Source organism: Amaranthus tricolor, chromosome 1 (genome assembly GCF_026212465.1).
Source record: "Amaranthus tricolor cultivar Red isolate AtriRed21 chromosome 1, ASM2621246v1, whole genome shotgun sequence".
In the NCBI taxonomy this organism is placed as follows: Eukaryota; Viridiplantae; Streptophyta; class Magnoliopsida; order Caryophyllales; family Amaranthaceae; genus Amaranthus; species Amaranthus tricolor.
Genome location: NC_080047.1, coordinates 10,129,077 through 10,201,165, shown reverse-complemented (window position 1 = coordinate 10,201,165; position 72,089 = coordinate 10,129,077). Strand labels below are relative to the sequence as shown.

The window sequence follows — 72,089 nt, the reverse complement described above, 5'->3', positions numbered from 1 at the left end:
AAAAATTAGAAAAAAATCGAATTATTATAAGTAATTTTTCGTCATAATTAGTTTATTTATATTAGTTTATGGCTTATTAGTTTCTTACTTTGTCTTTATATCAGTACGAGCAAATGGATGTCATTATCCATAAATTGACAAGAGGAAAATTATGTCCCACTAAAAGTTAGTAGACGTACCACAACTTTAATAATTGAAAGAAAAGGGAAATATACTTCCAAATTCATTAAACTTAACTTGCACTGGCTTCCATGGAAGTTGCGACTTGTATTTAACTTGTTTGGTGGCACAGGATTTTAATTTATTGAAAGTCTTAATTATAAATTATACAGTATATACTAAAGATATAAAATTGTCATTATAATTTTTAAAATTACCCAAAAATCTTTTAAAAATTTATCAATTTTTACTCCGTCTTTACCCAACTTAATATGCCAAATAAACTTCCATATAAGAATTTAAGAGGTATTTCTTCTGTCTCATTCAATTTACATTATTTTTTATAGGCCATGAATTACGAAAATAGTGGAAGATCTCTATTGATTAAGAGTCTAAAATGTATGGGTATTTGTGTATGCTACTACATATATACTTTCTCTGTTTCATTATATACTTGTTATATTTGACTTTTCACATAATTTAATGTGTTACTTTAATTATTTATATATTGAACTATGCACATCTATAAATTATAAAAAACTAATATTATGAAAGTATGCGATTAAAAAATTGAATAAAGACTCCACTTGATTATATTTTTTCTTACAAATTAACCGCGATATATCAAATAAATTTGAACGTCCAATAACCGTAATGTAACATGTATTTCAGTTTATAAAAAGTATGTATTATGTATACACTATATAGTGTTATTGGGTGTACAATTCCAATGATTCTTACTTTTAAAAGTTTGGTAGATCAAATTAATTACTTTTGTTTTGTACAGAATAAGTTGAGAAAAGAAAAGATTAAAATTAAAGGATGTAAGAATCCAAGTTAGATTTTAAATTCACAAATTCTAAGTAAAGGAATGCACTGCTCCAATTAAAATGAGACTTTACAAAGTCTGTCCCATTTTTACAGGGAATAAGTTGATCCATTCAGTCTTGGATAAAGGCCCAAAGTCCAGCCCAAACTTTTGACACTATCTTCGTGAAAATTTAAACGAATAATTTATTAAAAAATTAAAAACAAAGCTGGGCCCAAATTAAATTTTAAAAAGTTTCAAATGAGACAGTCTTGACCCAATGTATATATATTGTTTTAAATCACTTACAGTTTTAAATTAATAGCTTTTTTTTATAGTCTTGGAGAAAAAAGTAATTACGTACAATTTTAAAGTGATCAATTAGAGAAATGAGCTAATTATATAGGTTCGTTCCTATTTTAAAAATAAGTGTCTTTGGGTCCAATCCTAAGATCAGAGTGTTCATTGTTAATATAGGCTCACTAAATTATACTCCCTTCATTTCTTAATGAATTTCCCATGATGAATGTTCATGCGAATTAAGAAAAATAGAATTTTTTTATAGTGACCTCAGCTAATAAAATTTTTTTTAATAGGGACCTCAACTAATAATTTTGTTATAGGGACCTTAGCTAATAAATTTTGATGGAAGAAAAGTGTGGACCATAAATATTTAAAAATATTAAAAAAAAATAGTGGAAAGAATATAGGGACCTCAGCTAATAAATTTGTTTTTATAAAATTAGTGGAAAACCTGTAGGGACCATATGAAATATAAAAGTGTTAAAATGAAGTTAGTGGAAGATGTGTGCGGACCATAAATATTATTAAAATATTAAAAATGATAAACAAGGTTATTTTTGTTTAAAATTTATGATATAAATAGAAAGATTTTTCTAGAAATAACAAATATAACATCTTAAAGTGATAAATGAGAACTTTTATAAGGAACAGAAAGACTAATAGATTTTTATTAAATAAACCTGGTTTGCATAGGTCAAATTATTATAAACACATTTTTTCTTGGTACGTAATCAACTCGTTATGCATTCATGAATTTTGTATAAGCTCACTCATAAAACTTAACCTTCTAAAACTCACAAAGCTATTGGCCGAAAAGTTTATCAATAAATTTGTTAATTAGAGCTGTTAATAGATGACCTATCCGTTAGGCTCGACTCATTCTGCTTGAAAAATGGACGGACTTAAACAACAATTTTAAAAGAATTTTAGTATTTAGACGGTAAATAACCATCCGCTAGTTATATTACAGGCGGTTAGCGGCACAAAAATAATACCCGTAAATAAATCAGTCTGTCCACTTATTTAATAAATAAACAATATTTCTAATTTCTTTTTTTTAATGAGAAGATAATACTCCAAGTGCCTAAACTCTAAATCCATAGTTTATTTACTTTGATAGTCCAACAATTTTGAACATTTATAGTTTTTTATTCACTGCTTTATTATGTATCCATCCTACACCATCAAGTTGTCTTTTGAGAATATTTTGTAGATTTTTGACATTGCGTTGTATTATTTTTAAGTTTATATTTAAAATTTTTTATATCGGTCATGTTAATTTATCTACAGGTTCTGCCAGCTAATAAAGAGGGTGGGTAACGGCAAAAAAGCTAGGTCCGCAATGGCGGGCAGACTTTTGAAAATTCGAGCCCCGAGTCAAATTTTACAAACGGATATTTCATGATATACCACTGAGTTTCTTCGAAATTCACCATATACCACACAAAATGTTTTAATTCACCATATACCATTGAGTTTTCGTCCGTTAGCACAGAATACCATTAATGGCAACTGCCGTTAGTGTGCCGTTTGTGGTAAATTATTAATTCACCATATACCATTAATTTTATTTTTTTGCGTCAAATACCATTTTTTGCGTCATTTACCATTAATGGCAACTATCGTCAGATTTGACGCAAAAAATGGTATTTGACGCAAAAAAAATAAAATTAATGGTATATGGTGAATTAATAATTTACCACAAACGGCACACTAACGGCAGTTGCCATTAATGGTATTCTATGCTAACGGACGAAAACTCAATGGTATATGGTGAATTAAAACATTTTGTGTAGTATATGGTGAATTTCGAAGAAACTCAGTGGAATATCATGAAATATCCGTTTTACAAATATGTTAACCGTCAATATTATACGAAAAGCATTAACTGTTAGTTTTTTGTTTTTTTTTAAAAAAAACTTGTATATTAAGTAGTTTTTTAAAATTATATATATATATATATATATATATATATATATATATATATATATATATATATATAAAAGCAAAAACTGATCATATTTAAGGTAAAATTTTTTTAACGATAGAGTATATTAAAATATATGACGAGCTTCTATATTAATATACAATACATACAATACAATTTACTAAAAGTAATACTTTTATTAACACGTGTCATATTTAACATTGAAAATTGTTAAAACTAAATTGAGCATTAACAATATATCAAAAGATATTATACACAGTATTATTGAGTACAATAAATATTCAACTAAAAATGATTATATATATATATATATATATATATATATATATATATATATATATATATATATATATATATATATAATATGACGAGCTTCTATATTAATATAGAATACATACAATACAATTTACTAAAAGTAATACTTTTATCAACACGTGTCATATTTACATTAAAAATTAATCCTTCAAAACTCAAGTGTTAAAACTAAATTGAGCATTAACAATATATCAAAAGATATTATACACAGTATGAGTAATAATGATTATATATATATATATATATATATATATATATATATATATATATATATATATATATATATATACTCCCACCTTTTTTTTGTCTATCCACTTCATTTTTTGCACACTTTTTAAAGTAAATTTTGAGCCTTAAAATCTTTAAATACGCATCATAATACATTGTAAAAGTTATACTCCCTCTGTTTTCAAATGTTATTCCCATTCACTTTTTTGTAGATCTCAATGCAAACTTAAAAATCAAATAATTTCAATTGTGAGTTTTTAAAAATTCTAAAAAGTTGATATTTAGAAAGTATATATTAAGACGAATCAACAAGATTTCACATGAATACGTTTTTTCTTATAGATGGATGAGAAATCATAGTCAAAGTTTGACACTAAAATTCGTAAATTCTATTTGAGAAAAAATGAAATCGGAGGGAGTATATTAAAAAACTTTGCATCAAAACGAATCCAACAAGATCTCATATGAATATATTTTATCTTCAATATATACTTCAAAAATCAAAATTAAATTTCTCTCTTTTAAAGTGGAAAAACTTAAAGTAGAATATATATATATATATATATATATATATATATATATATATATATATATATATATATATATATATATAATAACTATAGTAAGAATAAAAAAAGCATTACATTCATTAACATGTGACAAGATATTGTTGAACTTTGATAGTCGTCAACTATAGGTCAGAACTCACAAGTTTAATCAAAGTAAACAGGACTGAGTTTTAAATGGGTAGCATATTATATCTTAATTAAAAAAATAAATTTGGAAATGGATCTTGTCTCAGTTAAAAATATTGTCTTTTTTTAAATAAAAATTTCACCTTATCTTCTTTTTTCAGTCTACTCTATAATCAAACACAAAAATTCAAATTTGAAATGAGTGTTGAGTAATTCTTAAATAATACAGAAAGCAGGCTTGTAATCAATAATCTTTAATGAACGACAAATAAAAAATTGTGAACTTACTTTCAGCAAGTCTTGTATGAGATTGTCTCATTATGAAACGTGTCCTTAGTAGATCATTTTATGATTATAATCACTTTAAGGTTATACGTGATCACTCTAATATCATAAGGTATTACATTAAAACTGTAGATAGTCACTTTAATGTTATAAATAATTACTTTAAAACATTAAGTGTATATTGACTTAGCCTAATAAAAATACTCTCATTATGAAAGCTTCTTATTTGAAAATTTGTACTTAAGAAATTTTGTGTTTTTACTTATTAAGAGAAAAGAAATAGTTGTAATATATAAGTCGACGTTGTAAGTAAAGATGTTTTCTTTTTCTACTCGTATGAAAAAATAATATTCTCACCATTTATAAAAATGATAAATTTCCCCTCTTCCCTATAAATCCAACCCCAACAGTGACTTTTTTATCACCAAAACAAAATTTAGGATGGAAATTTTTAATATGAAGCATCCCAATGGCGATCATAGAAATCATGGCATTGTTTCTGTCATGATGAAACTTTTTAAGTTTATTTCTAAATTAAATGGTGATTTTTAAATCAATGAGATACTAATGGTTTTTCTTTAACCATGAAGTGGTCAAAAGAATCACTAAAAGCAAAATTCGGTGATTTTTTTGACCATTTGAGCACAATAATAGTCTTAATTATTTTTTACCACATCATGGAAAAAATTACTTTCCTGTCGATAGTAAAAAAAATCACCATTATTCTAATTTTTATAAAAAATTACAATAGAAGTATCTATCTATTGAGTGGAAAAATTACAAATTTTAATATAAATTATTAGGAGTATTAATTAAGTAATTCAAGAATAAGTTTGAAAGTATTGCAAATAAGTTAAACCCTTGCCCACCCCATGGTCATGAAAAAAACCATAAGATGCTTGAAAATTTGAAACAAATACATAATTTTAACAAAAAAAAATAAAAAATTAAGCTTCAGGTAAACTTAATTTCAATAATAAGTGTTTCCATATATAAACCTCAGGTTAGGAGCGAACAAAAAAATAGGTCAAAAAAAAGTCAAAATTATTTGTTCGTAGTTATTAACTACGAACAAAATGGAAACAATGTCAAAACGTTAAATTGTTTTGTTCGCAACTACTAACATGTTTTCCAATTTTTTTCGTACCATCCAATGTATGACATTGTCTCTCTTTTGTTCGCAGTTAATAACTGCGAACAAATAATTTTGACCAATTTTTTTTGTTCACTATTAGTAATTGCTGACATATCTAACCTTAGGCTCGAACATGAAGACGCTTATTTTTGAAATTAAGTTTTACCTAAAACTCATTTTTTTATTTCTTTTGTTAAAATTACTTAATTGTTTCAAATTTTCAAGATGCTTCATGGTTTTTTTTTATCACCATTGGGATATGCTTGGTTTAATAAATTTTCATCCCAAAATATATTTTGGTGATCATTAAGATCCCCATTGGGGTTGGTCCAAAAAGATGTGCTTATCCCAAAATCAAAAGAAAAAAATATTTTGACTCCATTCCAAAAGAAAAATATAGTGTGAATCCTAAACAGTAACTAAATTTCGTTGCTCTCAATCAGATACAGCACAAAGTATATTTGTAGTCTTGTAGATTTTCTCTATTACCCAAGTAGAAGCTATTCAAACTTTAACATATGAACTAAACATTGATAAACAGCCTAAAGTAATGTCGAATTTTGTAACCTACAAACATCCAAAGAGGTCCGGTCTCAATCACAGGGCTTCGACTCCGCCATTTGAACTATAGTTTCTGCAAATCTCAAGAATATTTAGTTCATAATGCCAGGAAAGTCGTGAAAATACAATTATGGAAAATACTAAATCAACTTGCCTGCATAGGGAGATACAACTTAAATTCAGAAGGTAGTTCTTCCTCCGAATACAGGCGGTCTGAGAAATAAATCCGTCTCAGACGACAGTTTGCATGAACTTGAACTCGTAATGTCTCTACATAATTGGTTCCATATGCTCGTTTGGTAAAATCAGCAAGATTCAACTGAATTTGATTCCATCCTTCATCCATCTTCAGAGGCATTGTACATATGTATGGCTTCACTCGAGTCATTGTCTAAAATACATGGACATATAGTTATTAACTGTCCCTTCCTCTTATAGTAGTGCGATACCAGAGAGAAATAAGAAACACAAACAATGCGTCACAACTGCCTAAACTAATTAACTTTTCAATGATCAATATTTCAATATACAGCATCACAAGAACTAAAAAAGCTATCTTCAGGGCTAAGTGGCAATTCCTAAAACGTAATGTTAAAATAAAGCGGACAAATTCTTTTAAATTTCCTGTATAGCTCCATTGATCAACATCACACCAAAGCCTCTAAAACAATTGCTGCCATAGGTTATAATGCAAAGCAACTGAGCATAAATAAGAAAAAATAGTAAAAAAAAAAAGAAAAAAGAAAAGGAAGAGTCCCATTTTAAATAATTTTCATGTGTTCAAAAGGCGCATTTCTTTTGGAGAAACTATGCCTTGAGAAAAATTTTCAATTCTGTTTTTAATGGGTATGCAAAATTACTGGTCTGCAGATCATATATTATTTCCAAAGAAATCACTCAAGAAGAAAAACTAAAATGGAGAATTTAATTCTCAACAAGATGAAAAATTGCAAGTGCAAAGCTTTATTGATCAAAAACAGCAGATAAGACAATGCTACATTTTGATAGACTTACAGACTTGATAATTAGAAGCACGAAACCGACGCCTCACGTTCTTATCATCCAAGATTTGAATTTCAAAGGTGAAGTACTTCTTTAGATTCTTCACAATCAAAACCAAAAATGGAAGCTTTATACCAAGCGTTGCAGCTGGATCTGCAGGGCATGTGATATATGTCGATTGGATGTTGGAACCAACAATCTCAAGGGCATTTGACTGAATATCCTCATCCATCAGACGCTTGACATGGCCATTGGAAACTGCAATTAGTCACATTGCAAAAGTCACAACTTCTTTCTGACATGGCTGTAGTCTAAGACTTGCACTCAAGTAAAATACTCCTAGATGTCCACTTCTAAATGGGAAGGCAAGAGAACATAAAGAACAAAACATTGCTATGTAAGGTAAGCAAAATATAATTCTTGACAGCCTTCAGAAAACTGGAATGCTACACCCAGAACACTTGAAAAGGCGAGAAGGAGAGGACAAGGGAAGGCTGTGAGAATTGAGGTTGCATTTTCCCTCCAAATTCTTCGACTATAGATGGATTTGGTCCATTAAAAGTGAAAAGAACTGCATTTCCCTTCCTTGTTCGACTATAGATGGATTTGGTCCATTAAAAGTGAAAAGAATTGGATTTCCCTTGTCACTAATCCAATATCCAAAATAAATATTTGGTCTTCACTCTCCCTCTCCCTTTTTCCTCATAAATATCCTTCAGCCAAATGAACTTATTATAAAAAAGGGACCATCATAAAGCAGCAAAACACAATGGCTGACAATATAAGTAGAAACATCAAGCATCAAACTAAACATTACGATTAACAGCACCCTTGGGCCTTGAGATAAATCCCAAAACTTATGCTTTTTTAATATATATATATATATATATATATATATATATATATATATATATATATATATATGGTCAAGTTTTGGTGAGAACCAAGCTTATATGAGAACCGTGAGAACTTATCTACCTGATAAAGACATGTTACTTTTTACAAAAAACGTGTTATTTTTGGGCAAAAAAATTTTACTTTTATTTTAAGAAAAAGTAACTACTTTCTAGCAAAAAAGTATTACCTTTAAAAAAATTTCAAAAAAAATAATACAGAGTAACACGTTTTTTTCTGAAAAGTAATACTTTTTATGTAAGAAGTAACACATATTTGTGAGGTTTGTGCAGAATCTTTTTCTAAAAGTGATACTTTTTTTAGGAAAAGCATCATCTTTTTTTTAAACAAGTAACACTTTTTGCCTAAACATAACATCTTTTTAATAGAAAAATAACACTTTTTGTCAGATAGATTAGCTCTCACAGTTCTCATATAAGAATGGTTCTCACTTGAAATTCTTTATATATATATATATATATATAGTACATACAAACCTCAGGTTGGAAATACCAAAACTACCTACATTTTTTTTTTATTTCTTTCGCTTCGTCCCTTCGGAAGGTATCTTCAGATTTATATCTAATAACCACCAACACTTCCCCGCCTAACCTAGGGCTCTTCGCCACCCTTTCCTAACTTCCATTCTAAACGCAGCACACCATGAACTTACGAGCAATCCCTTCACTTTACACTAAGAAGCTTGAGTACACCATGATTATAACACACCTTAAACTTCCATAACCTCCCTTTTCTGATGGTATAATCCTCAAATCAAGTAAATCAAATGTAAAAATCAAATAGAAAGGCCAATACTTGTGCTTATTAAGTATATTTAATACATATAATCCCGTGGAAGAGTAGTAAAGTGTATTAACGATAAGAATAAGAACATTCTAGTTTGGGACGAGAGCATCAAGAATCGATGGAGTGCTTTGATGAACTATTTAATGGTGACAAGAAAACGTTGTAGAAAACATAACATTCACTCCCTTTGATGAAAATAGTAAATTTATGCGAAAATATAAAGCACGGAGGTCGATGGGACTTTAAAGAAAATAAAACCAAAGAAAGAGGTTGAGCCAAATGGTATACCTTAAGTCAACAAAGATTTGGAGGATAACTAAGATTCCAATGACTGGAGAAGTACTCCAGCGCTTATTAACAAGAACAAAGAAATTGTCCAAGAGCCTTACTATGGCGATAGGGATATGTATGAGGAGATGTACATTCATATTAAAAACCTAATTTGGAATTATACAAGGGAGATCTACAATGGAAGCAATTCATCTGGTGAGACAATTGATTAAATACTATAGGGCTAAAAATAGATTTGCATATGGTTTTTATCGACTTGAAAAGAGCATGCGATAAGGTACATGACTCGGCTCAAGCCCCTTTCTTTTCGCAGCGGTCCTAGATAAGACGTGCCTTGGTGCATGTTTTTCGATGACATTGTATTGGTAGATGAAACCATAGAGAGGGTAATAAATGCTAAGTTAAAACGATAAAGACAAGAATTGGAGACACAAGGTTTCAAATTAAGTCAAAGCAAGACATTTAATATTAGCATTAGCACAAAAAAGATAACAAGAGGTATTATAAAGCTAGAAGTGAAAGAAATCGCTTCAAGTGGATGCTTCATATACCTAGGGTCTATATTTCAAAGTATTGGAGATATCCAACAAGATGTGACCCATAGAATTAAGTGAGTGGCAAAAATGAAGAGCAACTACTGAAATATTATGTAGTCGAGGTGTACCCTTAAAGTTAAAGGACAAGTTTTATTAAGCGACCATTAAACCGACACTACTATATGTATTAGAATGTTTGACTTACAGAAAGAATCATGGAAGAAAGATGAGAGTACCAAAATGCGAATGCTTTGATGGATGAGTGGACATACTTTAAAGGATAAAGTTCGAAATGAAGATAAAAGAAAGAGTTTAGGAATAGCAAATATAAAGGAAACAACGAAAGAGAATCATTTAAGTTTGTTTGGACATATGCAAAGACGGGTGTTAGCAAACTGATAAGAAGGATAGAAAGTTAAAGCTCAAGAGACTTAATAAGAGCGAGAAAGACTGAAAATGGCTTGGTAGACATAAGTGGAAAAGATACAAAAGATCTATACTTACAAATTGAGATGGTAGAAAATCGAAATGAATAGAGAATAATCCATGTCGACAACCATTGAAACTGAAATATTGGCTTACAAGAACAAGACTTCGGGATTGTTTGGCATGCTCATCTTTAAAAGTACTTCCTCGATCATAAGCCTGCTTAATACCCATTATTCCAAACAATTTATTCATTAGACATGTTGCCACCTATGGTCCTATCAATCATCTGATAACCTCACAACACCAAAAACATAAAATATATACATCACAAACATCCACGAATGTGGAGTGAAGTGAAGTATAGCCCACCCAAACAAGATGTACACACAAAAGGTTCATACCCTACAGCTTCAAAGGTTGGCCCATAGTGTTAATTCTACTTCTCTCTTTCACCAATATCACCAACAAAAAAATAACATATCCCTTTAATATCTTCAATGTAAAATATGTGAATACTCAAATGACGTTATGGATGCAACATACACACACAAGTCCACTTGGTAATAGATACATATAAGAAGACATATTAGAACATAAGAGAGCTACATGCCTACATGCAAGATATACATTGTCATTGTTCGAAAATTATCTCCAAAGAAGTTAGTAGGTTGTCAACTACAAAAATAAAAATAACTATTTGGGTCAACACTCAACAAAGTGTGATTGTGTGAAGTCTGTTGACCACAAACTATTTTCACGGTTGGCCTTGACCCCAGTGGAAGCAAAAGGCTAGGGCAAACACTTGAGTAAGAAATTGAGCGAATTTCACCTCTTCCTCTTTTGCTTTCTATGTTCAAGTAAAGAATAGATATTGCATATATGGGGTAGCCATGAGTCTAACATCCAATACTTAATGGTCATCATGCCATATAGATTTCCTTCTTAGCTCTATAATTAGTCCTTCAGTCCTCCAACACTAAGTGCTACCTGAGTTGACTACATAATATCAAATGGATAGAAGATACGAAGACATATATTTTCTGCTATAAAGGGTTATAGAATATTAGAATGTATTCCTTATCTTTAGATTAACAAAGGGTAATAAGACACCTAAGAAGTAAATTTCTAGGATGTCACACGTCTCACAAAGCCCTTACAAGTTTACAATCTAATCCCATCCATTCTAAATAAATTACGCATACACCTAATAACCAAGTGCCATATGGAGTACAAAAAGGATTCTTGATTATTCGACAGGATTAAGAAGGTAACGCAACACTCGCACCTTCAAGCAAAACTCTTTCGACAAATTGTAGGACCATAGTGTAGGAACATAGGAAAGTGCAATAGTAAAGTGAAAAGGCTTAAAGCACAAGTAGATTGTCTGACGAACACACATCAACTGCACTAGCATTCCGTTCCATAGTTCTAAGACGACTAAATATAATTGTATAGACTATAGACAACAATTAAAAAAAACCTTCAAAAAATAATCACTTATTTTACCACTTCAGCAACCATAGAAGCAATTTTCATGATGACATTGCACTAAAAGCATGCTAAAATATTGAGATAGAAATATTAACATCCGATTTTATTAGATTGATACACCCATGTAGAAGATAATAGGAAATTTGCTAATTCCTATAACTATGACATAGACAAAGTAAGAGGAGAAAGAAAAATAAAAGTATTATATAAAAATGTGCAACACACTTATTTAAAAACTTTTATTCTTTTCTGATGATCTTAAATTTAATTACAAGGCTTGCTTTTATAGTAAACCTAAGCCTAAATTTAACATTCTAAAAATTCTCTTTACACAGATTAAATAAATGATGAAACGTGGTTTATTACTCTTCAATTTCAAGTTTGAAAATTTTCCAACATTCCTCCTCAAACTTAAAACAATTTTTAATTATCATTATTATGGCTTACGATTCCAAGCATAGACTTGAAATTTTCGAATAACTCAACTTTTAAAGGTTTCGTGAATATATCTGCCACTTGTTTTTCAGATTTACAAAATTGAATTTCAATTTCCTTCTTTTTAATAAGTTCTCTTATGTAGTGGTAATGAATATCAATGTACTAACTTCAACCGTGAAAACAATTTTTGCTAGTGTTATAGCTGACTTGTTATCGCAAATTAATAATAGTTGGTAAGTTTTGATGATGATTAAGATCTTTTAATATTCTTCTTAACTATATTGCATGACAAGATGCATGTGTAGCTGCAATGTATTTGGCTTCTATAGTTGAAAGAGCTACAATAAGTTGTTTCTTAGATGACCATGATATAATTTTATTTCTAAAATAGAAAACATATCCAGAAGTACTTTTGCGTGTCTCGACATCACCTGCTCAATCGCTATCGGTATATCCTATTAAGTCGTATTTCTTAGTAGGAGAATACAATATTCCATGATTTCAAGTACCATTCACATAACGAATAATCCTCTTTGCTGCTTGCAAGTGTGTTTGATAAGGCAATGGCTTCTACTAGAGCTGACATTGTTAATGGAGTTAGATTGATTAGTCACTACGTGAAAAAGCCTCATCAATCACATTTGTAAGCAACAAAAAGAATTATTCATTACGTAAATGGTACTCGAAATCATAAAATATTGTATTCTCCTGCAAAGGAATATGATTTGGTAGGATATACCGATAGTGATTGGACAGGTTATATCGAGGCACGTAAAAGTACCTCTAGATATGTTTTCAATTTAAATAATGGAAATACATCATGGTCATCTAAGAAACAACTTGTTATAGTTCTTTCAACTATAGAAGTCGAATACATTGCAGCTGCACATGCATCTTGAAGAATGTTAGAAGATCTTAATCATCATCAAAACTTACCAACTACTATAATACGCGATAACAAGCCAACTATGACACTAGCAAAAACTCCTGTTTTCAAGGTCGAAGTAAGCACAATGATATTTCTTACCACTACATAAGAGAGCTTATTAAAATGAAGGAAATTGAATTCAATTTTGTAAATCTGAAAAACCAGTGGCAGATATATTAACAAAACACATAAAAGCTGAGTTATTCGAAAATTCTATGCTCGGAATCGCAAGCCATAGTAATAATAATTAAAAATCGTTTCAAGTTTTAAGAGGAGGATTGGAAATTTCACAAACTTGAAATAGAAAAGTAAATTATAAACTAAGTTTCATCATTTATTTAACATGTGTAAAGAGAATTTTTAGAATGTTAAATTTAGGCTTAGATTTACTATAAAAGCAAGCTTTGTAATTAAATTTATTAAATTTATTAAGATTATCAGAAAAGAACAAAAGTTTTTAAATAAAGTGTTGTACATTTTTATATAATACTTTTAATTAATAGGAATTAGCAAATGTCCTATTATCTTCTACAGAATCAATATATTAGCAATTGAGCATCAAAAAAAACATAGATTCTGAAATGATACTGCAAAATTGCAGTCATATATACATAACAAAAACCATTCAAAAGCAGAATATATACCTTCTTTATCCCATATCTGTAAAGGCTTGCTCCTGTATGATACAGATACGATAAAATCAAAACGAGAAAGTTAAATAATTACATCCCCAAGAGAAAATTTATAAACATTCAAAGCAATAACACATACCCAAGGCTATATAAAATGGATAGAAACCCCGATTGGAATGTATTCTTGAACATTGCTTAAGTCGACCCTAAGAAAAGCTGTCAGAAAAAAAAAAATCATCTAAAAAGAAACGAAAATTTGGTCGAACAAGAACTTGATTTTTTCCAATAAAAAGCATGAAAAAAATTAAGAAATTTATATATTTGTATAATTTTAGGAATTCAAAATCAATTTACAGGTACCTAATGATTTCCAACAATGAAAGAAACCCTAAAAAGGAGACGAATCGAGACATAGATGAAAATGAAAATTAAAATGCAAAGGCGCAGGGGTGCATAACCTGGAAAACCCTAAAATGATTAAAATAGAAGTACCTTTTCGCAGCGGTTGCCGATCTTACTTGACGAGAAACAAAAGTGAAAAGCCCTGGAGGAGTCGGTTAGCCAAGTTGGGTTATTATTTATTAATCATATTTTCTTAAGGTTTTTTTTTTTACAAAGGAACCTAATAATTTATAAGCTAGTCTTTCCTGACAAACGTATTTTAAGCTTAACCCATTAAAAATTAATGTTTACTTATTATATTTTTAATGTCTATTTATATTATTTTTAATGCTTACTTACTATTTTCTTAATGCCTACTTTAAACTCTTAAATATCAACTTACATCATCATTAATGTCTACTTACAATATTTTAAAAAATATATATTGGGTCGGTCCAATTAGAGATGCTCTCTCAAAAAGATCATCTCTCACAAGAATTTGTGATGATTTATTGATAAAAATGTCATACAACATCTAAAGCAGAATAGCAATCGATAAATACATAACAATTTTAATCAAACAAAATTCTGTAATGAAAAAGTCACTATCATTATGAAGAAGATCTAACACTAAAGTCTTCCCTCTGTCATATTGATGCTTAATATAGCGTCCTCTGAGGAGGGGTCTTTATATGTGGCGTGACTTTGAAATACAAATAAGTTTTATACCCAAACTGATTCCCATGATGACATCCACTAGCGGAAAAAAAAACATATCTATTGCGTGGGACTTGCTGCGGTTTTTACTAAACGCAGCATAAAATAGCAAAAAGAATTTCGAAAAAAAAATTAGTACAAATGCTGCAGTTCCGTAGAAAACCGCAGCAAATAGGTATTTTCAAAAATTGAAAACTGATCAAATGCTACGGTTTTATGTTGGCCCCCAGTAAATAAGATGCTTTTGCAATTTTATGTTGTGGTTTGTTGAATGCCCGCAACAAATAAGGCTTCTAAGAAAATTAAAACCTGCCTTTCAACGTTTCATTTTCACAAATATACATACTGTCGTTGTATTCTCCAAAAGCCCTCCTAAAACCCACCATTTTTGCAAACTAGGTTGTCTTCTTCATCTGATTGTTACTTTGTTCTTCATTGTTCTTCTTCGCATTAATTCTTCATCATCTTCTTCGTTCTTCATTGTTCTTCTTCTTCCACGAAAAATCTTCCATTGTTGTCTTCTTCAAGTTCTCAAACCCACGAAATTTGGGCTTAGTTCTTGCTCTTCTTCAAGGTATAATTTTTTAAAGCTTAGTTCTCAAATCCATTGTTGTTCAAGCTTCATTAATTGTGTTTTAGGCCTTCGTTTTTTTATACTAATTTTATTTTATTTTCATTGTATAGGTTATACACAACCCAAAACCCACGAAAATTCAAGTTATAATTTTCATTTTCATTTTGTTTGATATTTTTATGTGTTTATATATTTGATATTATACTTAGTTTGTTTGATTATTTTTTAAGTTTTACATTTTATTAAGTTCTTCAAGTTCTTAATTTAAGTTCTTTAAGTTGTTTTCAAGTTTTACATTTTTTACATTCTTTTAAAGTTGTTGTTATAATTAGTTGTTAATTATTTTGATATGTGTATTTTGTTTACTTATATTTGTAGTTTGTTAATTAATAATGTATGTAGTTTACTTATGTATGTATGTAGTTTAATTAATTTTGTATGTAGTTTAATTATGTATGTATAGTTACTTATGTATGAATAATCACAATAATTTAATTATGTATATACTTGCTTGAGGACAAGCAAGGGCTTGATGTGGGGGAGTTTGTTAGCTGCATTTTATTCATATTTTATCCCCATTATTTTGCTTTATTGTACTGAGATTTTGCATAACTATGCTTGCTTCATTTGGGATTTTACGCTTGGAAGGGGTATTTTGGTGTTTTTGTGCATTTTAAGTAATATTCAACAAAACCGATCACAAACCAAGTACATTTGGCGCATACAATGCTCACTTAACTCCAAAAGCTCAAATAATCAAAACCTTGATGACCCAAGTCAAGGAAAAAAGGCCAAAAGGAGCTCAAGTAGACCATTCTAAGCCCACTAGGCCAAGACTGGGTCGAGCCAAGCTTGCTCGAACATAAAAAAGACTTGTATTAGAGATAAAAGCTAAGCAGGACCATCCTGAAGGCCGCTCGACTCGGTCGAGCGATGTTGGCTCGGGTCGAGCGAAAGTACTATTCAGTTCCAATCGACAGAAGCATTTTCAATGGATCGAGCGAGCTCGCTCGGTCGAGCGGACAGGTCGAGCGATTTGGGCGATCAGAAATAATTACGCTTTTAAAAGCTGCTGATTGGATGCCCATCCCATTTCTTATGCCTCTCATACTCTACTACTCCACCATCCCTATTTGCCACCCATCTATAGCCTACCTATCTCACACATAAGGTGGTGGAGAAATCATGAAGCCACCACCCACCACTTGTCCTCCCTCCTATAAATAGAGACGAAGAAGGCTCAAACAAAGCATCCAATCCTTCTACTACTCATTTTTCTGTACTTCAAGCTTTCTTTGGTATTTGTTAGTTTTAAACTTCCTTATGTACTTTCCATGATTCTAGTCTTGTATTCTTAATTGCATTTTTCTACTCAAACACTTATTAGATAGTTCAAGCTTTTGATTTATCATTGAAGATCATTTGATACATTAATGTAATTGCGATTAAGTTAATTCTATTGAAGCATTTTATTAAGCATTTGAATTGCAATTGAAGCTTTATGGAGTTTATCATTGGTATTCATTAATTCTTCATTTGGTTGTCTTCCTTGGATTGAATTCCAAGCTAGTAATTCCTATTTCTTTACACTTTATTGCTTTTGGTTTTGTTGTTATTTATCATGAATTCAATGTCTTTAGTTATGTTCAATTTCAATATGAGTGAGTAGTTCAATTTGGCTTAGGCTAGGTATTATCACCATGTATGTAGTCTAAATTACTTTCTTTACCTTTTGCTTGGTTGTGTTGTTTATGGTTTGAGATGGATTTTGCTATTTTTGTAGTGTCATTAGATTGAGGGCGAGAGTCGATTTCTAATGATAGTCTATGGTTGAAAATTGAATTATCTCCATGAGAATAGGTAGATGTTTTGATTGGAAATGATAAATGTGTGCTCCATGTCTTAAAATATGCTTAGCTCCATGAGAATAGGTAGTTGAGTATATTTTAGGAAGCTTTTGTTGCTCGAGAGAGAACATTTGTATCCAAGATGTGTTCTTCCCCATAACCCCATATCCATGACCTTAGATTGAAGATTAGTAGACACTACTTTGATGAGAAAGCCTAGCCTTTACCTCTTCATCATCATATTACCGTTTGATGTGTTTATATTGCCTTTGATCTTACGTTCTTGGTTAATTAGCATCTTTACTTGTTTTATACTTTGTTTTAGCTTTAGTCTTTATTTGCTTGTTTTAGTTAATTACACCAACAAAGATCTATATGTACATTGTTGAACCAACTAATTGATTGAGAATCCCTTGATATACATCCCACTCCCTGTGGATTCGACCCGTACTTACCGACGTACTACGCTACGCCGTGCACTTGCGGTATTACTATTGAAGGACGTAAAGTCTCGATCATGTATCTGAAATTGTTAAGTGGTTAGCTTTTGGTCCTCTTGATGATGTCAACAAATATGAGGGTTACGATGTCAATGGCTTCACATTTTGGACTGAGGGTCAAGATAAGAAGTCATATTATCTGCATAATAGTGGGTTTTCTATTTTGGCGTCAACTACATTTTACGCGAGTGCCAAGGATCAAGCGCCGGTTGATGCTAAATTGGTATACTACGGGGGGTACATGAAATATGGGAGCTTGACTACTCTACTTTCACTATTGGTCTTTTCAAATGCAAGTGGGTAGATAATAATCGACGATGCATAAAAAATGACGACCCTTGTGGATTCACTCTTGTAGACTTAGCTCGTTTGCGTGATAATGAGAAGCCATTCATACTAGCCACACAAGCCAAGCAAGTATTCTACATTGTAGACCCGTCTGATAAAAAATGGTCTATTGTTGTACCGGGAAAAAGAAGTATCCTTGGTATAGGTGATATTGAGGATGAGAAAGAATATGATGCTTTTGAAGACTCCCCGCCATTTATCAATCTAAAATCAGTGGATGAAGATGATTTAGATGTTGGTTATATGCGTGTATATCACACGGAATGAATACATTTGAATTAAGTGATTCACAAGGTATGAATTATTTATGCTTTTTTGGCATATGCTTGATATTACGTGCTAAGTTGCGATTTTAAGGTTTTTTAAGCGTTTTTGGCACTTTCTCGCATAAAGTAGTTAAAATTTGGATTTTTTTGCATGTAACTTGGCACACAACACTATTTGGTATATATTATTGTGTTGAAATTGTTGAATTGAAAACAATAGTCATATGTTTGATATTACTTGCTAAGTTGTGATTTTAAGGTTTTTTTTTTTAAGTGTTTTGGCACTTTTTCTCGCATAAAGTAGTTCAAATTTAGTTCGTTTTGCATGTATCTTGGCACACAACACTATTTGGTATATATTATTGTGTTGAAATGGTTAGAATTGAAATTACGTTCCTATATATGTTCTAATGTATTTCTATTCATACTCATTCAGGTACTCATTTACAATGCATCTTTTCAGAGATTAAATTGCGAAGATTGAGACTTCGGATAATGAGTCGGATAAGGACTATGATCCCGAGGATGACAACCAAATTGTTAGATACGAGCGTATGGTTGAAGGCGCCCCACCACTTAACAATGATTATGACACTGAAGACGCCCCATCAACGGATGCTCCCACTACCACTATTAGCGTTGGTTCTAAGAAAAGAAAAGGGCGAGGTCCTACGAAAAACCTCATGCACTTGGAATACAATGCATTGGGTCAACCCTATGGCAAATGGCGTAGGCAATATGGAAAACAAGTGGACCTATGTATCCGCAAGATTTTCATATTGTACGCATGGAACAAGGTTCCAGAGGGTTTGAAGAACTCTCTATGGGATGATACTGTGGTAAGCAACTTTACTATTTTTATTCATTTAGTTTTATTTTAAAATTAATTAATTGACACTAATAAATATAATTTTTCTTTTGTAGAATCTTTTCCACATTGAGAACGATGAAGAAAAGAAGAATATTTTTCTTTCAGTTGTTGCTGAAAGATTTAGAGATTTCAAATCCAAACTAGTAGCTGGCTGGATAACCAAGAAGTGTGCCCGTAAGACCAAGAAGGTCAAAACGGGAAACGAAAGTGGAAAAGAAGGTGAAGACCAAGCACCTCCAAAGATGCCCTATGAAATATGGGGTCACATATCGAAGAATGAATGGGAGGCGTTTGTTGTCAAAAAAACAACTCCCATCGAAGTTGTAAGTATTCCATAATATATTATAGCTTTTGATTTAAATTTACTTCTTTTGATTCAATCATTAAACTAATATATCACATTTGATTTCTATTGATTAATTAGGAAAATCGTGGTAAAGCTTCCGAATCAGCAAGCAAAAGGAAGTTTTACCATCGCTTGGGCCCAAAAACGTATGATGAGGCCCGAAAAGAGTGGGTGGATGCGAGTTTATACCCCAATTAGAGTCCCACGGCCTCATCCACGACTACCTCCTCATCCGTGAATGCTCCTGCTGGAGATCGGGTACAAGATTGGTATTGCGGACTTCATTCCCGAGATGCAAGTGGTGAATTTACTATTACTGATCCGAGAACGAAGAAGGTTGTTAATGTCGTGGTGAGTTTTGAAATTATTATATATGTCACTTTTAATTTGAACAGATGGGCTGGAAGGAAAAAGAAGCTACGGGGGAGTTCACCCCAAAAGGCAATGTTGATGCATTGCATATGGTCTTAGGGAAAGATCATAGAGGACGGGTAGTCGAAAAAGGAGGCGTCCGCGTGGGGTTAAAGAAGGCATTCGGCAAAGAGTGTGTTGCTACTTAGTCTAGAACGATGCCACCTGATGAAGTAGCAACCCTCAGAGCATAAATTACGAAGGACGTTCTCGCCAAAGTGGCATTCGTGTTGTAGAAAATAAGAGCACCCATTGTAAACTTGGCAAATATGATTGTCAAGGATCAGCAAAATCTCTACAAGGGGATCCTAAGGCTTCGGCCGAGCAAACACCCGAGCCCATTACCTCCGTAGCACTCCAGCCCATTACTACCCCCTAAGCACAAAATCCTACATCGGAGACCATGAACTCCGTTGCTCAAAAATCCAGAGCCAACACTCGAGCCAGTGGTAAAGGTAAATAGTTTTTAAATATATAAGCACTTATTAATTTCAATTGCAACTTGTTTTAATATTTTATTATACTAAACGACATAATTTTCAGGAAGAGACTCCTTGTTCTCTTTTGCTGCCTCAGTTAAGTGTTGCTAGTGGTGGCGACTTAACTGAGGTTGCATATGGTGTGGCACAGCCAACCAAAGAGGGCCAAACAGTGCATTCCATGTCTGTTACACGAGGCCACATCAGTCTGACCGTAGAAACTATTGTAAAGGGGTTTGAATATTTTTCACTCCCAGCTCCAATGCCAGAATAGAGCCTTGAGAAACTATCAGATGCCCATGATAGTTTCGTCACATGGGCATATGCTTGGGTCCGATTCACAACCAAGGTAATAATTATTTGTATCTTATTTATTTTTATTATTTTAATCGCATGCTTACACTAATTTAATTGTATAAATTGAAATAGCAAAAGAGTCCAAAGGGCTTTAAGAGAGAGATCCGTTCCTCATCAAAGGTGTCGACTGGTTCAAAGTCGGTGGAAATCACTCCAATTTTGACTGATACGGAGCTAAAAGGTCTCTCTCAAGATTGCAAATGGCTGCACACATATGCATCTCGCTTGCGTGAGGAGGACCCAATCGTTCTACCCCTGCAGAAGTAAAAATTCTGCTTTGTTGAAAGCCTTTTTGTAATTATTGGTCCTAGTGACATTGGGCAATTTTTGAGAGGAAACATGTTGAATGTAGCTCTTATCCATGTCTACATGAGGTGATGTTCATTATCTTACAATTTAGGCAATATTGTTTAATTGATTTAATAACCGAATTATTGACAAAATTTTCTTACTCGTGAGTTTAGTGCGGCTTATGAGGAGCTAAAATGTTGCGAACCTCCAATGAAAATTAGATGGTTTTGTCCTTAATTGATTTCGGGTACTAAATGCGTAAATAATCCAGATGACGTCAAAGCATACATTGAGACTACTTTGAAAAATTCTCTTGCATCTAACCACACGTTTATTCTGGCTCCATATGTGGAAGAGTAAGTTTTATTTTTGAAATTGAACTTATCTTTTGATTTTTAAGTTCACATATTCTCTAATTTGTTGATTTTAAATTTGCGTTTGTAGTTTGCATTGGATACTTTTGGTCATATGTCCTTTGACGAATACTGTACACGTCTTCCACTCATTACATAAAGCTCAAAGCTCGCCTCGCAACACAAAATTCAAAACCTTTTTTAATGTGTAATTTTATAAATGTTACCAATTTCATTTAAGTGTTATATATACACACACACACACACACACACACACACACACACACACACACACACACACACACACACACACACACACACACACACACACACATATATATATAGATATATATATATATATACATATATATATATATATACATATATATATATACATATATATATATACATATATATATATATATATACATATATATATATATATATATATATATATATATATATATATATATATATATATTTACATTAATATTATACATGCATTGATATATGAAAAGCTTTACTTTTCCCGTGCGTTTCAGCACAATGAAGAAAGTGCGTGGATAAATGAGATCTATATCGAGAGTCATATATCCGAAATGAAAAATAGTAAAGGTACACAACACTATTTGGTACATATTATTGTGTTGAAATGGTTGAATTGAAAATCATAGTCATATGCTTGAAATCACGTGCTAAGTTGTGATTTTAAGGTTTTTAAAGTGTTTTTGGCACTTTCGCGCATAAAGTTGCTCAAACTTGGTTTGTTTTGCACGAAAAACTTGGCACACAACACTATTTGGTATTTATTATTGTGCTGAAATGGTTAGAATTGAAAATCATATACATATGCTTGGAATTACGTGCTAAGTTGCGATTTTAAGGGTTTTTTAGCGTTTTTGCCACTTTCGCGCATAAAGTAGCTCAAACTTGGTTTGTTTTGCACGAAACTTGGCACACAACACTATTTGGTATATATTATTGTGCTGAAATGGTTAGAATTGAAAATCATATTCATATGCTTGGAATTACGTGCTAAATTGCGATTTTAAGGGTTTTTCAGCGTTTTTGGCACTTTCATGCATAAAGTAGCTCAAACTTAGTTTTTTTTTGCACGAAACTTGGCACACAACACTATTTGGTATATATTATTGTGTTGAAATGGTAAGAAATGAAAATCATAATCATATGCTTGAAATTACGTCCTAAGTTGCGATTTTAAGGATGTTTTAGCGTTTTTGGCACTTTCGCGCATAAAGTAGCTCAAACTTGGTTTGTTTTGTACGAAACTTGGCACACAACACTATTTGGTATATATTATTGTGCTGAAATGGTTAGAATTGAAAATCATAGTCATATGTTTGGAATTACGTGCTAAGTTGCGATTTTAAGGGTTTTTTTAGCATTTTTGGCACTTTCACGCATAAAGTAGCTCAAACTTGGTTTGTTTTGCACGAAACTTGGCACACAACACTATTTGGTATATGTTATTGTGTTGAAATGGTTAGAATTGAAAATCATAGTTATATGCTTGGAATTACGTGCTAAGTTGCGATTTAAAAGGTTTATAAGCATTTTTGGCACTAACATCTATTTTCTCTTAGTGTTTTCGACAAGATAATAGCGTTGATTGCAGCTACTATACTCTCCAATATATGGACAATCTCTTACAAGCCGTGAAGAATGTTGGAGTCGAAAATATTGATGCTGTAAGTATTTTTTATATTCTTAAATTATAATATTATATATTTACTATTGGTAAAATCTAATGTTTATGTATCATATAAACTTTTTTAATTATTTCATATAATATTATAGGTTTTATACGGCACTCTAAGGGAAACACGCGTTTTGAGAGATAAAGAAATGTGCGAATCGAAAGACAAGATTGCCGTGTATCTTGCTAATTTATGTGCTTGGTAATTAATGTAATTAGTTTAGATTTAGGACTACTTTTAAAAGTATATATATATTATATATTATACATTATATATTATAACTAAATTATATATTTTTTTATTACGTATTATATATGATCGAGAGTGTATATATACATTAATTGGTGATTATTGGTGATAATTGGTGATTATATTTATATTTGCAATATTGTTTATTAAAATGTACATTAGCATTGGATTATTTATAAAACAAAAAAAATCAAAAAAAAAATTGCTATATGTTGCGGTTCTCCCAAAACCGCAGCATATAGTGTATTTTTTGATTTTAAAAAAATATTCTATATTCTGTGGTTCTCCCAAAAACCGCAGCATTTAAAATAGGCTATCTGCTGCTATCACTAATGCTTGGGGTCAAAACCGCAGCATATAGTGGCCAAAAAAACCGCAGCAAATAAGGTTTTTTTTCACTAGAGATGATATATTTTTGGGAAATTCCACATGGTAGCATCGAATTCTCATTAAACACCAGTAGTAACACTTTTGTAAGATTTTTCCACATGGTAGCTTCCAGCTTATGCCTTATCTAATTGCTTTAGTATTTTCCATTAAATTCTTGCCAATTTTTGTTTAATTCACCATTTTAACATTTCTAGTCATATTAAGTGTTAGTTGTTGTCATTATAATTTGCCCTAAACAATTTTATGCTCTTAAATGTTTAATTCACCATTTTGACGTTTAATTTACCATTTAATTCATTAATGCTCTCAAATGTTTAAGGCAAATTACAAAGACCATAGCCAACACTTTATAAGGGTGGAAACGTCAAAAAATGGTATATTAAACAGAAATTGACAAAAATTTAACGGAAAATGTTACGGCAGTTGAATAAGGCATAAATTGGATGCTACCATGTGAAAAAATCTTACAAAATTGCTACTACTGGCGTTTCATGAAAGTTCGATATTATTATGTGGAATTTTCCTATATTTTTTTTACCATTGAATTGATAATAAGACTTTAAACTTTTACCATGAGAGACTTTAAAACTCAATATATGGGTAGATTGAATCTTATAAATGGATAGAATAATCGTATAATATGGAGAAAATGAACATTATTTGTAACCAAAAACGAAAATAGCAATAGTAAAGATATTAAAGGTTTACCATCAATTATAGGATTGATAATAACCTAGAGTAAACAATGGAGGCTAAGATTTTTTGGAGAGAAAAAAAAAGAGAGAGATCAAGGGAGATATTGTGCATTAGTTAATTATTAACTGTTTTCTTAAGGTAAGACTAAAAGTGTATCTTTTAGAATTTTATACTAACAAAAATATATTAGGAGAGAAAATGAGGGAGAGATTAAAATTTAATTTATTTTTAAGGAATAGATAAATAAATAAATATATATAGTATTTTTAATTATTTATGTTTTTAAAATAGTGAGTTGATTATTAATGAAGATTTTGTTAGTTTCATCCCATATATACATTTTTAAAAAATTAAAAATAAATTATTGTTTTTTAAAAACATTAAAATTGGTTTATAACTTACAAATATATAAATTGTATTTTCTTTGCAATAAGCCTCATTAAAGCCATTTCATAAAAAACTCATTGAAGATTTCTTATTTTCTTTTGTCTTATGCTATTTATTATTTGCAATAAATAATTAATAACCTTAAATTATTTATTTAATTTTTTTTATTTAATTTAAAAAAATTTACAACTAATTCATATCAAAATTGACTCGAGTTGACCCAATCTTTTTTTTATGTGAACTGATCTTTATCTATTAGCAAACTCGATTCAAACCCTATCTCAAAATCCCTTAACAATTACTCATTTTGTTTTCTAATGTTCTTCCCGTTTAGAATATTCTATTTTGGAGAGAGAAATTTCATTAAAGTTTTTAAGACATATATAGATGATAAAATATATCCATGTGAGATCTCGTTAAATTCGTCTTAATATATAATTTTTTATTATATATTCTTCATAATTTTGTATGATGCGAGATATGAGGCTCAAATTTTACTTTGAAAATTATGCAAAAAGTATGAAAAAAACATTTGAAAACAGAGGGAGTAATTTTTTATTTTTTTTTTTGAGATTACAAGGAAGGCTAGACTAAGAGGAGGAATCAACAAGAACGAGGTCAGAGATCCAATCCGAACCCCCTACAGACCAAACCTCGTCACAAATACAAGAAGAACTCCTACGAGCTAGCTTATGGGCAACCATAGTTGCCTCTCTAAAGCAAAAAACAAAACGAATATCCTGGAAAGAAGAAGATAGAGCTAAAATATTATCCACCAGAACTTGATTATGAGGATCACGACGAATCAAACCGTGCAGAGCCTCAACAACAAACTTGGCGTCACCTTCAACCACACATCTCGACCAACCATGATTTTTCGCCACCTGGACAGCCCACAAAAAGGCATCAATTTCAGACCTTTCAGCACCAAGGAACGGCCATTGGCATTTGGAAGCCGCAAACACCACCTTACCATCAGAATTACGAGCAACCAGCCCTAATCCCACTCGATCATTATGGATATTAGTGGCAGCATCAACATTTATTTTAATACAGTCACGATCATGAGGAATCCATTTAGCAGCCATATGCAAGTTATTCAGCTTCTTGGACTCATTCATCAGAGAATACTCTATTAACATGTCAGTAGCCCTAAAGAAGCATACCTCTGGAGAACTCGAGAGATTATTAAAACAAAGATCATTGCGAGCACTCCAAATTTGCACGCACACATACCAAAGAGCTCGAGTCCTTTTCTGATCTGGACTTCAAGACCAAAGCAAACCCTCTTTAAAAGAAGAGATATGATCCCCCGTAGGGATACCATAGAGAAACTTCCAAACCTGCTGAGCCCACAAACACTCAAGCAAAACATGAAAATTATCCTCTTTTAAACCATATTTAGGACACAAGCCAACACCCTCGATCCCCTTACTTCTAAAGTTAATTTCGTGAGGAAGAATATCCCAAAGAGCCCGCCACAAAAAAATACGAACTTTAGGAGGAATCTTAAACTTCCAAATGGCTTTCCAGATTAGGTCCACACCACATGAACTAGAAGCAAAGTCGTTATTCGCTTGAGCTAGTTTATAAGCATCTCAGACACGAAAAAGACCATTTATACTAGCAGCCCAAGTACGGTAGTCATCCTTGATTACAGAACTAATAGGAATATTGAGTGAAACAAGGTAGTAAAACAGGAATTAGGGTTTGAATACTTCTTGTATTAAATTTGATCAATGGCCAATGTCAAAATATATACACAGCTATGAAACTAAGAAAGGTAAGAAAATAAATACAGAATAAGAATATTACTGAATATCCTAAATATGTTAAAGAATATTTCTAAGTATCCTAAATATGTTAACTTTCCTACACTCCCCCTCAAGTTAGGTCTTCGGGTCACCGATACCTAACTTCCATAGTGTCTGTTCGAACACCTCAGAACTAACAGCCTTTGTAAGGATATCAGCAAGCTGGTCCTTTGATCTGACAAAAGGAAGGCTGATTATATTATTTTCCAATTTCTCCTTAATAAAATGTCTGTCAATCTCCACATGTTTGGTTCTATCATGCTGAACTGGATTCTCGGAGATGCTAATAGCAGCTTTGTTATCACAAAAAAGTCTGCAAGTTCGTCTTCTCGGAAAGTCTAATTCACTTAGGAGCTTCTTTAACCACATAACTTCAGCTATTCCCTTTGCAATGCCCCGGAATTCTGCTTCTGCACTTGAAAGAGCAACTACTTTCTGTTTCTTACTCTTCCATGTAACTAGATTGCCTCCAATAAGAGTAAAGTATCCAGATGTAGACCTCCTATCATCTCTGTCTCCTGCCCAATCAGCATCTGTGTAGGCAATAAGATCTAAGTGTCCATTCTTCTTATAAAATATCCCTCTGCCACTGGTACCTTTAAGATACCTTAGAATCCTCATAACAGCTGCCATATGGTGAGTTTGGGGTAGGTGCATAAATCTGCTTACAACACTAACTGCATATGCAATATCTGGTCTCGTGTGATCAAGATAAATAAGTTTCCTGACCAACCTCTGGTATTGTCCCCTATCTGCAAGTTTCTCCCCTTCAATCATATGTAACCCGTGATGAGTCACAATAGGAGTCTCTGCTGGTTTACAATCAATCATACCAGTCTCTGTAAGTAAATCCAAAATATATTTCCGTTGGCTTATAAAGATTCCTCCTTTTGACCTCAGAACCTCAATGCCAAGGAAATATTTTAGCTGCCCCAAATCTTTCATTTCGAATTCTCTGAAGAGTTGCTTCTTCAAAGTATCAATCTCATGTTTGTCATTTCCAGTAATAATCATATCATCTACATAAATGATTAGACATGTGATCTTTTCTTGTCGTTGTTTGAGGAACAAAGTGTGATCTGAGTTACTTTGTTTATACCCAAACTTCCTCATAGCTGCTGTGAACCTTCCAAACCACGCCCTAGGAGACTGCTTCAACCCATAGAGAGCCCTTTTTAGCTTACATCCTTCTCCTGGCTTATAGTCACTTGAGAACCCTGGAGGAGCTTTCATGTATACTTCTTCCTCTATTTTCCCATGGAGAAATGCATTCTTCACATCGAATTGATGCAAGGGCCAGTCTTTATTTGCAGCAACAGAAAAAAGGACACGAATAGTATTAAGTTTTGCAACCGGAGAGAAGGTTTCTGAGTAATCAACTCCATAAGTTTGTGTGTACCCCTGAGCTACAAGTCTGGCTTTAAACCTTTCAATCGTACCATCTGCTTGATATTTTATAGTGTACACCCATTTGCAACCTACCGTTCTCTTTCCTTCTGGTAGTCTACATTTTTCCCAAGTTTCATTCTTGTTTAGGGCAGAAATTTCTTCTTCCATTCTTCCATTGCTTCCTTCCATCTAGGATTCTGTAGGGCTTCTTCAATATTTCTAGGTATGTTATTGGAGTAGAGAGCAGCATTAAAGGCAATAGCTGAGAGAGAGAGATTGTCATTATTTTCTTTAAGAGGATATCTCGATCTTTGTGCTTCGAACTCTGGATCATATCTCTTAGGAGGTATACCTCTCGTACTCCTAGGTGGCAACTCATACCTGTGTGGCAACTCCACATCTGCAATATTGTTATCAGAAATGCTTTCAACAATTTCAGAAACATTAGAATTTACCTCCTGTAACTCCTCCGGATGCTCAGTGGGTTGGACAGCAGAATCAATCTGAAGATCAGTCTGAAGAGGAGATACTATGTTTTTAGTGACAACATTAGTGGTTTCACCTACTTGTTCTTTTGGTTCCTGATCAATAGTAACTGGATATAATAACCAGCTCAAGTCATCACTAGTATTCTCCCCCTGAGGACGAGGCTGGGTATAATAATAAGACTGTTCAAAGAAATCACAGTCCATGGTAGTATACATCCGATTATGTACTGGATCATAACACATGTATCCCTTCTGATGTATCCCATATCCCACAAATACACACTTAAGAGCCCGGGGTTCAAGTTTGGTTGGGATGTGTGGAGGAAGAGTTACATAAACCACACATCCAAAGACACGAGGTTGAAGAGAATGGGAGGGAGGTATAGAAACAAAAGAGGCTAGGGTTGCAAGGGGGGTTTTATAGTGGAGAGGTTTGGAGGGTAGACGGTTAGTAAGATAGGTGGCAGTGGCAACGGCTTCAGGCCAGAAAGAGGCAGGTGTATTAGACTCAAGGAGTATAGCCCGAGTAATATCGAGAAGAGTACGATTTTTTCGCTCGGCCACTCCATTTTGTTGAGGAGTATATGGGCAAGAGGTTTGATGTATCATGCCATGATCAGAAAAAAAACGTTTCATAGAAGAGTTAACAAATTCTCCTCCATTATCAGAACGTATAATTTTCGGGGTGGCTTGAAATTGGGTATGAAGCATATTATAAAAAGTAACAAACACAGAAAAAACTTCAGATTTGTGTTTAAGAAAATAAACCCAGCTCATACGAGTGCAATCATCAACAAACAGAACATAATAAGAATAAGTACTAGTAGCAAAAGCAGGGGCTGGTCCCCAAACATCCGAATGTATCAAAGAAAAAGGTGTACTAGTACGAGAAACACTTGATAAGTAAGAATGTCTATGGCTCTTAGCCAAAACACAAGTTTCACAATCAAGAGTCAATATTTTATTCTTAACTGAAGGGAACAAAAAATTTAAATAAGCTAGGGAAGGATGACCAAGACGTCGATGCCATAACCAGAACAATTGATCAGATGAACCACGAGCAAGCAAAGCTTGACCTTTTTGAGTCGTCTCATCAACATAGTATAATCCTCCTCGTTCAGTACCATGTCCAATGACGGTCCCGGTCTGAGCATCCTGCACAACACAACCAGTGGAAGTCATAAGAATAGTACAATCAAGTTCTCGAGTAAGCTGACTAACAGAAAGTAACTTATGTGATAAACTCGGAACCAATAAACAATTTTTTAAATGCATAGAGGGAGACACATGAATAGAACCGGCACTTTGAACTTTGACACACTCTCCATTAGCAGTTTTAATATGAGATCGATGGATGGGTTTATGATGGGTCAAATCTTGTGGGTCGAAGGTCATGGTGTCGGTGGCTCCACAATCAAAAATCCAAGGTGAATTATTAATTATGGAGCTATGTATTTGGGTTTGTGGGGTATAAGTGGGCCGGTTTTTATGGTTTAAAGGGGAAAAGGAATTATTTTGATTTTTTTTATAAATGGGCCGTGGGTTTGTGGGATGCTTAGGGTTTGTGTTGGTGCTGCTATAAAAAGCCAAAAAAGGCAAGTTTTCATTTTCACTCCCTCCTTCACTTGTGGCCGGTTTTTCCTTTCTCTCTCTAAACCATGCGTCTCTCTCTCCTTCCTCATTTCTGGTTCCTTTTTCATGAGCATCCTCCATTATTTCTTCCTTATACAAACCTCCATGGTTGGGATCCTCTTCGCCGGTAACCTCTGCTGTACTGAGGAGGGCTTTGCCGCCGGCCCGGTGTACCGGTGCCTTGGTGGCAGCCTTCTTCTTCTGTAGATCTTCCCACCAATCCGGATAGCCTACGAGCTTGAAACAAGTGTCCTTGGTGTGTCTCGAACCACAACAGTAAGTACACTTCAGGTTTGTTCTATCCTCTCGCCGGAGTGACGTTTTTTCCGACCGGTGATGTGCGATGAGGCCACAACCAATTTCTGAGGGGTGATGCCCCAATGATGATGTGTGGACCATAATTCCACGCCTTGAAATCTCCCTTCGAACCGCCGCATAAGCCATGTCTAAAGTTGGGAGAGGCACTTGATTTATCAAATCTCGTCTCTCCTTATCAAGAGTTTCATCTAGACCGGCCAAAAACTGGTACAATCTCTGAGTTTGAATAAATTTATTGAAAATGGTAATGTCCTCATCACTTTTCATAGGATTCGGTTGTCTCTGATCTATTTCTTTCCAAATGGTATTTAGTTTACTAAAGTAAACCTCAATAGTATCATTATTCTGTTTTATTGTACTTGCCTTTGTACTGAGATCAAAAATTTGAAGCTCGTCTCTTCCACTGCCAAGAAGAGTTTCAATACCCTTCCATAAATCCCATGCTGTATTGTAATCTAAAAATTGATTAACTAGATCAGAGTCAATATTTGTGATAATCCATGAAAGAACTATCGGATCTCTTTGTCTCCATTGTCTGTAACTTGGATTTGCAGATGTGGGGGGGGGGGGGGGGGCGGCAATGATGTGTTTGAGCCGTCCTCTGCTGTCTAAGGCTATGTGCATTAGTTTGCACCATTTTGTATAGTTGTGGTAGGTTAATTTTTCAGATACTTTTAGATCTGGTATTGAGTGTTCTGGTTCTGGTTCTGGTTCAAGTTTGTTGGTTTTGTTTATCTGTTGAAACAGGCGAAGCACATGCTCCATCTGTGCCATGGTTAAAGTTTGGTTTTCTGTAATTTCGGAATCAGCCATAGGTAAGGTAAGGTTTAGAATAATAAAGGTAAATGATGAGGCCAAAAAATGTTCGACAGCCCTGGAACACCTTTCGGCTCTGATACCATGAAACAAGGTAGTAAAACAGGAATTAGGATTTGAATACTTCTTGTATTAAATTTGATCAATGGCCAATGTCAAAATATATACACAGCTATGAAACTAAGAAAGGTAAGAAAATAAATACAGAATAAGAATATTACTGAATATCCTAAATATGTTAAAGAATATTTCTAAGTATCCTAAATATGTTAACTTTCCTACATTGAGCACTATAGTCACATCAGTAGGAAGAAAGAGCTCTTCGACGAGATCCTTCCGCCAAACTCTAGAAACAGGATCAAAAAGAATATCAAATCCGAATGCATTATCAAAAAGAAGTATTGAGCACTATAGTCACATCAATAGCACTATCATTAAGGCCGTGGCGAGGAGAAATGATCTTTCCAGATCCAAATCCAGCAACCCAAGAGTCTTTCCAAATCTGAATGCATTTACCATCCCCAATACACCAACGAGACCCTTTATCGACAATATGTCGAACACTCCAAATACTCCTCCACACATAACTGGGATTATGACCGACTAAAGACTCCCAAATAGACACGTCCGGAAAATACTTGACCTTCAAAGCCCAAGCAAAAAGAGAATTGGGAACACAATGAAGCCTCCAAAACTGTTTTGCTGATAACGCATCATTAAGATTTTCAATGTCCTTGAAACCCAAACCTCCATCGCATTTATTTAGGACAACACACCTGCTTTCAAGCTTTCCACAGAATGCCAACATCTGAACTCGAAGTACCCCACCAAAAATTTTGAATAATACTCTCAACCTCATGACAGAAAGTAATGGGAAGCTTAAAACAGCTCATAGTGTAAGTTGGAATGGACTACAACTTTAATAAGAACTTCATTACCAGCTTTGGAAAGAAGCTTCTCCTTCCAACCTTGAAGATTTTTCCAAATAGGATCCCTAAGCCCCGCAAAAGAGAATTTTTTTGACCTGAAGAAAACAGTCGGAAGCCCCAAGTATTTGTCATGACTGAGAACTTCTTTGATACCTAGAACACCACGAACCTGATATCTCACCTGCCTTTCAAGCCGTTTATTAAAAGAAACTTCGCTTTTATCCCGATTAATCTGTTGCCCTAACAACCTCTCATAACGAGCAAGAATCTCCTTAATAATCAGGGCTTCTTTACAACAAGCACGGGCGAAAATCATACAATCATCAGCGAAGAAAAGATGCGAAACCTTAGGGGCACCTCGGGCTATAGATATGCCATGAATAACTTTATCTCTAAGGGCTTTGTTCATCATAGCCCCTAAACCTTCGGCACACAAAAAGAAAAGATATGGGGAGATAGGGTCCCCCTGACAAAGACCACGCTCCGGAATCACATGATCAGACAACTCGCCATTGACCAAAAACGAATAAGATACCGTCGAGACACAAAACATGATCCTACTGATCCAAACAGAAGGAAACCCCATTTTTTCTATGACACAAGCTAAAAAATCCCATTCAATTCTATCGTACACCTTGCTCATATCCAACTTAAGAGCCATATATCCCAATTTTTTGGCTTGATTATGTTGCATAAAGTGGAAGACTTCAGATGACAGGAGAATATCATCTAAAATCAATCGACCTGGAACAGAGGCACTTTGGTTGTCATCAATAATTTGAGGAAGAATAATCTTGAGCCTATTAGCAAGAGCCTTCGAAATCAACTTGTAAGAAACATTGCATAAACTAATAGACCTCAAATCTTTCATCTCAATGGGGTTTGGAACTTTAGGAATAAGAACCACAATAGTATGATTAAGCCCTTAATCATAATGCCTATATTGAGAAAACCCAAAACCATGTCACAAATATCATTTCCCACAATATCCCAATGATGCTTATAAAAGAGAGCAGGAAATCTATCCGGATCCGGAGACTTACAAGGGTGCATGGACTCTAAGCCGGCTATAACATCATCTTTAGAGAAAGGACGAGCAAGGGAATAGGACTTGCAAGATTTTAATATGAGATTTTTAAAATAAAAAAGTCTTATCGTTTGTTTGTTATGTTATGAACTTGGATGAAAGATTATAACAATGAAAGTCTCAAATTAAACACTATCCTCCTCTCAAGACATTTTTTCGTTCCCTTTAATCAAATAAAAACTTGGACATTTTTAGACCAAGTCTCGTTCCCTCAAATCCCTCCTTGAAATCCCATGTGACAAACACCTTTAGTGGATGGCTATGTAATTGGTTTTTATGACTTTTGGCTTTTGACTTATTGATTGGTCAAACAGTTAAAAAAAATATTTAGTAAATGATTTTTAAAGCAGTTGAAAATGTAACTTTTAGACCAAAATGAAAAAGTTGCTCCAGCTTGCTTTTTTTGTTGACTTTTGGCTTGTTAACCCACTTTTTATCTAATAAACAGCCAACTATCAATACTCAAATTTATCAAACATCTCCACAAATAGCTAGCTTTTTTATTTAACTTTAAAGCCAACAAAAACAACTAATATTTTCAGTTGGTCAAACAAATCAACCAAAAAACGAACATCTAACAACCAATAGTAATTGCCAAACATCCCATAATATTCCAGCGAATGATGTAAGAGGTTAAGTCAAATTTTTACTGTTAACTGCAATTACATATATCTAGTTTTAGGTTTACAGCTTCAATAAATACAAATTAGGCTTAGACAGAGTCACATAGACGAACTACTGTTGCAACAAACACTAAATTATGCCACTACAATTATTGTTATTGTTTTGAATTTTGACTTAGACTATATCTTACTGCTAATTCGTACTCCATTAATTCGTTTCTTAAAACATTTTCATAAGGAATATTCAAAAGAATTAATAAAAATAAAATTTTTTAGATAATTGATATATTTTCTTATTGAATAATAAATTTGATGAAGTAAAGTAAGAATTACAAACCTTAAAAAAATATTAAAAGAAAATTAGTGGAAAAAATATGAGCACCACAACTAATAAACAAACTATTTTACAGGGGTGTTTTGCAATCGGTTGTTGGCTGTTAGCTTTTTTAGTTAACTTGTTTGATTAGTTGGAAATGTTGACTGTTTTTGTTGGCTTTTAAGTTAGTTGAAAAAACTAGCTATAAGTAGAAATGATTGGTAAATTTAGTATTGGCTGTTAGTTGTTTATTAGAGAAAAAGTAGGCCAACAAATCAAAAGCCAACCAAAAAAGCTAACTGAAGCGGCTTTTTCATTTTGGCTTAAATCCAGTTTTTCAACTGCTTTAAAAACCATCATCAAACACCTTTTTTAGCTCTTTGACCAACTAACAAGCCAAATAAAAAGCTAAGCAAAAAGCTAAGAACCAAACACCCCATAAAATTAGTGAGAAGCGTGTGGAGACTATAAACGATATAAAAATATTAAAATAAAGATAGTAAAATATATACAGGACTATAAATATTATTAAAATATTAAAATAAGGATGAATATGATAATTTTGTCCGAAATTTGTTATATAGAAAGATTCTTTATGTGAATAACAAATAAAATACCTCACAATGATAAATGAGAATTTCTTTAAAGAACGGAGAGTGAATTATTTATTGCAATTGCTTATATTTATTACTTATCCTTATCATTATTGGTGTTATCAATTATTGTTACTACATAGAAGTATTTAACTATTATTTGATAACTAACGTTGGCTATAATAATATTTAAATTTATCGGGTTAGTTAATAATTTTGTATTTAATTTATTTTTATATTATAATATCATTTTTAAATTGGATAAAAAGATATAACCCCGTTGTTTTCTAATGTTCTTTCCATTTAGAATATTTCAGCCTAAGGAGAGAAAAATTCGATTTATGGCTTTGACACATATTTAAAAGATAAAATATATCCATGTGAAATGTCGTTAGATTCGTCTTAATGTATACTTTTTTGTTATGTATTTTTATGATTTTTTATCATGTGTATGTAGAGATATTGAAGTTTAAAGTTTGTTTTGAACACAGTGCAAAAAGTAAACAGGAAGAACAAAAAAGAACGGAGGAAGTACATGTTATACGGCTAATATTTTTAAAATCCAATTGACTTAATTTATAGTTTGTATTTATCAGAAAAAAATTTAGGAAAAAAATTCTAATTAAATTTCTTATTTATTATGACTTCCCACAAATTCATAATAAATATTATTAGAAAATAGACGTTAAATGATGATTTCAATGCACCAACTATATAAAAGTCCTAATACATTTAATTCTTAAATAAAATATATATTAAGGCGAGGTGAACACAATATATTTGTTGAGTTTAGACCCTTGATCAATTTAGTTCATTCAATTTAGTGCAGTCAACTTATAATTTTCACTATATTCATTTAATCCAATACATTTTTATTAAATCAGTTAAATTCAAAATAACACAAATTTTGTACGACTATCCTAAAAAGCTCGGGTTTTTAAATCTCACATTTCAGTGATAAAAAGAGGGTAAGAAATAAGAATTTAGTTTGCTAGATGATGAGGAAAACTTGCCCAACCAATGAATATGGTGGGAAAATTTTGGTTGTAAATTTCTCCTATTATTAGTTGTATGTTAATATTTCATACAGATTAAGAAATGGTAAAATCATTTAAAATATGTGAATAATATTAAGAAAGTTAAAATGGGTAGATTAGAATAAAAACAAGTAATAAGGATATTTTTATTAAAGAAAATTGTATTAAAATAAATAAAATAGATTAAAAAAAAAAAAGTGTGATAATATCTCAGACATAGAGCAGTTGATCCATTAGCTTGTGGGATGAGGACGATACTTCTCCTTACTCTCTGCATGTTACTACATCGATATCCTAATATTAATATCCTATCTTTTATATGCAAATAATTGCATTGTTTAAGTTTGCAACCCATTTGGTCAGTTGGTCATAACTCACATGATAAAGAGTTGGGTGAGAATTTATATACTTTCCCATCAAATGTGTAGATAACATCACTTTATTAAAAGTATTGTAATAACAATAATGCACAGGGACACATGTTTAATATATGAGATAAAATATATTTTTAATTTTTACAGGATGTTTATATAATGAGAAATAAATAGAAAAGATTGAAAAAAAATTTAAATGATAGATGATTTTTTATTTGTTGTCCAAACATAGTGTTAATGTCTGTCCATGAGACAAAAAGAAATAAAATTTAAAAATAAGAATAGTGTGTTGTAATGGCAAATTTTAATTATAAGAAACCTAAATGTAATTAACAATAGATTTTAAATGTTTTTCCCAGACGTCATCTTGAAACAATGATGATTTTCTTAGGCCCCAAATTGCGTGCAGTATAGACAAGCTTTAAGAGGCCAAGAGAAATATAAATATATCTTAAATAACATACCTTATTTATAATCCATCTATAATGACTATGTTTAATATTGAAAAATTCTCTTGATCGAAAGTTTAAACTAAACCTTCCAAATACAATATCTTGCATTTTGTGTTATTCTGCAAAAGTCACCAATGATGGAAAATGGGAAACATAATATTAATTTCCATATATGATGATATATCACATCATTTAATATATAAAATGATAACGCCCCATCACACATTACTCTTCTATCCCTTAGTGTGTCGTTATATATTTCTCGATTTTATTATACTTATTAGGTACTTATCCGTGTTATGTACGGTATTTATAAGATTTGTTATCACAGATTTATAAAATATTTTAAATTAATGTTGCTAAAATACAAAAAAGGGGTTTAAGTAATGAAACATGATTAAACAATAACAACACGTTTATGTATATATAAATACATAAGTAACGATAAAGACAATTAAATTGTATTATTTTATTATCCCAAAAAAAACTTATTTACTATTTAATTATTATACATAAAAAATTAAAAATCAATATATAATTCATGAATCATATGGCTTAGTTTTCTTGATTATAAACCTCTTCTACAATGAAGATCTGATTGAAACTAAGAGTCAAAGGACATTCAAATATTAGCAATAACTTATGAACAATAAAACGATGTTTTTCTACAATAAAAGAACCATGATTTAGCACCAAATAATCCAAAATAAATCATGGAATCATGACAGAATATTAAAACAAACCAATAAGAATGTGTTTTATATTATTTTCATAAAAAAATTTCATTATTAAAAATGCAGTTTCATAAATTCAAATTGTTTTAGATGTATTTGATTGCATTGCAATTCCTACACCAAAAAAGGTATAATATAAAAAACTAATAATAACTTACACACACATTTAAATTGTACCAAATTGCAAATTTATTATTCTCAATCTAACAATTAGTGTATCGATATAAGAAGAATAAAGTAAATTAAAAAAATACCACTTATAGCAAACAAATAAAACAACAAAACTCATCATCCTTTATCATCATATATATAAACACCAAAACCAAATTAAGTAAGTAAACTTCTTTGGATACAAATAACAATATGACATAAACGAAATTATAACATTTTTAGAATAAAGTTGAGGTATGAAAAAAATGATATTCTTTCGTCTTGTCTTGAAACTTGATAAATATATAGTAGAATTTATAGAGTAATCTAAACTTTTCACATTATTAATAATAATCATATACTATGGTTTTCAAAGAATTTAATGAAGGTAATCAAGGGACTTGTTATTTGAATTTTCTGGGAACAACCTACAATTGTTAATTTAATAATACCTTAAACTTTAAATAATAGCTATATTGAGTAAAAATCAATGCTTTTAAATAATACTCCCTTCGTTCTCAAATGTTCTTCTTTTTGGAATATTCCACCTTAAGCAGAGAGAAATTTAATTAATGTTTTTGACACATATTTAGAAGATAAAATACATCCAATGTGAGATCTCGTCAGATTCTTCTTAATGTATACTTTTTTATTGTGTATCTTTTATAATTTTTTATTATGTGTATTTAGAGATATTGAGGTTTAAAATTTGCATTGAAAACTGCGCAAAAAGTAAATGGGAAGAACAAAAAGAAACGGAGGGAATAGCTACATTTAATGAATACCATGCAAATCTTATTAAGTCTATTAAGTTCATCAAGAGTCACAATACAAATTAAAAAATGAAGTTCTATCATTCATACGAAAACGAAAGGCTTTTATTTATTATAGATATTATTATTATCATCATTATTATAACATTTAAATTTGAAAATTCAACACTATAATAACAATGAAGCAAAGCATGGAATGAGCTTTTGAGCGTCAAAACACTCTTTGATAGAGTAATATGTGGATAAACTTTTCCTAAATTTTAATATGTGTATGATTATATTTTAATTTTTACATAATCCAATACATAATTATAATTATTAATATTTTAACTATGCTAAGTTGCTAACTAAATATTACAAAAAAATGAATGGTAGGAGTATAAGAAAAACGTCTTTTATGCACCGGGGGCCATAATCTTTACCTAATTAATGTTAGTGACTTAGTGTAATATATCTAATTCAACCTATCACCAAAACAACCATTAAGTCAAATATATCTTTAATATAAGTTATGCACAAGATGATTAACACATTTTCTTAATGAAATAACTGGCTTGTTTGATTAGCTGAAAATTTAAAAGTATTTATTTATTTTGTTGGCTTTTAAGCTAGCTAGATAAGTCATTTTTAAGCTGATGTTTAGTAAAATTATGTATTGAGTATTGACTTTTATTAAAGAAAAATAGGTCAATAAAAAGCCAACCAAACTGATTTTTACACATTTTAATCAACTAAAAAGTCAATAGCCAAAACCAACTAAAAAGGTCAATAGCTAAAAACCAATTAAAAAAAATTAAAAATTATTTACCAAACACTTTTAGAAATTTTGTTTAGTATTATAGTACTAGTAAGTGTGGGATAAGTGGATTCAATAACGTCCTACATTATTTTTTTTTGTTTCTACTTATGTTAGATTTAATGATATCTTATATGGGATGATGCAATGTGTTGAACTAGGCTATATGTTAGAAGTTAAATTTTCTTGCAAATTTTCCAATTGAGATGTTTTTTTAATTACTTAATTTAGTTTTACATTTTTAAAAATTTATAAGATAATTTTTTTTTTCATTTTGCCTCGTACCCACAAAACATTAGATCCGACGCTATATTCCCCTATCATTAGTAACATCACATATGTAGTATCTACTTTTTCTTTGTGTCTATTTATAAGCGCAACGTAACAAATTAAAAGGCATCGATCGATAAATAAGTCTAATCCCAGATCAGATTAATAGGATTACAGTACTATACTCTTAAATCTCTATTCATCTCTCCGCTTAAGTCTCTCGACTAATCTCTTTTCTATATAAACTCTCCCTTGATCCATTTCCCCTCGCAAACTTCATTTCCCTCTTTTCTCATTTTCTCCAACAAAAATGGCGTCTCCTAAACCCTTTTTCTCTCTCCTCATATTCCTCTCCCTCCTTTCTCTCTCTTTTGCCATTGACAGGTCGATCATCACCTACGATCGCAACCACAACATCGTATCATCATCGGCGAGGACCGATGCCGAGGTGATGCAAATTTACGAGTCATGGCTAGTTAAACACCGTAAGAATTACAATGCGTTGGGAGAAAAGGAGAGGAGATTTGAAATCTTCAAGGATAACTTGAATTTAATAGATCAACATAATTCTGATGAATCACAAACTTTTAAATTAGGGCTTAATAAGTTCGCTGATTTGACTAATGATGAGTTTAGATCTATTTACCTAGGGAAGAAGACGAGAAAATCTTCAATGAGATCGCTGTCTAAGACGAAATTAAAGAGTGATCGGTATGCATTTAAGGAAGGTGATAATTTGCCGGAATCTGTTGATTGGAGAGAGAAAGGTGCTGTTGCTTCCATCAAAGATCAAGGACAGTGCGGTAATTTCACTTTCTTTGCTATCTGTTTACTGTTTATGAATTTTGATTTTGTAGATTTACTATAATTTAAATTAATTTTTTTTAAAAATTATTGTTGTTGATCATTTTAATTAGAATTAGAAGTACAAGTTTTTTTGATTTGTAATTTGTTCTTTGGGAAATTCCGCAATTGTGACTTTGAATTTTCGGCTTTTTTTAGACACATTCTTTTTAAGTTTTATGATGATTCGAAGCTTTTAAATTTTTCATGTGATCGATGAAAATTAAGTTACTCATTTCAAATAAATTTTTAAAATGTATGCGCATACGAGTGATCACAGCGTTTGTATAATAAAAAAATTGTCATAATAAGTAATAATAATGTAAATTTAACAAAAGTTAATCTTTTATCGAAAAAGTTAGAAATTTAGGACAGGTATTAAGAAAATATTTGTCCACAATTTGAAAAGGCGAAAAACTCAGAACAACCTTGTTTTGTTGTTTTGTGAAAGTAGGATATTTCGTCGAAAGAGGGGAAACAGACTATTAGGATTTAGGAGTACTTTCATTTGTTTGCTTATGAGTTACGAGTGGCTACTTTTATTTGGAATCTTGTAATTTTTCACCTAAAAACATTACTTTACTTTCATCATGGAGTTTTTATTTCCATATATTAATCTTCTAATAAAAATACTAATAGAAATAAAAACACCACGATTATGTGAGTATTTATATTGAAGTATGTAACGTAATGGAGTTTTTAGAAGATTGTATATGTGTTCGTATTTGGTTGAACATCAGTGGTTGTCATATTCTGATTCTGCTGAACTGGTTTAAACTTTTGTTGAATTGTTTTTCTTCCGATTTTTTTGTTTGAATTGTTCTTGTTCTTGCTTAATTTTTTTGGAAATTTAAAGAGAATAAAGCCTCAATTAATTAGATTAATTTCAGTTATTCATAGGATTATTATAAGTATATGGTTGAATGCTCACTCATTTGATTGAATCTACGTTCTTGTTGATTGAAGAAAGTATAAAGCTTGAGTATAATATGTCGATGAGGAAAGAGTGATTAGAGATAAAAAGTCAACAAATGTGATGTATTTCACATTTTATAACTATTATTAATATACATTAAGAGAAATAAAGCATCTGAATTGCATTGGTAAGCATGTAAGGTTAATGCCTTTAAATATATTTGGTTATACTTTATTATTGAATAAGTAAATGAATTTTGTCTGCTTTCATCACCATATGTCGGGTTAAGATAATTTATTTTCTGCATTAAAAACAAAAACAGAGTACTCCTATGTGATTTATTTTATTATCACCTATAATTAATACTCTGTCGTTTTTTTAAGACTTTGCCTTATCTAATCCAAACACAAAGATCAAAAGGGATAAATTTATAGAGACGGAGTAATACTCCATTCAAGCACCTGTTCTTCTCTTAAATGAATTTACTATTCTGAATTAAATTTAGATTTAATTCATATTAATATTCATTTAAGATGAAAAGAATCTGGGGTGTATGTACCTAAGGTTTCTTAGGAGCTGGGAATAGCTCTTTATGTTTAAAATGATGCTGATAGAATTATTTTCCGTATGGTGGGCCGAATATTGGCTCTATTATACTAGTGTGCTGTTAGCTTTATTTTGAATCTTTTTGTGGCTGGTCCTTCATGAAAATATCTTCGTACTTTCTAATTTTTTATAATTTTTTCTGTTTTCCACTTTACAAATTGTTGTTTCAGAGATTATTTCTAATTGGACTGACCCATTATATATGTTTTTTAAAATATTGTATGTAGATATTAAGAATATATATATGTTGACATTTAAAATATTGTAAGTAGGCATTAAGGATAATGTGAGTAGGCATTAAAAATGCGGTAAATAGGTATTAATCTTTAGCGGATTGGATTTGAGATACGTCTCTAAAAAAGACGGTCTCGTAGGGGAATAATTGTTTCCACTTTTATGTTATGAGGGCCAGATTTTAGATGCCCCACTAATTTCGTAGTGGTCTAACGTATCTGTACCTGCCAAGTGCCCATTTTGTAAATCATTATATCATTTCAGGTGTAAAAAAGGATATTTGTGTACGTATAAGTTTCATGAAATTTGGAAATCTTTAAATCAAAAAATTAAAAAAATAACCAAATAATCTAACTTTCAAATTTATTCCAAAAGTAAGTGTGAAATTCTTAAATCTGAGGTTTGGGGCTGTCCGCAGTTACTAACTGCGAACAGGTCAAAAAAGACAAAATAGTTGTTCGCAGTTAGACCTGTTTTTGTGGAGCATGTTGTTCGCAGTTACTAACAGGTTTGGGAATTGCATGCTTACTTTTGAAATAAGTTTGATAGTTGGATTATTTGGTTCATTTTTTTTATTTTTTAACTTAAAGATTTCAAATTTTCAAGTTTCATATGGATTCGGTACATATTTAAATATTTTAAATCTGTCTTTTGTTAAATTACACTCTTTACTGTACACTCTATTTAACTTGCACTATCTAATTCGTTCTTTATAAATTCATAGTTCCATGTAACCTACTCTGCGGGGATATTTGTGTAACTAGTTTGCATTCAGGATATGGTTATTTGTTTGGAGACTACTTTTAGCTTACCACCTCAGCCTTCATTCTTGCTACATCTAAGTAAATGTTTTACATATTGGGATTAATTGGAGCTAATTTAAAGGGATCGAGAAAAACTACCAATTGTTATCTATAAGAACTTTGGTTATAAAAAACTTGATTATGAGAGATGTGAGATAGCAAGAGGTTTGGTTGAGTAATAAGTTACTCCTTTGTCCCAACCAAATAGCCCCACTTGCTTTCGGCACGGATACTAGCAAATTGGGTAGTGACTTAAAGTTGTGGAGTATTTAGAAATAAGAGTGGATATAAAGAGTAAAAGTGGTGGAGTCATATCCAAAGATAGAAATAGGACAAACTCATTGGAACAGACTAAAAAGAAAAATGAGACAAATTGAATGGACAGAAGATTATAAAGTTTGGGCATTGCTGACTTTTTTACTTTTTTAAAATGAAGGGAGCTGTTGGGCCTTCTCCGCAATTTCTGCCGTGGAAGGAATAAACCAAATCGTTACTGGGGATATGGTTGCATTGTCTGAACAAGAACTTGTTGATTGTGACACTTCTTTCAACGCTGGATGTGATGGTGGTCTTATGGACTACGCATTTCAATTCATTATAAACAATGGTGGCATTGATACTGAAGCAGATTATCCTTATAAACAGAAGGACGGAACTTGTGATCAGGCCAAAGTTTGTACCATGTTTTACCTATCATCAATTTAGCAGTTTAACTGTCTTATAGAAGTGTTTTTTACGAGATTGACATCTTGACTCACTCTGCCTTTTTTTTTTTTTTTTTTTTCTGCAGAAGAATGCCAAGGTTGTCACAATTGATGGATTTGAAGATGTTCCTGAAAATGATGAGAAGGCATTGCAGAAGGCAGTTGCCAACCAGCCAGTAAGTGTTGCTATTGAAGCCGGTGGCTATGCCTTCCAGTTATATCAGTCGGTATGTAAATGCTCTATCATTGCATTTTTTCTCAACTAAATCTGTGATCCTGTTTTCATCTTCTGAAGAAAACTAATGGTAATTGTCTGCAAATGCAGGGTGTTTTCACCGGACACTGTGGATCGGACGTGGATCATGGTGTTACAGCTGTTGGTTATGGCACTGAGGATGGCAAAGATTACTGGCTTGTGAAGAATTCTTGGGGCGCTGACTGGGGAGAGGATGGGTACATAAGGGTTGAGAGGAATGCTAAGAACTTGAGCTCCGGCAAGTGTGGTATTGCCATTGAGGCCTCTTACCCGGTCAAAACTAGTGCGAATCCTCCAAACCCAGGCCCGACCCCACCATCTCCACCTTCAGCCCTTGTAACTTGTGATTCTTACTATTCCTGCCCTTCCGCTACCACCTGCTGCTGTGTCTTTGAGTACGGATCTTACTGCTTTGCCTGGGGTTGCTGCCCATTGGAGTCTGCTGTCTGCTGTCCTGATAACTCGAGCTGCTGTCCCCATGACTATCCCATCTGCAACATTAAGAAGGGTACTTGCAATGCGGTAAGCACATATTACTTCTCTTGCTAAATCCGTCCATTGTCTATTTGAAGTTCTGGAGCTGATATCTTCTTCTTTTTCGTTACAGAGCAAGAACAGCCCATTCAGTGTTAAGGCAATGAAGCGTACTCCTGCAAAGATGCTGTCTTTTTTGTAAAGCACTTAACATTGCAACAAAAAAAGATTTCTCAACTTAGGCAACATCCAGATCGTGCTGCGGGACAACAGTTGCTAAGTTGGCTGATTCTCATCTCATTTAAGTAAAAATGCAGATTCTTGACCATGCATTGTTTCTTCTTGCTTGGTGGTTTTGTATATATTTTCTAATTCGTACTTGTTATATTTATGGCAATCAACTATATTAATGACATGGAACATTGCACATTTTCTTTGATGATATACTGAAGTGTGTGTTGCATATTGTGAATGTGGAGGAATTATTGAAAAGTTGCCAAGTTTCAATATATCTTCAGCTCATTATGGCTTGAGTATGGATATGATCCTAATGTCCGATAAGACATTGTCCTAGTTGGTGGTAGTTTTACTTAATATATCAATGGACAATGGTTATAAGATCAAATCTTATTAATTAAATTTTTTCTCTCCTTTCTTTTGTTTGTTTTCAAAGCAATCCTTTTAATCCAAAATGTTTTCTCTTACATCATTTGATTTTCACCCATTTATTAAACATCAATAATCCCTAAGATAATCAATATTTTATTTTTTTATTTTTTAGTCTTTTAAACTTTTATACTTATTTAAAAATTTCCATCCATTGTTTTCTTTTCTTTTCCTTCTTAACATTAGAGATAAAAATTTAATTTTTAACAAATCATTTAAGTTATTTTTTATAAAATTAATCTTAATATAGTTAGAAATTGTGTTGAGTTTTAATTTTAGTTCAAGAAAATCCTTTTCTTCAATTGTGAAGGCCTCAAATTTAAAAGTTTGTAAAAAATAAACTGGGCCTTAGAAAACTTTGTTCCGCCCTTTAACTTAGGCAAGTCCTTGGCATCATGAAAGTCAAAAAGGCAAGGCACAATATCCAGATTCAGCTCATAAGCTTAAAATATATAGCAATGGTTGATGCCTCTGCTGAAGTTGCTTGGTTGGTTAGGGTGCCTAAGTTGCTTAGTTGGTTAGTCTATCAACTAAAATGGGTGTTGAAAACTTAAAACCTATAACCCTTAACTGTGGCAATCAATATGCTACTATTTATATAGAAATATATGCTTTCAGATCAAATACATTGAATTGGATTTACTAGGGAAATATATAATTCTCTTATTTACCAACCAAGCCCCATAAGAAATTATTTGGTAAGTGTATTTTTAAGTGGGTGAAAAGTTGACTTTTATGTAAAATGAAAAAAAAGTTTTCTCAACTTTATTCAAAGACTTTTTGACTTGTTGATCATTTTTTAAAATAAAAAGCCCACAATCAATATTCATTATCTACGCGTTATCAAATATTTTCAGCTTGTCTTGTAAGAGACGTTCTCACCATGATATTAGTCCATAGAATTAGCTCTTTTTTTAATGATCACTTCTTATTGTACGTGATTACTTTAATAGGTTAAATGTACATAGATCACTAAAATAGAAATAATCAGATTATGAGACCGTTCCATTTAAAGATTTGTAAATATTTTTCAAAATAATCGACTTATCCAACCAACAATAATAAAATAATCAATACTCTCAATTAATATAACAAGCCAACTTACAAAATAAGCTTCATTTGGCAAATAATCTTTTGACTTATTTTTCTTAAAAAAAAATCTTTTGACTTATTAAAATCCATTAATCACACTTCCAAAACAAGGGGTACAATAGTGCCATCCTTCCACCGCTCAAAAGCATTAACAGCCATTGATGACTACTAGATCCTAGCCCAACCAAAGATCATCAAGGAAATGAACGGCTCACAAATCGTCCGACACATGTAGCACGTGACCATGCGCGTATCATTTTTGTTTTCATGATCATCCAAAAAAGTTTTACACATAACACACTTTCTCTTCTTTCTCTCTCTTCTGAATTCTGAAACCCTCACTACTCCAACAAATCAATCATCATCTTCGCCTTTCAAATTACCTTCAATCTCTAAAGGTATTTTTCGTCTTTTTTCTTGATTAATTAGATCTTGATTATTAAAATTTTTGATTTAATTTATTAGGGTTCCTGGTTTTCGTATGAGTATCATTTGTCTTGCTGCTTTTAACTTGATTTGAATGTGGCATATTTGTAATTTTTATCATGGGTTAATGGTAGCTATATTGTTCTGGAATAGTTTTTTTTTTCGTATTTTTAAAATTAGTTCGTTCTAAGATGATCTGAATCGGCAACCTCACATTTCGTTTCATTTTCACAAATTCCACCTTCCGCATTGAGATAAAAATTGCAATAGATGAGATTTTGAGGTGGATTGCGTAGGGTGCAAAATTGTTGTTACCTTTGTGTTTTGATGGAGGGATTTAGAGGCGAAGGAGGGGGAGGAATTCGATGAAATATTTTTTCCTTTGTTTGGATGTTAATTTTGGGAGGGGAGGGATTTAGAAGGGATATTTTTAAAGGGATTAACTACCTTAATTTAGTTAATAATTAACAAATCTCTCCGAAAGTGGATATTTGGGAGGATAATAAGACTCGTTTGGTTAACATTGGAACTTAGTTGAGACGTGGAGTAATTTTTCCGAGGAAATACCTTCCTTGTACAATTCTTAGGAAATTGATTTGTGTTTGGTAGCACGTTGGAAATTGCAATTGACACATAATTTTCTAGTTACCGAGGGCCAAGGGGTACCATGATGATTAACTTCTCTAAGAATAGCTAACTAAAAGCGATCCATTTTGCATTTCCTAGGAAGTTTAAATTTCTAGGTTAGTTGATGTGCTTCCCTTCTCTTCCCTCCTAAACAAACCAAGGGAGACCTCCCATTATTTCTACTCATTCCTTTTCTTTCTAACTCCTAATCCAAAAACAATGTTAGTCGCTCACTAGAAGTTAGAACCATGTTTTAATGTTATTTCTTTCTTCCTATTTCTTCATGTTAATTTAGTAGTGGGGAAGGGTGACTTGAAGATATTCCTAAGCGTTTGTTGCTTTGGAATTGAACCAAGTCATTAACTACCAGTATTGTTCGTATTTACTCATTTTTACCTCTATCCCATCTAATTCAGGGCAGTTTGATTATTGGAGCTTGAATAATAAACTATTAATGTTTGGGATTTGAGCATTTGAAACACAACACGTGACGAAAATGGAAGCTGGGCCTGTGGACTCGTCAGTGGCACCTGAAACACCTCCTGTCAAAAGTTTAGATACACATCCTACTACTACAACAGATGCTGTTAATGCTGCAACTGACGGATCGCCCAAGCAATCAATGTTGGGGATATCATCATGGGCAAGAAGTTTGAAAATTCCAACACCATCAGCTGGCGGTCAAGCTGAATTACCTACTGAAAATTCTCCGAAATCAGCCTTTGCACGGTTTACTAGTGGAATAGCTTCACGTTTATCTCCTAGAGAGCCAACACCTGAACAAGGTGCTGAGGCTGGATCTTCTCAGTCAAATTTTTTTGGAACCATCACCAGAGGATTGGTTGACACATCTAAAAGTGCAGCAAGGGCGGTGTCTGTCAAGGCTCGTCATGTTGTCTCCCAAAACAAAAGAAGATATCAGGTGACTCCACCTTGTTTGATCTTATTGAATTAAGCTTCCAGTCTCATCTTTCCTTTATGATTTTAAATGGTAGTATCTAAAAACAGAAACCTCTCACGTGATCCGCCATCTTTCATTTCATTAAAGTATATCAAAGTATTGCGAGTTTGCAACGTAGTCTCAATGTTTTGAGTAAGGGCTAGTTAGGAAGATATATGCCTATATTATAATTTAATGATGGAAGTGGTTACTAATTAAGAAAATCTTCTACATAATTTAGGTTTTTATATCCTGTCATGCATAATTTAGGTATTTATATCCTCAGTCTTTTATGAGCTTGAGTTGTGAAATGCTAAAATTGATATTCAAATTTGAGCATTACATTTGAGGATCTTTCTGATTACTTATATTTTTTTGTGGTTTTAGTTGTGAAATAATGTTTCTTCAAGTGATGTAACCGTTGATGTAACTGTGAACAAACATTGTGAATCATGCAAGTTAGTTTGTTGTTGTTTACATATTTACAGTCTTGATGTAGATCTCGATTATGATGATTGATTTTGCAATTAGCTACTGCGTGGCTTTTGATTACAAAATATATGCAGAAGTGGACTCATTCAAAAGTAGGTCCATATTACATTTCTCCATTCTTTAATTTTTAATGGTACACAACAACAATGCCAATATTAGAGCCTTAATCCCAAAATATTGGGGCCGGTTACGTGAACCACTATATATGTTCCAACTGTCGTTCACATGGATTCTTCTCCATTCATTTTGATTTTCTACCATCTCAATTTGCAAGTCTAGAACCTTCTTATCCTTTTTTAATCTTGTCCCCCAAGTCATATTCGGTCTTCCTTGTTCTCTTTTTAAGCTTTTCGAGCTCCAACTTTCTATTTCCCTTGTTTACTAATACTCTGTCTTTGCACATGTCCAAACCAGCGTAAATGATTTTCTCTTTTTCCTCAAAATTAGCAACTCTTAACCCGTTCTTATATCTTTGTTTTAAATTTTATCCTTAAGGTATGCCTTTTCATACATCAAAACATTTGCATTTTTTCTACTTCCATCTTTCTACTTTGATGATTGATTGAAAGTTGATCGTTCTTTTTCTTGTTTAAATAAGTTACATGTAAAATGTTTAAATGTAACATCATCATTATGCTTACCTTATAGCTTACTCCATAGATACAATAAAGTGGAGGGGTCGACTATTAGGTAAAAATGAGACTGCAAATTGGAGAGAGAATATGAAGCAAAATGATATTTATATATTTCATATTTGGTTAGGCAACAAAATCCATGTGCGCCACATAGTGCTAGAATAAGGTTTCTTTTTATCATATCGGCCGAGTTATAAAGGCTTTAGACATCAATCACCCCATTTACTTTACCCATATAGAACTCTGCCCGATCAAATACATATAACTCTTGCCATTTATCTCTTCTTCAGATATGCCACCCAACATGTTGCAATCTCATCTCAAACCCCACTCTAGCCATTTCATTGAACTTTGAGCATCATTTTCAACCACAACCAGAACATTTCTTTTAGAACACAGCTGCTCCATGACAATTGACAACTCTAAAATACTAACACTTTTTAGGAATCAATATTTTGTGATGATGGAATGTGTAGTTGATGCTAGAGACTCGAGTGGAAAATATGTTGATTCACCTTCAAACTAGTGGACTAGCATTGAGGGCCTAGGAAATTGACTTAAATTTTTTACCCAATACGTTGGGGAAAAGGGGTGCTCAACCGTTTGATCACGATCATTCTTCTTCACTGATAAAAGGCTTCTGGTGATTGATATTCCAGCAAGTATAATTGTTGTAATGCTTTTAGAAGACCTTTAGCTAGAATGACAACTTTGTTTGGAAGCAATGCAAAAGACTCCAATTAGGAAGAGTAAAGATTATTCTCAGGAACATATTCTATTAAATCGGTTTTGATTATGATTCTGGTAGCATTCACAAAACGGCTTTTGCGATTAATACGGATGATTTTGCGGTTTATATTCAATTTGCAGTCTATATTCGATCTTAACATGTTCATTGGTCTTTGTATTCCTTCTATCACTGAAGTTAGAGCATACTTCTTTCCGGTGAATTGTGATTTAATTCTCAAACTTTACTCATTGGTGATGTTTTCAGCATAATCAAAATATAGTGGAGTTCAGTAACACTATGTTTGGATAGAGAGAAATGGAGGGAAAGAAAGGGGAGGGATCTGGAAGGATAGAGAATTTTTAGTTTGAATTACAAAAAGGGAGAGGAGGGATTTGAAGGGGAGGGGTATGAGGGAAAACATAGACTAGTTTTGTTAAGAATATAATCTGTCCTGAGGTGGAAAGATTTGGAAGGAAAACACTCATTTTCCTTCTTTTTCCCTTCCCTTCCCTTCTAAATAAACAAGATGCACTCTCCCTCTTACCCTTTTCCTTTCCTTTCCTTTCTTTCCCTTCCCCTTCCTTTCCTTTCTTTTCTCCCCTAATTTGCTATCCAAACATAGTGTAAAGGTTAAAACTGAATGTAATTGAATTAGTCTTGCATTTCTTAGGGGCAGGGTGGAGAGGGACCTACTAGTTTATTTCTCCTGTCTCTTTGCTTTTCTCATGAATAATGCATGACTGTTATTTTGTGATTCTAATAATGTTAGCTTCACTACAGGAAAATGGATATGATTTGGATATGACATATATCACGGAGAACATTATTGCTATGGGATTTCCAGCTGGTGATATGAGCTCTGGCTTTTTTGGATATGTAGAGGTCATATACTTGTTTGATTGCTTTATTTTTTAAAGTCAATTCAAATTTTGTCACCTACTTTCTTTCTGTATGTTAATTTATGAATCAAACAATTATGTGATGCAGGGTTTATACCGTAATCACATGGAGGATGTGATCAGCTTTTTAGAAAGCCATCATAAGGTAATCGGATAAAATTAGTCATGTCTAGTTTTGAAAGTTATCTCATTGACCATGGTCTGTTTCTTATGTAGGTTTTGTTTGGTTGATTTTTTTTTTTTTTTTTTTTGTTACTGCATTGATTTATTCACTACTGCATATTTTCTATGCTATAAACTTTTGCAACATTCACTAAATTGCTTCATTTATGCTAATTACATAGTTTCTAACATGACGATTCATTAATTCCATTAGCATCTGTTACTTTGTCCTGGGAAGATTAGTAGGGCTGTGCTGTTTGATCCTAAAGTGAAAATGTTAAAATCTAATATCCTTACTGATAGTGTTTTTGAATGGTCAAAATGGAAATAATCTAAATCATGTCAGCCTGATGTGAAAATTTTGAACTTTCAGATGATATATGAATTGTTCTTTGTGTGTTATAATAATCAATTCCAAAATTAAATATAACCTGTGTTTGTTCCCTTACTTTCAAGTGACATTAATTATTGAAGTGCTTGTGTTGTTTACTAAAAAGGCACATGAAGAACCTCTTGTATGTTGTAATTTCTTGAGAAGTGTTGCTACCTATGTCCATCAGAATGAATATAGCCTTTTATATGGAAGTTTTAATGGGATAGGCGGATGGGTATATATTCAGACTCTGAATGTTAGTTTTTGGTGATTGATATCAACTGGGGTCTGATTATCCTCTAAAGTTTTAAGAGAACACCCCCTCAGCCAAGAATAAACTAAGTGCACTTTGAATACTGTTTTCTGTTCTGTACTCACTTTTATCATACTGAATGTTTGTCTTATATAGCTCTAGCTACCAACGATTTTGGGTTTTTTTTTTTACCTGATCTGAGATACTGTTTTGTAACTGATTTATCACTGTTTAGGTTGTCTTGGCGCTTGTCATTGCATACATTGCAGGCCTCTTCTGCTAGTTTAATGGATCACTTGTCCACTATTTTTCTGTTTTTCTGTCCATGCTCCTTAGATGATCACTTTTCAAAGCAGAACCACATGAGAATGTTAAAGCTTCATTCTCCTGGACTTTTTTTAACTATGATAGTTGTGTCATTATCATGTTGAATTTTATTCCGAGTTCCTTGAAGAGAGTGTGTTTTAAGCAGTTTTTGGTCCTCTATTTCATAACTAAAATATTTTTTTTAAAGAAGGTTCCTTTCTTTCATCATGGACAATTCATTTGCCAGTCTGCATATAACTTAGCTTTTTATGTACTTGGCAGTTGAAAATGTTAGCGCAGGTTTTCAGGAAGATGTGACTGCTGTTATCTTCTGCTCTTTTTTGTGTGGGGGAGAGGAATTCTGCCTTTTTTTCTATTGCTATCCGATTTCTTCTGAACTTTTAGAGATTGATTTTTTTTTTTTGTTGTAACCTCTTTAGATACTTCTGCAAGCTTATGTCGATATCTGCTAGCCATTATAGCCTCTAGACGTGTAAATGAAGGGTTAGATTTTCTGCAAAACAGGATAAATTACATTAAAGATCAAAATTCCAATTTGGTCACTTCATCTCTTTGAAATCCTGAATCTTGTTCATTATATTTTGAATATCATCTGACTTCTGTGGGTCTTTCATCTTGCAGGACAAGTACAAAGTTTACAATCTTTGTTCTGAAAGATTATATGATGCCTCACTTTTTGAAGGAAAGGTGTGTTATACAAGACTAATTTTGTACAGTTGAAGTATTTGTTACTTCTTTGTAGACCTGACTTGTTCTGTAATTATTTGTTTTCATCATTATACTGGAAGTTTCTTGTTTATCAGTCTTATGCGTGTGCTATCTTTTTCTGCTCATATTTACATGAAAATGAACTACTTATTGGTTTTCAATAGAAGGTTTTTACTTGCAGCTGCCTTGCTAGGCTGTTGGCCTTTCTATTTGCTTCTGTCTGTAAGGTTTCGTATTGCTGTTCTCAAAGTGTAAATTTGTTGAATTTCATAAGTGGTTAGTTAATACCATGTGATTGGAGTATGGGAGTGACTTTTTCCTAAAAAGAATTTAGCTGTTCAAATATATTTTGCAATCTGAATTTTTATACATATTGCCAAAATCCTTTCTGGCAACCAATCCAATATACATTTTGATGATTGACGTGTATTACTTTTGGCAGTTGGCACTGATGGCTCTGAGAAATTGTAGGCTTCGATAACATTTCTGGTTTCTGTTATGAAATGACATACTGACATGGATGGCCATCTAAATTACATTGACACTCTTCTATAATGTGCTTTGTTGTGTGTAGGTTGCTAGTTGCCCTTTTGATGACCATAATTGCCCTCCTATACGTCTCATTTTATCGTTTTGTCAAAGTGCTTACTCATGGTTGAAAGAGGACATAGAGAATGTTGTGGTTGTGCATTGTAAGGCTGGAATGGCTCGGACTGGTTTAATGATTTCCAGTCTTCTTTTATACTTGAAGGTGAGACTCGAGAAACCTCTTGCACTTTTTAAGAGGATCAAAGAGTTCTGTTATGTTGCTCTGTAGTTATACTATACTTCTGAATTTTGTTCTCCAATTATAAAACTAGCTGATCTCTGTGAAACTTCTACAGTTCTTCCCAACCGCGGAGGAGTCGATCGATTACTATAATCAAAAAAGATGTTTTGATGGAAAGGCTCTTGTTCTTCCAAGTCAGATTGTCAGTTTTTTTGCTATCAACTTAATGAAGTTATGGTACTCTTGATGAGCTGTTCTGTGTTTTCTTTTAGCCTTATTTAATCCCTTTTCTATTGAATATTATGCAGAGGTATGTCAAATACTTTGAACGAACCTTAACGTACTTCAATGGCGAGATTCAGCCTGGCCGTAGGTATGACACTGCATGTGGTTTTTGATGAATGTTTCTTACATTAACTGTACTTTCACTTACATTGGCTTCTCTTTTACCTGCAGGTGCATGCTTAGAGGGTTTCGACTCCACAGGTGTCCTTATTGGATAAGGCCCCATATCACTGTCTCAGATCATAACAGTATGTTGTACATTAGTATTTTTTTTGTTTTGAATGTTATACTCTGTCCTGCAATTGTGACCTGTTCCACAGAAAATGTAATCTTTCTATAACTTGCTTGAATTTTATGATATCTGAAAGATTTCAGTAATCTTTACCTATAAAAATAATTTATTTTAGGACTTACTGCCAAAACTCGCCTTTGTATAATTTTTCTGTCAAAATATAAGGTACGTTTTAGAAAAGCAGATCAACACTCGAATATTTGACTTTCTCTTTTGATTACTGCCCACAGGTGTCCTTTATGATAAAATTTTCATAATGTGTACTTTTGACAAAAAAAATTAGTCTCGCTGATTCGTATTTAGCCGACTTTTGGTAAAAAAAAGTCCTTTTAATAAATCAGTCTTTAGTTTTTCTGGTCACGTGGTTTGAAATTCTTCTTTTTGTTTCAATGATATTTCATGTGACATGCATCAAGTTTCATTATTTGAATGGTATTTCAGTCTTTTTCCTAAGTGATCTCCATTAATTTAGAAAGAGCCTGTATAGTCTCAAGAATTAATTGCTTAATAAGTTGCATATGGATCGCATCCTCGATAATGAGAGTCATCTTGGGTAGCGATGATTAGGGTTGAAAGTTATTTGGATAAAATCGTAAACCAAATCAATCCAAATCAAATAAGAAATATGATTCGGAAGTTTTATAATTTGGATTTCAAATGGAAATTTTAAAATTGAAATAATTTTTGTTTGGACTTGGTTTGGATTGGACTGGAAAGGATCAAACCGAATTATTTTGGTTGGTTTGATTGGGATTGTGACCAAATTAGTTTGGATTTTGATTGAATATCAAAAATCAAATTAAATTTGTTTTGATTTGGTTTTATGAAACACCCAAACCGCAAACCGAATTTTCACTGTCGATGATAGCTTGGGTATCACTGCTGAAGTGTATTTTGATATGTTAATGAAATTTACTGCGTGTTGATTCTGAAACAGTTTGCTTTCGTTGCTTTACAGTTCACCCGTCACAGTGAGAAAACAATGAGATCTTAAATTACCTAATTACCTTTTCTGACAATCTGACCTTTCTATGAAATATCATATACTTGTCAGTTTTGAGGCTGGATGCATGATAGTTATGGTTTGCATAATCACCATATGAGTGATCTGAGACTCTGCATCTGCACTCTTCAATTTCTACATGCATTTCCAATCAACTATTTGATACTTATTCTACTTTGCTGAGGACAGGTGTTTTGTTCTCTACGAAGAAACATCCAAGAACAAAGGATCTGACGGTGAGTTACCTGGTGTCTTTAGAATTTCAGATGAATTGAAGTGGATGTGTACTTTCATTTGATTATTGCTCTATACCTCTTTTACTTTTATCTTTATTTTTAGTTATTTGTACGTATTCTATTTGTTCTATTTGTAAGTTGCAGGTTTCTCTCTCTTTGAAGGCCTTTCTCGAGCCAAGGGACTCTTTGACCGCACTCTCCTCTATGGGTATGAGCTGCCGTCATTCTTTCCTCCCCAAACCCTGATCATATTTCTATGAGCGGGATACACTGGATATGATGATGATGATGATGATGTGTCCTATCATTTGTACTTGGATTTAAGCTTGTAGACTTGATTTTTCAGACTGAGGATTTCTGGTTTACTGCACCAAAGAAAGGGATAATGGTCTTTGCTTTGCCAGGAGAACCTGGGTTAACAGAATTGTCTGGTGATTTCAAAGTCCATTTTCATGATCGTCAAGGAGACTTTTATTTGTATGGTTCCTTACCTATTTCAGAAACATCTGTTTCTTGTGCTTCTTATGGAGATATAAAATCCTTATATATGATTTTCTGACTACTTGCAGTTGGTTGAACACAACTATGGTAGAAAATAGAAAGATCTTGAACACTGGTGATATGGATGGGTTTGACAAGGTTAGGACCATATCTTGTGGAGATTACTCGTTAATTTATTTTACTTGTAAGCCGTAGCTTTTTCATAATGTTCACAGCGCAAAAATTACGGCCGCATTGCATCGATTGCATTGCAAAGTTTTCAGAAAAAAATGAACCGTATTTCCCGTGTTAAAAAATTGCGCTTTGCGCCGTTTCGAGGGATACTTCAAGCTTTCAGTCGATAATTGGCGTAACGATAACCATATGACTTCCGTTACTCCATCACCATTCTGTTACCACACTCGTGACTGTTACCGGCATATTTGTACTATGTGTTGAAAACATTATATCAGATACTGATTTGTGTTTCTGATGGATCTCTTAATTGACAAAATCATGAAATCCTTTCTGGTGACTGATTTTGTACTCTTCTTTTTGAACTTATGCAGCGGAAACTGCCATCCCCTGGATTCCAAGTTGAGATTGTCCTTGTAGACTATGATGGGACTCCACCAAGTCCAACAACACCCCATCCCGAAAATGTGGCCCAGAAGCCTGGTGAGAAGCCAGGGAATGAGCCTTCTTCTGGTCCAGAAGCTGGCAAGGACTCTCAAAGTCACGCCCAAAGCGAACAGCAGGACAAAGATGATGTGTTTTCAGATGACGAATCCGAGGGATCAGGCTTGTCAAGAGGTAGAAAAGCTCAAGCAGCTTCTTCTGTAGAAGCTGCGAAATCCACTACTCCTCCCTCTGAAACCAACACCATTTCCAATCAGAAGGTGGACGGTCTGGCACGTGAAGTTGAAAAAGTATCACTTGGTAAAGGTGATTCGACAGAGGGCCATTCACTCAAAGACTATAAAACCGAGGGTGCTGCAACGGCTCTCCCAGCTCTCAACACCGAGGGGGTTAGTGAATTCAAGGCAATGGCAGCTGACGCTTCTGTATTTACCTTCGGAGATGAAGATTATGAAAGTGACTGACAATTGGGACTCGGTTGCTGGTCGCTGGTTGCTTAGAAATTTGTTGATAAAAAGAAAATACATACCATAGCAAAACCATTTCCTTGGTTGAGGAAGTTCGTGCCCTGTTCAATTTATGTTCCATTGTTTTTGTGGCTTGCATTGTCAATTGTGAATTGGGATTTGGGGATAAAAGTTTGTTACTTGGTGTAGTTTGTAAGATATGTTTTTTGGATGTACTTATCTTTCTTCTTTTGCTTCAAATTTACAATTAAAAACGTTTTATAATGGAAGACAATGTTTTTGGCCATGTAGAGTGCATATTGGTGTTTTGTAAGTAAGTGTGCCGAGAACTTATAAAGTGGCAGTGCATCTTTAAGTGTTTGATTTCTCTCATGGAAGACAATGTTTTTGGCTATGTATGAGTGCAGATTGGTTATCACAATGTAGGGTGAGCTTCAGAATCCAACAAAATGGAGATTTTTCAAGAAGATACAATGTGAGTGGTCTTTTGGAATCTACACATGATGTCCTGTCTGAGTCGGAAAATGTCATACCTTGAAAACTGGTACTATATACTTTCTCCGTTTCATAATACCCGCTACATTTTCTATTTTTTACAATTTCATATTACTTTGCTATATTTTCGTTTTTAGTAATAAAACAATCATTTAAAGTTCTACCTACCTCTATTTTTATCCTACACTATACTCTATAATAAAATAATATACTATACTCTATAAAGTAACCTAACAACCTATTTTTCCTTTTTCTTTTTCAATTAACAATAATAAAATACTACTCTATAAAGTAAACAATCAGCTACAGTGTAAGTTAATCACTTTTCTTAATTTCCGTGCCCATGCAAATGTAGCGACTAAAACGGAATAAATGAATTATCTGTTATTGTGACTAGGACTCATAGTATAGCCGTTGAGAAAAGTTAGCAATAAAACCAAATGGCTAAAAATTGTAGAGTGCACTCAAAGTATAGCCGTTTTACTTAGTTTGATGTTAAGATTACAAGAACATCCATTAAATTAATTCTTATATGGCTTATCCTTATCCTGCAAAATATTACTATCAACTTTTTAATTGTTAAATTTGTTCCAAAAAGCTATCATATCGAAAAGAGGAGTATAGCTATTATAGAAACAGAGTTTGTCATATTTTTTCATCTTTAAGTTGGGTATAATCTAGATACCAATCGGAACATGACACTTATATATGTAAGTTTTCTTTGAGTCGATAATATTATTTTTAAAAAATAATTGAAATATCAAATTAAATTGCTTTTCATTTGACTTAGGCACCAAAATTTTATAAAATTATAAAATAATTGAACCTAAAAAATTACAGTTTGTATTTTTAATCACAAAATTAAAACCGCAAAAAAGTTGGCCTAAAAAATATTCAACTAATAGAAGTACATCATTAAACATACAACATGGCACACAGGTGTACCAATCTGGAAAGTAAAAAAGCAAATCCAACTAATGACTAAAAGATCTACTTATTTCAAGTATATTTTCATAACATATATAACATAAATTATTTAACTCATATATAAGATGCATCTCTCAATTAGACTGTCTAACACGATAATTTGTAATGACTAAAATATTCTATGTTTTTTTTAGTTTGCATCAATTTTATATTTTGAATTTTGTAATTTATTGGGATTATTTTCCTATTTAAAATTGAACTCACCTTCTTATTACATCCATACAATCAAACACTTAATTAATACATTAATGGACAATACATTACAACACTATAAAATTGTGTCAATGATAAATCAATATTTGTTTCATCAGCTGAAAATAAACTCACTATTAGTTACATTTAAATAAATTCATCTTATATATATATTTGCTAAAATAAATTCATCAATTAATTATAACTATCAACAAAACTTCTTTGTGAGTCAAGAACTAAAAAATAAGTATAACAACAGTTAGGTTTATTTTCTGCAATTATATCAAATACATTCGTTTATTTAAAAATAATTGATAATTAAAAATATTTTTAACGGCTCAATCAAAAATTAATATATTTTTAACAATTTTCTCTAAAAATTATTATATTTCTCTCATTCGTATTAGAGGGACTAAAGAGTCAGCTCATAAGTCATGCTTCCTTAATTTCATAATACTCGCTACATTTCAATAGTAGTACTATTCATCTTCAATCTTGTTTCGACAATTTCAACTCATGCATAGGAAATAATATAGTCATATGATATTTTATTTTTTTATCTTAAAATCTATTTTTTAATATGTAATTTTTATAATTTTTCATTTACTAAAAAATATCAAAATATACATCAAATTACATAAAAAAAAATATATAGCAAGTATCCGGTAACGAGTGAGTAACTCATAAGACGAGTACCGTATACAATACTCAAAAATACTCCCAGTTAAAGAAGACTAATTCAAAGTATATACACCCAAAAAAAAAACTGGTACATATTTCTCATAAGGATTTAGTCAACAACATTTCACAAATAACACACCTTTCTTCATTTCCATGTCGATCTCTGGTATCCAAGGTCAACTGCTAGAACTTACAGGTCAAAATTCCCTTTCTTAATCTTCATTTGCATCTTTTTTATGATTCTTTTTCTCTTCAAATCAATGTGAATCTTAATTAATTAATTGGCTTTTTTTATCTGTCAAAAAAGATTATTTCTTTTTCTATAAAAATCGACTCTTTCGTCATTATTTTTATTATTATTTGCAGTTGTTGGGTGTTTCAAATTAAAAGATACAGAATGGATTTCAAGACAAGATCCTTATGTTTGTATTGAATATGCTAGCACCAAGTTTCGAACCCGTACCTGCACAGGTTTTTTCCCTTTTTTTTAATTTGCTGGATTTTATGTTCTAGGTTTTTTTTTAATTGAATTTGATTGATAAATTTGTTTGATTGAAATGGGTTTTTTTTCTTTTTTCCCTTTTTGATTGTGCAGATGGAGGGAAAAACCCGGTGTTTCAAGAGAAATTTGTTTTGACATTAATTGAAGGGCTTAGGGAAATTAATGTTGTTGTATGGAATAGCAATACTCTTACTTTTGATGATTTTATTGGCAGTGGAAAGTAAGTTTCTTTTATAACATTTCAATTTTGATTTTTCGGATGTGATTTTGATTATGGATTTCTAAGTGTTTCTTTTTTTTTTTTTTGTTAATTTTGATTGTAGAGTTCAAATTCAGGATGTTCTTACTAGGGGCTTTGATGATAGATCATGGACTCTTCAGACAAAAACGGGACGGTATGTATGGTTGTCTTATGTCTCTTTAAGGCTTACTTTGGCCATGAATTATAAGTTCAGTTGATGTTAGAGTACTATATTCTTCCATGTAATGATTGTGAGTTAAGCCAATTTTATGTGATGGAAGAAGCCCTTGTTTCTGCTACTTGGATTCTTCATAATGAATCATATCACCTCTTATGCCCATGTGCCCTCATTAGACGACACTTTAATTTGGTTTGAATTCATGGGTTTTTATGTATACTACCCTCGTCTGTCTGTGTTTAATATAAGTACACAAACTCGAATAACTAAGGGTATTTATGAAGTATTTTTAGGAGCGTGATCAATATGTGAAATTTTGTTGGAATTAATTTAGTGTTTGCACTTCGCACACACACAATCGATGTATGGACTATTGAAGAGTAAATGATCAAGAAATAGCAATTGAAGAGTAAATGAACAGGAAACAACAATTGAGGACGAAGAACAAGAGAAATACAAATCCCTTTTGGGAGGTTAGAAAATTCTTCAAGCAAATCCATTTGAACACTAAAACCCATCCTTAGGGAAAGCCAATCATATTTATTATTGTAGTGTTGCAAGAGATTACAGCCGAAAATTTGGACTAATTACACTCACAAACCCTCAAGGATTTCTTGTGAGAAACTCTCCACTCAATCCCTAGCTTTGTGGCTCTCAATCTTCTTGGCACATGCTGTCTCCTTTTGAGTTCGATGAGGCTTTGGGTATTTATACCCCTAGAATCAAATTGGGTTTGATTCTCAAAACACACATGGACAGGGGCAGTGTGCTCGTCTGAGCGCTTAAGCACGAGACAGGCAGAATTGTTGCAGCTCGCCTGAGGGCAAGGCCTGCTTGAATGAGCAGGTGATGATCTGCTCACCCAAAGTTGCTCGTGCTGTAGGCTGCTTGCTCATTCAAACGGTAAGGTGGTCATCTGAGCAAAGTGTTATTTGATGCCCAACAGGCAGTCGTTGCTCCTACTTGATGCTCGTTTGAGCATAGCTCAGCTCGTCCGAGCATCTTTGTACAGCAGCTTGACGCACATATGAAGCATCCAACACATCAAGCTCCCAACAACTCCAATGAATCCCTTCCAACACCATGCATATCTAAGCTACAATTATCAACCTCCAACAGTTGATTATTGAGTCCACTCAACGAGTTTTTTTTTGGAGGTCTATGGGATATAAGTAAATAATCATGCTTATGTTGTGTAGTGTGGAATAGATATAGTCAAACCATATCGATTTTTTAGTTGTGAGTTCATTGCTTGTGCCTTGCTGCAAAATGAAAATAAGAAAATAATAAGACCTTCATTTTGAGGATATCAATAAATGAATTACTTTAAGGGATCATTTTCAATTCTTCGAGACTTTGAGTAGTTCTAGATTTGGTTAGAATTGCAATGTGTAGATGAGACTATGAGAGTATATTAACCTAGATGCGCAGTGGAAGATACCTTTTTGTTCATCGATAGTCTTGGCATGTCTAGTGGGGATTGGAATGGACCTACACCTAGTGAAGTCTTTAATTAGAGGCAGATAGAGGATCAGTAGTCAGGTGATTGACTAGTGATATTCAGTGGTTTACAAAGGAAACGAAATCTGAGAATTTTTTGTTTGTACAATGTTTGCATGTACATACTGTAAGAGTTTTATTTGAGTTCTTGGTGCAACAATCTTATGGTTTCTATTCCTAAGTAGATTATCAGGTTTGCGGTATGGAATGTTTGGCCATGATACCATTTTGATTACTCCATGTCAGAACTCAAAAGTATTTTAGAGGATTTATGAAAAACGGAGTGTATTTTTTTCAGGTTCATGAAGAATGCATGATCTGGATATATTTCTTTACACTGATATGTTGATTAAGGCGGTGTAAAGAACCTTAGATGCAAAAAAATGAAAATTTAGTAATAGACGAGAAGGTTGTGAAGAATGTTTGCTTGAACTATACAGTTGCATATATAAAGTTTAAAATAATTAAATGGCTTCTCATTATTTAAGTTAGTTCTTTATTGAGGCTAGTTCATTGATAATAGTAACGAGTGTTTCAAGAACCTTGGCTCAAATTTTCACAAGAACAAAGACAGTGATCAACATGTTGAGCATACGATTTAATGTGAACTGCTCAAATAGTGTTATGACCGAAATATTCTGCAATCAAGGTGTGTCACTCATAGGGTAAAGGGAAAATTCTATTGCACTGCTGTTTAATCAATTATATTGTGTAGGTCAACTGGATTTTCAAAAGAGATCCTTTTAGAAAGATGGGGGTAGCTGAGATGTATTTATATTAAGACACATGAATTGATATATCCTAAAGGATAGTATTCAAAATGAAGATATAAGAAAGTGTTTTGGTGTCTTAGATTTTGAAGCCAAAATGAAAGAAAATCTTTATGTTGGTTTTACATGTGAAAAAAATGTGCGAAGTTGTTGGAATTTTGAGGAGCTTAGAAGAGGAAAAGGAGTGAAGATTGATAGGGACAATTGGGATTTACATGAGCCTATACAATACATATGTTGGAATAGAGGTTGAATATATATGTATTGATCATTGAAATTGATTTTATTAATTGTAGATTAGTATTAAATGGATAGGGCTTTTGGCTTTGTTGTTCAATATATTCATTTGCCTATCAGATTGCTTACAAGTTTAGTGGGTGGATCTTGGGTATGTTTGACTTCCTCTATACATCTTATTATAAAGGGTTGTCATTTGCAAGTATATGATTTAGTTTAGGGTTACTGTGTCCACATTCAAGTGTTCGCATACACATGATCAAAGTATAAAGTATCGATGAGCTAATGAATAAGAAACAACAATGGAAGATGAAGAATAAGATGGACAAACCAATTTTGGAAGGTGGGAAAATCCTTCATGCAACTTCACTTGAAGACCATAAATCTCATCCAAATAAGGAGTAGCTAACTGTATTGATGATTGTAGTGTTGATGAGAATACCCATAAAATTCTCTCTAACTTCACTCACAAAGACACATGGATTCAAGCGAGAAACTCTACTCAAAACCTAGCATTGTGGCTGTTAATCCTCTTTATAAATGTTCTCTCTTTTTCATTTGCAATGAGGCAAAAATTTAAAAACACAATCCTGACGTTTATTGAGAAATAGCACTATATCAGGCCACATAACAGATTCTTATTGCTAATATGAAAGAAAAAGGATGTTCGATATACTTAACATTTTTCTAATGTGAGTAATATCAACAAGAACATTGTTTTTGCAGTTTAGTGATGGTGATGGCCTTGTTTCCTATTTCATTTCAAATGTTGCTTCATCTACTTTTTTTTTAAATTATATCAGATTAATCATCAGTGACTTGTCAACCTTACAGTTTTTTCTTACGACAGATATGCCGGAGAAGTTAAATTAATAATGCATTTTGCCAATGCCAATGTAAGTTACTTTTATTTTGAAATCTTTACGATTGTGTTTTTCCTTGTAATATAAGAGATAACTTTACTTCACTGCAGAAGCCGAATGCCAGTTCCGCTCCTTCAGCCCCACCTTATGCTTACGCTGCTCCACCAGCAGCATTTGCATCTCATATGAGTCCAGCCTCGGCCTACTCAGCTCCTCCATCCACTGCCTATCACCCCCCACCGACAGCCTATCCTCACCCATCATCTGCATATCCGTCTTCTTCACCATATCCATATCCACATAATCCATCATCGTACCCGTCCTATCCGTATCCTCCACCTCTAGATCGGTCAACTCATGCTCCACCGCCAGATCACTCAACATATCTTCCACCGTCAGATCACTCAACTTATCCTCCACCTCCAAATCTGTCAACTTATCCTCCACCTACAAATCAGTCGACTTATCCTCCACCTCCAAACCAGTCAACATTTCCTCCATCTGCTTACCCACCACCACCTTCAGCGTATCCTTCATTATATCCGCCGTCTCATCATGCTCCATCGTATCCACATTCAGGTTTGTTCCTTCTCTTGTTTGGATATTGTTTTTCGTCACCTCATTTCTGTCCACTGATTTTAATCATCATTTTTTTAGGAAATTACCCTGGAATTTATCCTCCGCCAGCGTACTGAAGACAATGTGGGTTTGGTTCAGAAAGTGACAGAACAACCTGCTTGTAAGGGTAACCTCTTTCTTACATAAAACGGGTTATTAAATATATGCATAATAGCTGTGAAGCTGCTTTGGGGATGAAGAACATTAGTACATATAGTACATGTCTCGCTTGCTTGCAACTGTTAATATTTGGTCATTTGGTGTGAATTAGTAAAATTTCATACTAGCGTAGCTAATAATAAAAATATATTCGTATGACTTATATGTAGCCTTATGGTTTATAAAGATTTTGTATGAGGTGACAAAAAATCTGATATTGCAAAACTATGTTCTTCTCAACGTAAAAATCTGATATTGCAAATTCGGGCATAGAACACTTTGAGGTTTGTAAAGATTTAGTATGAGAACCACTAGTAAAGCGCTCTTGCGAGGTGTGATAGGACCTCTGGAGAGCGTATTAGAAGCTCTTTTACAACGTTTCAAAAATCCCTTCCCTAGTTCTCTTACTGATCTAGTCTCCGCTAGTCTTGCTGAGGATCCAAATGTCCACTAGCGCCTTAGGAGAAACAAGATTTACTGTGACGGAATGTCAAAACCCTTTTTGGCTTTGAAATTTACCGATGGTAGGGATACCATTTGGGGGTGATCTTGTGAATCAGTTCTAGCTATATGTCCTTGGTATACTTTCTATAAAAAGATGTGATGTGGGAGAGTAAAATGTAGCAATTCGCCCAGAACAAACGAGTATTGTTTTAAAACTAACTCTTGCTTAGGTAACACCAGGAATTTGACTCAAAATAGACTAGTGACATATCCATAATCAGTAGTATAAAGTAGTTGGAATGCCTTCAAGATAGACTTGCTTTGGTGAAAAGAGTTTAAATTTCATTAGTAGGCCTTCAAGGTTAGTTGTTATTGAATATTGTTGTCTGAATCATGGATGACATAACCTGAAATGTCCTGGAGATTTATTTTAAAGGTTTGTTGGAGTTGCAGATAAATAACTACTTCTATATGAAGTTTGAAAGTCATGCTTCAGATGTTGCTGTGAAAACCAATACAAAACCGCAGCAACCCTGCCCAGTCCAGCCCAACCATAGTGCAGAAAGAGTATCACGGTAACAGAATGGTAATGCGGCAATCACAACGATTAAATATTGGTTGATATCATAAGATCTCCCCTGATACTGCCGAAAATGTGCTTTTTTAACACCTTTATAACGTGGGAATATCAGTTCGTATTTTTGAAAACTTTTACTATACGGCTGATGCGACACAATGTGGCATTGTTTTTGCACTATGAGCCACTAACATATAGTTGTGAAATTACTAACATATAATTTTCATGGAAAGAAATTGGATACACAAAGTCTTGGACTGTAATTTTCATAAGATTGAATAGCCGACCATTCCTTTTAAAAAATATGATTCTGTCATTGAACTGGTCCTAATAATAATAGCTATAGGCTTGTCTAGTCTTACCAAAACTTTGACAAACTTGTGAAACTACCAACATATACTTCTAGTATATTTATAGCCCTCTCTTCTTTCTACACTTTTTAAGCACTAAGAACCCACATTTCTTTTGTATGCTCGTTTTCTGCCCTTTTGATTTTGATACATTGAAAGATCAACGTGAGAGACTAGACGGGTTGTTTTTTGTCATTATTAGAAGTAAACTCGTAAAGACAGAAGAAATAGAAATGAAGTACATTAGACAAATTGTAGTATGTGTGAACTCTTTTTTGATTGTACTCTTAATGAAGAAGTTAGGAAGATAATAAAGTTATGATAGCACTCAAGAAGGCAAGGTTAGGTTTAGGCAGCAGTAGCACGCATGCAAAACCTCATTGCAATTATTAATCACATGGAAGAAACTATGAATTATTATTATCATTTTTCATCATGCAAATTTGTGTTTTAGAATCATACTCTTTCTAGTCATCTACTCAAGTATATGCTTTTTTGCACTCCCTTTTGACCATCCAACTATGCCAAAAGGAAAAGGAAAAATCATTCCCCAAACAAAATATGAGGAAAATAAAAGAAAAGCCAAATAAAATGGGGAAAAATAACCAAAGGGTAAGAATTGTGTATGTAATGTCACATTCAATTTTGAATATATTTTCCCTATGGTAAAAGCACATGCCATATTGCCATTAATTCTTAAGTACTTTATTTTTCCAAAAAGAAAAGTTAATATAAAGAATAAATATTAGTATTGTGTTCCACTCATTCTATATTATTTAGGAGGAAAAACTTTTATACTATAATCCCGAATGATATAGATTAAATGGGATAGAAGTGTATAATTCCTCTGTTCTCAAATAGTTGTTACGTTATAGTTATTGACACTATTTATCGTTCAAGTTTAGTTTATATATTGCGGCTAATATATAAGAAAAAACATAGTCATGTGGGATCTAGTATGAATTGTCTACTCGAATATTTTCATAATATAATTTTTTTAATTTTTATATGTGCATAGTTCAAAATATAAATAATCAAAATAATACATTGAATTGCATAAAAAGTCAAGTATAACAAATATAATGAAGCGAATGAAGTATATTATATATTACTATACTCTTACAATATTCTAATGTTCCCACTAAGATTAGTCCAACATAGTAGTTGAATGTTGTTGTGAAAAGGGTCAAAGCTTAGTTGAGAAGTGATAGGATGACTTTATGAGAAGTTTGAGGAGTGGAGTATGTACATTGTACTATTTTCTCTACCCTTTAAAGTTTTTCTACACTTTTCAAAACCTTTGTTTGAAACCCAAGAATTTGTGTCACTGAAACATGTTTGACATTGTGTATTTTTTAGTACTATTATTAGGAAATATTGGTAATAATTATTAATAACAAACAATACCAATTGGATCTAAGAGAGGACTTTGTGCACCTCATCTTGCCAGGTAGTCAATTTAGTTAGTTTTGGTTGAATATTGCCCCTTGTCATTCTTTGTATATTCAAAACCATACACCTCACTTATCATTCATTCTAAAATTGAAAGAATATGTCTAGGGGTCTACAAAACTCTATCGATCCCAATCCCGTCACAAATTTTGTCTCTAAAAGTCGACATACCTCTATAAACTTTAATCACATTACAAACGCCTCTCTTTAGTGGTTAACAATACGCTCTAATATACGTTAGATCATCGAAAGTACTGTTAAGATGATGGACCTGTTTGTTATAAGATTTTTAGATCTTAAAAAAAAATTAGTTTAGTTAAGCTTATTACTTATTGTTTGGTATGAAGCTTTGTTAACTTGATCCATTTGTCTAGGTTAACTTGCCTTTATATTGTTACAACTCATGTTTTAGGAGAAACTCAATTTATTCATTTTTTTAACTCACTTTTGTAATGTTTTTTTTATTATATTAATGTCGAACAAACAATAATTTTAACATTTTTGGACGTTTTTTTATTAAACACGTGTTGTGTGTTATGGTACTGAGTAAAACCTTGTTAATTTGTTTAAAGGATTTTTGTACTATATAAAACCTACTCTTCACCAATCATACAATTAGTCAGCCTATTCTTTAACAGAAAGCAAGAAGGTAACTAAAACCACTTTCTTTTGACATTATATATGGTAAATATGTACCTTCAATTAGTTCATGTTACATGATATAAAAGGTAAGTAATCATGTGTGAACTGTTCTAGTAAAAATTGATTTCAATCTATTTAGAATTTCATCACAATCCCTCGTTTCTTTTGATTTTGCTACATAACGTAAATCAAAATAAAAACTTTTTAGTTGTAATATAGCCAATTTAAAAAAACTAAAAGTATATTTGACTCAAAATTGTTGATTGTGTTAATCTGCTTTTCCTTTAATTTTGTCGTTGAAATCTTTAAATTTCATACCATCCACAATAAATTTTACACAAATTTTTGTATGAGACGGTGTCACTGTGAGATATGCCTCATACTTGAATCAAATATCCAAATAATAAAAACTTTTAGCTTATGAGCTTCTTGTTTTGAGGTCGTCTTATCATGAGATAGTCTCATACAAGACGGGTTGTAATTTTTATGATTACTTTCTATTTTAGTGTTGCACTACAGAAAATCATGTTATTTAATTTTTTATTTATTTAAAATTTTAATTTTTTTGCTCTTATTATTGGTGGGGATGTAGAATAAAACTTTACACTTTACAGTTTGACTCATAGCATGGTGATAATGCACTTGTAGAAATGAAAGTGTCAAAGCAAGAATTGCAATAAGATTAATGTAAAAAATTAGTAGTATAAATAATTACAAGGTGGCGTTAGATCCAGCTAAAAACACTCTATTTTAACTGATCCAATGATTATTATCAAATCATATCCTGACCATAATGGATCTCCCCTTACCATAATGGATCTCCCCTTAATCTTTTTTTCTTACTAATAGAACTGTACAAGTATTTGTATAAATTCCCTCTCAAAGGACAAAGATCCAGGACAAAGTAGCGAAAATGGGTCCCACGCTACACAGATCCAAGAGGCAGTTGTTAGTGGGAAAATCATTATTTCAAATTTTTTTGGTATAAACAAAAGAAAGATGTTAGGACTTTTAATTTATTTGACAAACTTTTTTACTTTTAATATTTGTATATAGCTTTCTATATAAATATTGGTTGGGGTATGGTAGAAAAGTGTGATTTACATATTTTATAACCAAAATTAATCATTTTAATATTTGTGATATTGATTGATGAAATTAAGTCTTTATCACAAAGATAAAAGAGAAAATATACAACCGTTAAATGAATATGTGATTGTTCTGGTCAACTATCGTTCTTATTGTCTTTACAATCTCCATGTTTACCTCATATTTTACTGTTAATTGAATACTAGAATACACTTGAATAATTGAGTTAAAATATTAAAAGAAAAACCGACTATTGTTGTTTTAATATCTCATTTTCACTGCTTGACAAGTTTAGTTCATTTCAATTGCAATTGTAAACAATAATATGGAGAATCTTTTTTATAAAAAATTGTTTTACAAAAAAAAAAATAATTTCATCTTTACAGTTTCAAAAAATAGTAATTCTCACTAAGTAATACTAGAGATAGCGAGGTATCTTAGATCCAACTTGAGTTCATGGATTTGGATCCATTTTGACAGGTTTAGATCCTAAAATTTTTAGTCAGTCGAATTTAAGTTCAATTTAAATCCTAAAAGGATAAATTTTAAAAAGAAAATTTAAAACATATGCTATATAATATATATGTGAATTAGTTAGATGATTAGTCTATTTTCACTCCTAATAACATGTTGGTGAAGAAATGGATATACGGTTTTATTACTTTTATTTAATTTTTATATCCAAAAAGGTGTTTTAATAATTGATGTCTACAGTTTACTAATAGAGTATAGTCTTACTAACTTAATACTGTGTGTAGTAGCAACATACAACATTGAATATCTAAAAGAGAAAATATGTTGGGCAGGTCAGTGGGGTTCTTTTGACTTCTCAAAAATAATGGAAAAAAAATAAAGCAGTAATATTGTTAATGATGATGAAATATAAATACTCTTAAATCTTAATTTTGTGTGTTATGCAAACCAGCTGGGTTCATTAGAATTTGGTTGTTTGTGGTTAGGGCTTCATCATTAGGAGATCATTCCTTTTTAACTTCTTTATTGCTTTTTTTACTCTCTTTCTTTCAGATTACAGCTGATAATACTTAATATTTTATTTATTTTTTTATATTTATTATATTTAACTTTTTATATTTGATAATTTACATATTAAATTATGTATAATTAAAAATTACTCCTATAAAGTTAATATCATAAAAATATAAAATTAAATGATTTAAATAAAAGCCAACTTAATTATATTTTTTTTTTATATATTAGCCATAATATATAAAATAAATAGAAATGATAAATATATGAATAGCAGTAGTAATGTAATAGGTATTTTAAAAGATGATAATATAAGAGTACGACTACAGTGCACTGTTTTTGCTGATTCACTGCTTAAATTCCACCTATGTGTCGTTTTAGCTTTTAGTTCCTGTATAAACAGTTTGTTTTGTCTCTAGTTTTATTAAGTAGACTTTAATCAGTAACTCTACAGATCCAGGTGATCCCGACAGCCATATATATTATGAAGCTGTCTAGTCTTTAGAAACCTGTTTTTGGTTTGTGGTATTAAATAGTGATAAATAATGAAAATAATTTATAGTATAAAATTTCATTATAATTTCATATCATTTCTATGGTAATGAAATTTTGATTACAAAAAAGTGTTTTTGTTTACAAATTTTTATTACCACCTAATATCACCTCTCCCAATGGTAATGTACTGGAATTAATTTTATGAAAAAAAATAAAATGATTAAAGTTGGACAAACATAACCATCAAAGTAGCTAACAGATTTTTCAACCGAAATTACAATAGTTTTTCATTCTCATTACCGTCATTTATTACCATCTACCAAACGGGCCGTTAGTGTTTGAATACCATAAATTTTAATTTACTAATTTGTAATGTTACTATTATTTAATTAATTAGTCTTTTTTAGCGGGATATGCTATTAACTTTTTCTATACGTGGTGAATGGTGATAATTAAATCTTTTTTGTAATTAAAAAATTATCTGTCATTGGATTAACTCTTAATTTTCTTAGAATCAAAAACTTAACATGGAAAGATTTATTTTTTTAAAACGGTGAAAAAAAATTCATTCTTTTAAAACTATTCCCTTTGTTTCTCTCTCTTCTCGTATTGGTATTCAAATAAGTGAATGCTAGTTCTTTATTTCCTTTCTCTCTTGTCTCCTCATATACATCGTAAAGTCTTTTTGTCATAAAATGCAATTGTAGTGTTGACTATCCTCATATATAGCGTTAATATTGTACTAAAATTAGGAATAATTGACTCACTTAAAATTAATGATTAAAGATAGAAAAATTTCACGTAGCATTGAATTTTCATAAAACGCCAATGATAGCACTTTTGTAAGATTTTTTCACAGGGTAGTATTCAGTTTATGCCTTATCTAACTGTCGTAGCATTTTTCGTTAAATTCTTGTCAATTTCCGTTTAATTCACCATTTTCACGTTTCTACCTTTATTTAGTGTTGGTTGTTATTTTTATAATTTGCCATAAACCATTCAATTAACCATTATTAACATAGACATGTTTATCATTTGGAGAAATTATAAAAAAAAAAAAAAAAATTGGCGTAAAAATAAAGTTTTGCAAACTTCTAGTGGTATCCTCGAAGATAGATAACAAAATAAATATACATACAAGTTGAAATTAGAGGTGATATATGCAAGTTGAAAGAGTCCCGAATTTACTTCACTTATCAACAAATTGATCTGAAAAATCTTTAGAACTGAAGATAATCTACTAGTAAGTAGTATGCAACAAAATAAAAGATAATGATTTCAGCCATCGGAACAATAAAGAACACCAATTCATCATTCATTTTCACTGTCCATACATACATACATACCCCTTATACTGTCAGATGTCAGTACAAGAGAGACAAATTTTGTGAATTACTCATTAATAACCACTAAATTACTTCAACTCCCTTCCTTCTTGTGTTCTTTCTATTTGAAATATTTTATTTTAAGGAGAGAAAAATTTAATTAATGTTTTTCACACATATTTAAGATAAAATATATCCATTTGAGATTTCGTTATATTCGTCTTAATATATACTTTTTTATCATGTATTTTTTATAAATTTTTATTATGTATATTTAGAAATGTTAAAGTATAAAATTTACTTTGAAAACT

The 72,089-nt window shown here is 32.2% G+C and overlaps 5 protein-coding genes across 10 annotated transcripts; 3 read left to right on the top strand and 2 right to left on the bottom strand.

Moving 5' to 3' along the window:
* Nucleotides 1–6,233: 6,233 nt before the first annotated feature.
* LOC130825159 (uncharacterized) lies at nt 6,234–14,490 on the bottom strand. 5 transcript variants are annotated; one of them, XM_057690251.1, is made up of 6 exons: nt 14,378–14,490; nt 14,025–14,101; nt 13,898–13,929; nt 7,456–7,697; nt 6,592–6,828; nt 6,234–6,510 (listed from the first exon to the last, which is right to left on the bottom strand). In XM_057690251.1, exons 2-6 carry the CDS (start codon nt 14,075–14,077, stop codon nt 6,502–6,504), a joined length of 573 nt encoding a protein of 190 aa, XP_057546234.1. In that variant the 5' UTR covers nt 14,078–14,101; nt 14,378–14,490; the 3' UTR covers nt 6,234–6,501. The 5 variants fall into 5 exon arrangements, with proteins under 5 accessions (XP_057546234.1, XP_057546243.1, XP_057546251.1 ...); XM_057690260.1 differs by lacking the exon at nt 14,378–14,490 and adding an exon at nt 10,472–10,612; XM_057690268.1 differs by lacking the exon at nt 14,378–14,490 and adding an exon at nt 10,550–10,612.
* A 17,421-nt stretch (nt 14,491–31,911) lies between these two features.
* LOC130825502 (uncharacterized mitochondrial protein AtMg00310-like) lies at nt 31,912–32,382 on the bottom strand. The gene has a single exon (XM_057690792.1). It carries the CDS (start codon nt 32,380–32,382, stop codon nt 31,912–31,914), a length of 471 nt encoding a protein of 156 aa, XP_057546775.1.
* A 7,343-nt stretch (nt 32,383–39,725) lies between these two features.
* Nucleotides 39,726–44,985, top strand: LOC130825151 (cysteine proteinase mucunain-like). The gene is made up of 5 exons (XM_057690223.1): nt 39,726–40,460; nt 43,496–43,731; nt 43,850–43,990; nt 44,089–44,541; nt 44,627–44,985. The coding sequence occupies exons 1-5, from the start codon at nt 39,968–39,970 to the stop codon at nt 44,693–44,695; spliced, it is 1,392 nt and encodes a 463-aa protein (XP_057546206.1). The 5' UTR covers nt 39,726–39,967; the 3' UTR covers nt 44,696–44,985.
* A 1,409-nt stretch (nt 44,986–46,394) lies between these two features.
* LOC130825141 (phosphatidylinositol 3,4,5-trisphosphate 3-phosphatase and protein-tyrosine-phosphatase PTEN2A) lies at nt 46,395–57,280 on the top strand. Of its 2 annotated transcripts, none has more exons than XM_057690202.1 (13): nt 46,395–46,649; nt 47,721–48,226; nt 50,882–50,983; nt 51,089–51,145; nt 52,737–52,802; nt 53,398–53,574; nt 53,708–53,794; nt 53,901–53,965; nt 54,049–54,125; nt 55,362–55,408; nt 55,755–55,885; nt 55,978–56,047; nt 56,458–57,280. In XM_057690202.1, the coding sequence occupies exons 2-13, from the start codon at nt 47,801–47,803 to the stop codon at nt 56,989–56,991; spliced, it is 1,839 nt and encodes a 612-aa protein (XP_057546185.1). In that variant the 5' UTR covers nt 46,395–46,649; nt 47,721–47,800; the 3' UTR covers nt 56,992–57,280. The 2 variants fall into 2 exon arrangements, with proteins under 2 accessions (XP_057546185.1, XP_057546195.1); XM_057690212.1 differs by having other exon boundaries at nt 46,468–46,649; nt 47,726–48,226.
* Nucleotides 57,281–59,367: 2,087 nt separating this feature from the next.
* Nucleotides 59,368–67,571, top strand: LOC130825137 (protein TRACHEARY ELEMENT DIFFERENTIATION-RELATED 7A). Its single transcript, XM_057690194.1, has 7 exons — nt 59,368–59,545; nt 59,716–59,820; nt 59,945–60,071; nt 60,175–60,246; nt 63,628–63,673; nt 63,751–64,219; nt 64,298–67,571. Exons 1-7 carry the CDS (start codon nt 59,503–59,505, stop codon nt 64,333–64,335), a joined length of 900 nt encoding a protein of 299 aa, XP_057546177.1. The 5' UTR covers nt 59,368–59,502; the 3' UTR covers nt 64,336–67,571.
* The last annotated feature ends 4,518 nt before the right edge of the window (nt 67,572–72,089 follow it).

Coding starts and splice junctions, on each gene's coding strand:
- LOC130825141 (XM_057690202.1), top strand. CDS start 47,801: ATGGAAGCTGGGCCTGTGGACTCGTCAGTGGCACCTGAAACACCTCCT. Junction 55,886..55,977: donor CGTCAAGGAGACTTTTATTT/GTATGGTTCCTT, acceptor GACTACTTGCAG/TTGGTTGAACACAACTATGG. Junction 56,048..56,457: donor ATATGGATGGGTTTGACAAG/GTTAGGACCATA, acceptor GAACTTATGCAG/CGGAAACTGCCATCCCCTGG.
- LOC130825159 (XM_057690251.1), bottom strand. CDS start 14,077: ATGTTCAAGAATACATTCCAATCGGGGTTTCTATCCATTTTATATAGC. Junction 7,698..13,897: donor ACAGATATGGGATAAAGAAG/GTATATATTCTG, acceptor GACTAATTGCAG/TTTCCAATGGCCATGTCAAG. Junction 6,829..7,455: donor TTCGTGCTTCTAATTATCAA/GTCTGTAAGTCT, acceptor CATGTATTTTAG/ACAATGACTCGAGTGAAGCC.
- LOC130825502 (XM_057690792.1), bottom strand. CDS start 32,382: ATGAGGTTGAGAGTATTATTCAAAATTTTTGGTGGGGTACTTCGAGTT.
- LOC130825151 (XM_057690223.1), top strand. CDS start 39,968: ATGGCGTCTCCTAAACCCTTTTTCTCTCTCCTCATATTCCTCTCCCTC. Junction 40,461..43,495: donor CAAAGATCAAGGACAGTGCG/GTAATTTCACTT, acceptor TTTAAAATGAAG/GGAGCTGTTGGGCCTTCTCC. Junction 43,732..43,849: donor GAACTTGTGATCAGGCCAAA/GTTTGTACCATG, acceptor TTTTTTCTGCAG/AAGAATGCCAAGGTTGTCAC.
- LOC130825137 (XM_057690194.1), top strand. CDS start 59,503: ATGTCGATCTCTGGTATCCAAGGTCAACTGCTAGAACTTACAG. Junction 59,546..59,715: donor TCAACTGCTAGAACTTACAG/GTCAAAATTCCC, acceptor TATTATTTGCAG/TTGTTGGGTGTTTCAAATTA. Junction 60,247..63,627: donor CTTCAGACAAAAACGGGACG/GTATGTATGGTT, acceptor TTCTTACGACAG/ATATGCCGGAGAAGTTAAAT.